The following is a 60,948-nucleotide window of genomic DNA, read 5'->3' as shown; positions in this document are numbered from 1 at the left end:
TGACATTTCCTATACAGAGAATTTTAAGCTACTGGGGTAATGTCTTTATTACTTGTGATATGTGATATTATATACATATATCTTGATTTTATGATAGATTTCAGAAATATTGGATGAATCACATGTAATTATTTGCATTATTAATTAAATAATTAAGTTTAATATTTAAGATTTTAATTATACAGGTACAATGGGTATTGAATTAACTTTAAATACATGAGTTCCTATGGGCACGACAGTAACTGCACTTCATATGCTATACTTATCTATCTACAGTCAGGTCCATAAGTATTTGGACAGTGACACATTTTTTGTAATTTTGCCTCTGTACACAACAACAACGGATTTGAAATGAAGCAATCGAGATGTGATTGAAGTGTAGACTTACAGCTTAAATTCAAGGGGTTTAACAAAAATATTGCATAGTCTCTCCATTTTCACAGGATGGTGACAAACTAACAATCATAAATATTAGGATTATTTTTAATACCTGGATGCAAATCCTTTTGCAGTCAATGACTGTCTGAAGTCTGGAACCCATGGATATCACCAAATACTGAGTTTGCTCCCTTGAGATGCTTTGCCAGGCCTTTACTGCAGCTGCCTTCAGTTGCTGCTTGTTTGTGGGTCTTTCTGCCTTCAGTTCTTGTCTTCAGTAAGTGAAAACCATGCTGAGTTGGGTTGAGGTCAGGTGACTGACATGGTAATTTAAGAACATTTCATTTCCAAGCTCTTGGGTTGCTTCTGAGGTATATTTTGGGTCATTATCAGTATGTACTGTGAGGCACTGTCCTATCAGTTTTGCAGCATTTGACTGAATTGGAGCAGAAAGTATAGCTCTATACACTTCAGAATTCATCCTGCTACTTCTATCAGCAGTCACAACATCAATAAACACAAGTGACCCAGTTCCATTGGCAGCCATACATGCCCACGCCATAACACTGCCTCCACAGATGATGTGGTGCTTTAGAACACGAGCCCTTACTTTCCTTCTCCATACTCTTCTCTTCCCAAAATTCTGGTACAAGTTAATCTTGCAACAAAACTGGTCAGGTCTTTTTTTTTTTTTTTTTTTTTTTTTTTTAGAGGTTTGTTAGCAAACCTGTAGCAAAGTGTTGTTAGCAAAGTGTAATCTGCCCTTTATTTATTATTATTTTTATTATTATTATTATTATTATTTCTTGCTATCACTAGGCGGCACACACACACACACACTTATATACAGACCATTTGCCATATAAAACTAACTACTTTATAAACATACAGTAGTAGTTTAGATTTAGTTGTTGTTGACTGAACATTAGTCAGATATTTGTGTAACTGTTTACTTGATTAGTAATAATGTTTACAACTGAAAAAAATTCATGCTATGTCTATTAATATATTAATATATTCAACTTTATTAATTTATTATTATTATTATTATTATTATTATTATTATTATAAAAAAAAGCGATTTATTTACATGACTATCCAAACAAATTCACTACAGTGCATCCTCATATGTTAACCGGAGTGAAACACTTGATTCCAAAGTTCCGGTTCAGCTCTGAAGCATCATGGGGAGTCGTGTTACTGTGATATAAATTACCGAGATTATTTAAAAGAATCACAAGTTTACAATTATTTGCATGATTAATTAATAAAGTTTGTTATTCCTTTTAATTATAAACAGATGCAATGGGGGTTGAATTAACTTAAAAATACGAGTTCCTATGAGTACGCAATGTAGCGCCACTTCATTTCCCAGGATTCATAGCGCGCGAGCTAGCTGTCCGTCTAGAAAGCTCCCGCAGGAAGCATGAGGTTGAGTTGGACGTCAATCTACAGTTAGTTCTAGCACTAATTTTGTGTTCATTTCTCCCCCACCCCAGTTTGAATAACATTAGCACTCTGTAAGGAACATGGCGTATCCGAATTGTTCTCTGAAAGTGAACAGAGATCTACTGGATCCCAGCTTTGAAAGTTACAGACTCTCCTTAGACTCAATCCCATGCTATAATGTAGAGCTGGATGCAGGTGAGAGATGAAGATGAATCTTATTGCTGTCTATCAGTTATCAGAATTTAATACTTAATGTGATCAGCATTAAATGAGCTGTTGTGGTTGTTGTTGCTGAGATTTTGCTTTGTGTGTGCAATATTTCAACTTTTAACTATCAAGCTATTCTAGGTAAATGTGGCTTATCTTTAGACAAACTAGCTAATTCCTAAGCAGCTTGGCATAATGTAAAAGCTTGTGCATATGTTTGTTTATGATAAGTACTGGGTGATAGAGTGAGTATAACATTGAACACTCTCTCACCTTGTTAAGATGATAAAACCTTACAGTGGGCCCTGAATAACTGGTAGCCTAATGTGACTTGATATGGTAAAGTTTTCTCTAAGGAGATTATTATTGATTGTTTGTTTAACATTCATGGAAGGAGTCTCCAGTGTCAGCGCTTTGTTTTCTGCCATTCGAGAGACATTGCAGCTTTGCTGTTTCTTAGTAACACAATAAGCTGTTTTTTTTGTTTGCTTGTTTGTTTGTTTGTTTGTTTTTGTCTAATAAAACACATCACATCACAATTTTCATAACATGGTAGACTTTTTTTTTTTTTTTTTTTTTTTAATTATTGTAGATATCATCAGTATCAGACATTACAACACTGACAACTGTTCTCCCACAGAACAAGCAGCTGATTGGACAATACGATCTAAATGTAAAACTCTCACACCACTTGTTTCATCTTCCTCCTTTTTCTTATTATCTCATTGGTTTTTTGGGATGATAAATAATATTTTTAATGAGGCACTACTGTCTCATAACTACTTTATATTATGCATCATGACAATATCTTTGTGTAGTCTGATATACAGCACTGTGCAAAAGTCTTAGGCACATGCAAAGACATGCTGTAGAGTAAAGATGCCTTCAAAAATAATGAACTTAAATGTTTCTACATTTAAAAAATACTATAAAGAACAGTAAACAGTAATAAATGAAACAAAGTCAACCCTTTGTTTAAAAAAAAAAAAAAACAGTAGTCTCAGGTACAATGTGTGCAGTGTGCAAGGAAATGAGCTGTAAGTGTTACTGAGTATCTTGCAGAAGCAGCCACAGTTCTTCTGTAGACTTCGACTGTCACACTTGCTTCTTATTTTTGCAGCAAAACCCAGCAGCCTTCATTCTGTTTTTTTTTGTCTGAAAAGTGTCTCTTATGTAATATGCTGCTTTCTTTACTGACATACAAACATTTTTCTGTAACATTTAATATTGTTCTGGAAAACTAATGTTAACTAATCTAAAATGGTTTTTTTTACTGACTCAATAATGTAGAAGTCATAAAACAAAGTCATGACTTCTGAAGTCATACGAACAAAGTTTGTACTAAAACAATAGGGTGCCTAGGGTGCACAGTACTGTACTTCTGCCATATCACGCATCCTGGCCTAGAGCTCACAATAAACCTCAAGATAGAGGAAAAAAGTGAAGCTGGTTATGTAAGAACTGTTTATAGCTGCTATAATGTAAGTGACAAGACTATGTTCCACAGTGATAAAAAGCACAACATTTTGTTCATTTACAGATTAAAAATTGCAATCATTGGCAAATCACTGAGGTATAAGAGGAATAAAACACTCCAGGGTGTGCTGCTATTATAAGTAATATATAATAACAGCATCAGCATCACACCAAATTGCCATGTATTGATCTTTACTTAATTAGCACTGAGCTAATACTACATATTTTCAGTTTCAGGGCTGAAAGTGGCCTGACTCATCAGATTGGACTGTTTTATGTCATGAATGTGTGTAATAGGGATGTCTGGATAAACACTGCTGATACTGATGTTTCTTTTTCTTTTCTTTTCTTTTTTTTAATTATATAAGAATATTGATACTGTGTGCTTTTTTTTAATTAAGCAGAATATGATCCTGACAAAGAAAATGTTGCAGTGCTCACCAGTTACACACACACACACACACACACACACACACACGTACACGTTTGCCTACACCTAAGTGTAAGCCTAAACTTACCATCAGTAACCAAAAGCAAGCATATTATGCAGAACTTGCAGAACTCAGGCTTGGTGACTAATATTGGCCAATAGCTTTTAATATCTTTTATATATTACACATTATAAACATTACTTTCTCTCTCTCTCTCTTTTAGTCGTGGCTGAGGTGAAACTGAAAGACAGTCAGTACACTCTGGACCACATGAAGGCATTCGGCATGTACAATTACCTCCACACTGATCCCTGGTATGAGGAGAGTGTTTACTTTATTGACTGCAAGGGAAGAGTGCTCAATTTGAAGGTCACATTGGTGAGTTTTTTAAAATACTATGTAATGACTGTAAAGTTCAGCACTAAGACTGTGGAGGAAACATGAATTTCAGGAACCTACTATTGATCTGTGCAGGATTTAACAGGAATTATTCACTAAGATACAAGGCAGAAGCTTATTAAAAATTCTTCTCCTTAAAATACACTTTTGGCTTGAGCAACTAGCCCAGCCACACAAAGTTGAGCTTTTTATTGATTGGTTGATTGATGGATGGATGAATGTATGGATGGGTGGATGGATGGATAGCAAAATGTACTTAATGGCTTTTTTCAGGCAGGCACATGTCATGATGTTTTATTCTGATATTAATATGAATAGTTATAAAAAATATGTAGGGTTATACAATATGTAGTACAACCAAGTGAACAGTTTTACAGCATATTTTCAAATATACGAGTCTCTTCATGGATTATAGCAAAGCTTTGCTTACCTCCTCTCTTTAAGGGTAATGTCTAAATAAATAAGTAATTAATTAAAAGCATCAGAATATTGTTCTTTTTTTGTATATTCCTTAGGGTGATAGGTACAACATTTTTTTAAATTAACCACACATTTTTTTCTTATTAGAAGCATCTATCAAACTGTTAAGATGTCTATTAATAATAATAAAAAATACAGTATACATCTATATGATTGGAATTTGAATAAAAACATTTTCCCCAACATTCCATACATATACAGTGGATATTAAAAAGTCTACACACCCTTGTTAAAATGGCAGGTTTTTGTGATGTAAAAAAAATGAAACCAAGAATAATTTCATTGATGACAGATATCAATAATTTCATTGGTAATGACTTTTGAACATGAGATCGAATGTGATCGGTTCATTCTGAACACAGCAAAAGGGTGTGCACACTTATGCAGCCAGGTTATTGTAACTTTTTTATTTTTCCTTTTTTTTGCCTAAAATGTTTCTGATTGCTTTGCACTTAATTTTTCTGCGTTGTAATTTCATATTGAGAGTGGAAAAAGTTCTGAAATGATTTATTTTGGTTTCTTTTTTTACATCACAAAAACCTGCCGTTTTAACAGGGCTGTGTAGACTTTTTATATCCACCGTAGGTATATATCATTTTTGATATATGAACAAAAACTAATAAATAACCCCTTTAAAAAATAAAATATATAAAATCCAAATATATGTAAGTTATATTTTTCATACTTGTCAAGATATTTTTGTTATTATAAATTATTATTATTGTAAATTAACATTTCCTTTGTAATTGTTCTTGTCTTAAGAAGAAATAAAACCAGCTGATTTATTTGGTGGTGCAACAGTACAATAGTTGCATACAACCATGTTAAAATATATACAACAATATACAAAAAAACAAATTAGAGAAAATTTATTATTAACATTTATTAATTGGAATGTTATTAATTAACTATTAAAAACAATCCTCAAGCAAATTGCGAAAAACATAAAATTGACTTTTTTTTCTGTTAAATAAACTGTTTAATCTCATTAAATTATTAGAGAATTTGAAAATGTATTTTCTCTTTCATCTTGTAAACTTTTCATAGCTTGAGTTTCTCTGATATTTGACCAAGTGATGTTGTTATTTCTTGCTATCACTAGGTGGCACACACACTTTATGTAGTCTGTTATATACAGTAGACCATTTGCCATATAAAACTCACCACCTTATAGACATAGACTATTAGTTTAGATTTAGTTGTTCTTGATTGAACTTAATTGATCTTTGTGTAACTGTTTATTTGATTAATAATACTGTTTATAATTGAAAAAAAAATTCAGTTATGTCCTATATTCCTATATCTTAGAATAATGCATGTTTTTCTGAGTATTTTGCACATCACACAAACTTACCGCTACTATGAGTCCATTTTGTTAGTAATAATCCCTTACAGGAAAATACAAATGTCAACAGATAAGTTAAGGCAGTCATTTAACAATGCAGCCGAGTTCAGAACTGATCTCTATAATATTTAATAACATTGATTTTCTTGTGCATTTTTCGTGCTTTAATGCCCAACGGTGTGAAATTATCCTGCACATGGAATGAAAGCTGTAATTATATGCTAATTATCTCTCTGGAGATGAGTTTGTGTTCGCTTTGAATGGATCAGAAGTTCTGAACAGGCCGTAATTTACACCGTGAACAGTCAGTGATTGAAGAAAACTGAACGAAAAGGTGAAAAGAGAAACATGTGGTGCTTTAGATAATGTAGGGAACTTCATGTTGACTGAATCCTAGTGCCTGCCTACAGTCACTTTTTCAAACTGTTACCGTGATCACTGGGTGATTAATGATTATCAGGTGAATTGAGCTCATTTTTTAAGAGGACCCTGTTTTTTAAAGAAAAACTCATAATACTGAATCACCCCAGTCACATGTCTCTGCAGTTGCAGTCTAATGCAAAATTCTCTTTCCTGAAGACACAAAACTTACTGACTGTTACACTGGAGCACTGACACTGGAGACTCCTTCCAAACGTGTTAAATAAATGTCTCCTTACGGAAATAACAGCATGTTTTTAATCTATTTATGAGGATTAGCCTTGTGAAATGGGCTTTATGGAACTTCTATAGCAATATCATGACTATAAGGAAATCCTCATATGTTAAAGGAAAACTACAAAGTGATATTTAAAGGATAACACTGCCAGCTGCTTTCTGTGTGTAAGTATCTCTCAATATTCTGGGGCAATATAACACCAAAGTAATGAAATAAATTCTGATAAATATCTACTATAATAACTGTAGATGAAACAACTGGACAGTATTTTTGGAAGGAGTCTCCAGTGTCAGCACTTTGTAACAGTCAGAGGTAAAGCTGTAACTGTTTCCGTCACGGGATAGTCTGCATTTTTTTTGTCTTATTAACAGCAACAGAGAAAAAAAGAGAGGTTGATGAGTGAAGGACTGTTTATAGATTTTATAACGCAAGTGATAACAGGTACTAACTAAACAGATAAAAATTATAACACGTTGTTTTACTTGTTTTATGTGTAGAAAAGTGTCATTGCTGGCAGATTGAGGAATACATCGCTTTAGGATGTGCTGTTATTGGAAAATAATCAACTTTGGTATGGTTACAGTAACTTGTCTGTCATCTAGTCTCCATCCTGATTATGGTTCATGTCAAAGTCAATCCCAGACAGAGTCGATTTACTGATTCCAGGCATTGGAAACAAAGAGTCAACTCCGAAGCTTTAGAGTCGATTCTATTTGAAAATGATTCGCCTCACATACACAAACTGAATTTAGTATTGAAGCGTTTCAGTTGGTGACACGGGCAGCCAGTGGATATTTATCTTCCCTTTATTTTGAGTGTGTCTGCTTGGAATTGAACAAATCAGGGTTTGAAATACAGATAAGACAAGACATATAGTTTAAATTTAACAGAATGCTGTCGCCTTATTTTAGTTTGGGAGTCTCATTTTATTGACATAAGCATTATCTGATAAATGTCAGTGATACTGTATTTGCAGTTAATGACCTGTTATTTAATTAATTAATTGTAGCATTAGATATATTTATGACATTTTATTATCAGCCAGGGTTTGACTAATGAGTTACTGTGAAAGCTCTGTGTGCCTTTTCCAATGTTCTGGGATGCTGCGCTTCAGATCTGCAGGAGCACATTTTTTTTGTAATTTCATACACATCAACACACTGAGCACCACGGTGAGTCATGGAACCTAGAAACGTGATTGGCTGTTGTGATGCCTAGCAACAGGACAGAACGTCATGAAACAAAATTTAAGTAACACCAAACAAATAATCGTTGATTTTCACCAGATTCAAATCCGCAGGCCTGTGAGGAAGAGCTGGTAGTGTTTGTTATTAGCACCAGCATGATCCCCTCTCACTCTAAGCAGTGGGAGTTTGAAGTGTAGTAGACGGGGATTAGTGTGGGTTAGGCTCATTCAAGTGTGCTTATAGAAAGTCGCAGCAAGCATTCCGTCTGAACCTCATCCCTTGAGAAAGAATGGTAGTATAAACAACTCTCTCTCTCTAGGACACGGCACTGGGGAAACCTCGAGAAGTGTTTCGGATGACCTCTGACCCCAGGTCACTTGAGGGCGAAAGGCTTTGCGCCTCTCTGAGTCTGACGTCTGCTACCTGGGCCGCCCTCTCAGACGGGGCTGGAACCCTGACCCTGTTACGCACCAGCAACAGAGGAGACAGCTCTCACCTAAAGTGGGAAGTAAGAGAGAAACCTCTGATGATATGTTAATAGGACTGCCCCTCTAGCTTGCTTCCTGTTATTAAAGCACAAGAGGAGACAGAGGCATCTTAAGATATAAGATTTCTAACATGCTCCTCTGTGTCAAAGCTAATTTACAGTGAAAATATTTCTGAAGCATTTTATAGTAATGTTCATCCTTAAAAAAAGGTAAAAATATTTTTTACATGCTTTTACATTGCTATTTACCTTATTTTAATAATGAGACTTTATTAGACACTTTTGTTATTAACTACTGTTTTATATTGTTTTTATTTCCTTTTTTTCTGTCACTGCTATTATTAATTCATTATTATTATTTGCCATTATTATTATATTAGTATTTTATATTTTATCTACTTTTATTTCTTCATTTCTAGTTTTTATGAAAGATGCTACATAAACAAACTTGATGATGATGATGATGATGATGATTATTATTATTATTATTATTATTATTATTATTATTACAGTAATAATAAATCTGTCCTCTTTCAGCTGGATCAATATTGAGGCAATTCAAAGAAGGACTAAGTAAATATTTTCCAGTAAAATGACTCAGTGTTATTAGCAGCTAGAAATCTCAGGCCAAACATACTTCTAACAAACCCACAGGGACCTGATGGATTTATAAAATGATTTTTTTTTTTTTACATTAAGAAAATGAAAAATATGGGATTATAATATAGATTTAAGGCAACTACTTTGGTAATCAAAGGTAATCATTTGGTAAAATGTATCTGTGTGCAAGCTGCTTAATTTAAAAAGGGCAGGCACTTCTACTATACTGATATAAACTAACAGCAACACAACTTGTTATAATTGACTGTTTCATTTTGATGGAAAAATAGGTACATAAAATTTAATTGAATTAAAGTGGGATTTCATAGGGACTTTTTTTTTTTTCATATTTTGAAATATGAAATTCTGTGTAACTGTACAAGTATAACCCTGTGTTTATCTCTCCCAGAGAGTCTTCACTTAGTGTATTGACCAGGCTAGATATTAGCGATTGCATGTTCATTGTGAGTTTTGTGTGTATTGTGATTTTATGTTTCAGTTGAGCAAAGCCTCATGAGGTGTGTTAAACAGTTGTGGTATTTCAGTATAACAAATATTTGTTATTCTTATAAATCATTCTTTAAAAGTGAAAAGATTCTGATGCTGATCATTTGATGATTTTACTCTTCCTGAAACCAGCCCATGTTCAGCGAGTCTCTTGGGGAGCCTTTCACCATCCTGAACAGCATTTCCCACGTCGAGGCAGGGGTTCATACGATCGATCTTCTGCTGCTGCGTATCCAAAAAGATCCAGATGATACCAAAGGCAGCGGCTTTTCCACCACGCTGGAGTGGGTTACCGTCGACTCTGCTGGTGAGCATGATGGTGTTTCACAGTGGTTTATGGACTTAACTGTCTAAACCATGTTTATTTTCATCTAGAATTACAAAGTGTAACATGGGGAATTTAGCGAGAACAGCAGTCAGTCGATGGAAAACAAGATAGATCTTCTCGTAAGGTTCACTAAAACTCAGTGTTTAATGATTCTAAATGAGTACATGGATACCTTTTACTGGATGTTCACTAGTCCGTGGGTGTCTAAAGGCAGAATAAATTAACACCAACATCGTTACTTCCTTTATGTTGTCTCAGTTACGTTGAGCTTATGTAAAAGGAGCCGTGGAAATTGTTGCCTTGGTTTTTTAGAGTGATGAAAGCAGCCACTCCTGTAAGGTTCAATAGAGTAAGATTTAAAGTTAATTTAATGTAATACAATGCACTATATTGTGTTATAGGATGGCAATTCAGTATTGTACAGCTTCTAACAGCTTGATTTGAAACTGTTTGCCAACAATGAGATGACAATTCTCTTTCATGGGGACTGACAGGCCCAGAGAAGCGTAGGGAAGAGACAATAGGCCTCATTTATCAAGCTGGATATGAACGAAATTATTCATAAGTCTTTGGGGTATTCATGAAAATCCAGTTAATTTGGAAAAAAGTTTATATCCCACGACAGCTTCTGAAATTTATGTATAAGGAGATTCACTAATGTGAACATAGTCTCGGCTTCAAATTGTATAACTAGCAATGAGTTACTGCAAAATTTGAAACTGACTATGCTGTCAAGATTAAATCTCTTATTTATTTCAATTGCAAACACGAATTTAGTAAAAAAAAATTATGAAACTCAGTCTTTGCATATTAATGACTGGAAAAAATGTTATTCAATGCAATAAATGAATACAAATAAGACTAACCATTATATTAAGACAGAAGACAGAAGAAAGAGTTTGTGTGTGTCTGTGGTAGCTGATTTGGTGCAGTGGCTGAGCTGCATTGCTGGAAGGTTGAACACACACCACCCTTAGGCGCTTTTTCACAGTTTAGTCTTCATTTTACCATTTATGGAGTTTTCTAGGAATCACTAAATATAAATCATTTGTGCTGTGAACACGCTTGGTAATTTACGAGTAACTTTATCAACGTGAACACGTGAGTATAAAAAATCAAGAAAAGTTTTAGTTCAGTCTGGCTTCCGAAAACATTTACACCCAACTTTACTAAAACATTGATAAATGAGGCCCAATGAGAGCTAGAAAGAAATGCAGTACAAAAATGATTGGATTTGTTTTTAAATATTAACATAATACTAAAAAAACTGCTGCATGTGTCAAAAATGTCCCCAACATTTCCCTGAAAAACACTTTGATTTGTGCACCTTGTGTGTGTGTGTGTTTATTTGGTCTTGTATTTTAATCCAAAGCGACTCGCAATCCAGTTGAGGCAGGATATAATCTAATTTGTGCAGGTCAAGAAAAGAAGTATGAAGTGAGGAAAAGGAGGTTGATGAAGGGCAAGTCAGTGCCTCACTATGCTGCTGTGGAGCCTCAGGGGAAAGGGGTGATGGTGGCATCAGAAAAACCCTTCAGCTTTACACAGGTGGATGGCGTTCCTCTGGAGGACACGCCGCCTGAAGACATGGAGGTGGAAAACAGCGGTCAGTATTTATCCGATTATCTGTATGTATTGCATGAGTCAGTGTGCTACATACCATGATAATGTTGTGAGAAGTTAACATGGAAGACTTCAGTGAAGTGTTACTACACTTTAATAATATTAACTGTATTATTGGTTAGTCCCAAATATTGTGCTTTGGCTTTAGACCAAATGGTTTTAGTCTCAAAAACTTTAGTCTCATCCAACCACAAAATCTTTTCCAAAAAACTTTAGGATTCTCTAACATGGCCTTTCTTAAAAGTGCCTTCCTTCTAGCCACACTCCTATAAAGGCTGCATCTGTGAAGAGCTGATGATGTTGTTGAGGTCTGCACAGATTCTCCTGTTTCATCCAGTGATCTCTGTAAACCTTTCAGTGTTGTAGCTGGACTCTTTGACACTTCTCTGACAACTGCTCTTCCTGCCCAAGCACCGTTTGCCCTGATCTGTCTGGGTTGTTCTATATTTTTTCTACTTTGTTATAATATTTATGTATTTAGAGATAATTATTGTGCAAGCAGACACGGGTAGATTTAAATTTAACACGGGTGTAACACAGGTTTTTGGGCTTTTTTTATTATTTGAGTCTGAGAACATTTAAATACTTTATTTAATTTTATTTCTGTAGATAGTCACTTCAGAATGAGCAGAAAAAAAATCTCATTTTAATATACTTTAATTTGATTTTGCAATACAGGAAAAAAAAGAGAGAGAGAAATAATAGCTTGGGGGGGTGAATACTTTCTGGGGGCAGTTATTATATTTTGAGCACTTTCCTCATCTATACAGAGCCATATTTTGAGTTGTATACATTGCTGGAAAGGAGAGTCTTAGTTTAAATTTAATTGAGCATATCTTAACTAATATTTGGAGACCAAGGACAATACTGGTATCACTGAAAAGACAAGATTTATCTTTTTTGCAGAATAAAGCCTGCAGTGGGCAGCAGGACCTTCTTCACACTTCACACTAATTACCCCTCATGTACTACAGTCGGCATCCATTCTCTAAATGGCTTTAATTAATGTTAGAGAAAATGCAAAGCTGCTCTCAAATCAGTTTGCAATATCCTCTCAACAATTAAGAATCCACTCTTTCATCAGGCAAGCCGTTTCTGAGTGGACAGTCAAGTTCAGAGAGGAATTGCATTAGCATTTCCAAATCTATTTATTTGAGCACACCAGACAATGACTTGACTAAATTTCAGTATTCCTGTTTCTTTTAAAAGTTGAGCAAGTCATTAAGACTAGTTCCCTGATTTTATGAGAAAAGATTGAACTTGAAGAAACATAGATGTGCACAGTGTCCTTGAGTTGGTCTCCATAGAAACTAGAGAAGAAATCATAGACATGATTCAAAACAAACCACTACAGAAAGGGAGAAAAAACACAGGGGAGAGAGGACCATGTGGTTTTCTTTTGTTAAGCTTTATTTAACCGTTATTCTTCCATGAAGCTTCTATAAATATCTCTCTACATTCACTATAGACCTGCCTATGTGAAAATAAAGCATTCAGCATCCTAGGTACATTTCCTTGCTCAGTCTTGTAATTCTGTGTAAAACATTCCTCTGTATCAGACATGAGGCATGAGGGTGTTTAAGTTAAGGTGGATAGGCAGTATGTCCGGTAGTAATTAAAAATATATGTCCCAGATGAGCAGCAGAGAATGATTAGACAGAGAAGTTATCCCTGCAAGCAAGATAAATCCCCCAGAGTTAAATTAACACCTATAATGTTGAATTAACACCTGCAGGATTTATCTATGCCCATCTGGACACAAGTGGAAGCAGTAACAGTTCATCAGCACTAGGGAAGTTATTGTATATGTACGTGTTAAAAGGATGTGTGAAAAAATATACATTTCCACCATGCATGAAACACAAAGCACTTTTTGCTTAAAGATAACCATGACCTGAATGAACATAGCACAGTAAAATTGGGTTTGGCTGTGGTGTACCTTATTCAGTGGCTCTATTCTGGAAACTGCTTCTTTAAGAGTTTCTGATTTATGGGAATGTACCAGTGGTTGAAGAAACACATTCAGCCACCAACATTAAGGTTGGTGAAATTGATTAGATGTTTATACTTCAGGCAGCAACTTCACTGTGTATGTGCTGTGTAAGAAGTTCAGTGTATAGATGCAGTTTTTCCTGAGCAGTCATTATATATTTGTAATTAAATGCATAATATAGTGTTGTATATTATTTATAAATATTAGAGAAATAGTTAGAATAGAAAAGTCAACGCATGGCAGGACTATAGCTGAAATACTGTGGAGAACACTTTTTATACCACAGCGTGGGCGAATTCTCAAATCAGAAGGTATGCATTTATTTTCTATAACAGCACCTCTGACAGTAGTTCTGGCTGTAACATGAATGACAGGTTTATTAATTCGCTCGTTTCATTATTGTTTCTAGCGTAACAGCTCATATGTGGTATGGCGGATGCTCCACGTAATCTAAGGGTAATAATAAACGGATTAAAAAAGGTGTAGCTATAAACAGTTTAAAAAGCAATGCTGTCCTTTTTAAAAACCTTGTGAGAAATTGATTTTTTTATGTTGTATTCTTGAATCATATTTATCAGTATATTTTGTTTAATTTTCAATAACATCAGCTCTGACAGCAGTTTTGGTTTGTCATAGGGAAATGACAGGTTTTATATGATTGCACCCATTCTAATATGTTATCATATCTATGAATTCACAGGGATTTGTGTGGAGGATGCTCCATGTAATCCAAGCCTAATAATAACAGGATTTTAAAAAATGTGTTGTTACTTAACAAATAAAAGCATACAAAAGTAAGAAAAGTATAATCGTTTATATGGTGAAGATTTTTGTCAAAAGACATTTATGTAAAATTTTAGGAGGCTCCAGTATCAGTATTTTGTAACAGTCAAAGGTAAAACTTTTGGTTACATTTAGGTCTAGGGACAGAGGATGCTGCTCTTTCTGGTTTCTCTGTAAAAAGATGAGTTTTTTTTCTATTAACTTCAGGGTAAAGTGATGGAATGACTGTTTAAAGCTGCTATAACATAAGTGATAACAAGAACTAACTTATTTTGCAGATGTTTGCAGTATTAACTACAAATACAGCACACCCTGTCCTTTATTATTCCTTCCTTATCACTGTTTTTACCATAAACGAAAATCTATAATTTATAGGGCTTTGCTTTAATTTTGATTTTGGCTGGGGATATTTTAGATAAATTGTGGCCGATGTCAGGCCGAGACACAGTCTTGGTATCAGATTTGACATATTTTTAGATCCAACAGACTGATATTTTATGCCATTAATGAGATCACTGAGTTGTCTTAAAGCCTGTTGCCAAGAGTACATCAGTATCTGAATGGTATTAAGCACCGTTATTGGTTTTGTCTTGAAATTGGAAAAAAGTGGGATAGGTGTATCCCTAATTTACATAGCACTTTTTTACTCAATGGAGTATTCAGAGCAATATAGTTAATGCCTCACATCTTACTATGTATAGCAATAGCACCCATGCAAGGTGCTAATTTGCTCAGCAGGAGCAGTCAGAGGTTCAGTCAAGCTGTACTTAATCTAACCCCTAATTCATTTACATATAATTATGCACTTTTTTTAAAAATAAAAAGTAGTGGTTTAGTAGTTCATATTGAAAACGGAGAACACTGAAGTTCTCCAGTTTTCCAAGGAAAACTGCATGAAGGAGAAAATGTATATATACACTCTGGGGTAAAAACAATGAGCCAAGGTTCATTTTGCCACAAAGGTGTTGCAGATGAAGTTAGGACCCATGTCATGTTAATACACCTAATGCACCAAGTACAAATGCTAAGTTTTGGAGCAAAAATGGGGAAAGCAAAATGTGCATGAAATTGAGTATTATTCGATAAGCAATAAATAAAAAAAATATCGAGCAAGGACTGAAGCAACATGCAACATAAGTTAATACAGAATAGCTTTTCTTTTAGATTTATTCAAATAATTAAGAGTTTGAGGTAAACTTGCAGACAGCTTTTTTCATATGTCACCATGTCAGTGTTGTTCCATTCAGTTTTAATGGCCTCCCACAGACAGGCTGTCAAGAAGGCGCATTAACATGAAGTGGCTCCTAACTCTGAATGATCTGCAGCAATTTTTGACAAGAGCCAAGGCTCAGATTTCTTTTTGCCTTAGAGTGTGTCTCTAGTTCACTGACCAAGAACCTATGACACAAACTGTTATATTGTCTACTGACACATTATTTCCACTGCTTTACTTATATGTTCATATTTTACATACAACTCACCTATTAGTACATGTACTTTTGCACACACGCATCTTTGCACATATCCATTTTTCTGCACATAATTTTTGCACATATTTTTTCACACATATTCTTTTGTGCATTTTTTTCTCTCATATTGCACTCAATCTGTATATATTCAACCTAGCTGTATTGCAAAGTCAGTCTGTTTCTGCATCTGTGTCTGTTCAGCACTCCATATATCTTTATCTGAATCACTTTGATTAGCCTGCATTGAATCCAACTTCTATTTCCAGTGGTTTCCAAATTATTTTAATCAAGCACCACTTTGCTAATAGATAAATGTCACCCTTCTCCCAAGGCTTTCTGGCAGCAGCTCCAGATGTGCTACAGAGACCCTTTTTTCTGGCACAGGAGACATGCTGGTGTTTCGTCATGCCCCTGAGGTTAGATGGGCTGGTGAGTCCATCATAGACGGACTGGAATCCAGAGGTCGTCCCATGAGATCTTCTAGTCCAGTACCTGCTTCCATGTAGTCCTCACACACACACTGCAGCCATATCCCTACTGTTCTGCTTGAACCTTCCTTCTCTACTGTTGTCTGAACATCCTCCTGGACCAGCTCCTTCCTATGGGCATTGTCATAGCGAGGTTGTGAACTGCAGCCAAGCCCTGCCCGACCAAGAGCTACAGGTTCCACCAGTCTTCTGACAATGAGCCTCTCAAGGCCTTTGAGGATTCACCTGCACCCAGGTGCTGAAGTTGTTGTGACTGTCAGGTCTTCCATGAAAGGTCTGATGGGTAGCTGGTGACTGCCTGGTGCCTGGTGAGAGGTCCTTGACATTCAACCTCAACTGGCTTGACTAAAAAGTCTGAGGTGACTCTCGGACTGAAACTGTTGTACTAGTCCAGAATGAGGTTCCTAATCTTGCCTGGAACATGGTGCCAGTCAAGTGATGTTTCCACCAGCTTGTGTGGGATCAATCCATATGCATTGGCAAGACAGAGCCACAGCACAGCCCGGTCTCTTTTACTTTCCTGTGCTTCTCTGATCAGCTAGGTGATAACTCAGATGTGTAAACCATAGGGAATTGCAATAAATGCCCTATCTGGCCCTCTCCCCACCCCTTCTGCTATGTTGTTCCACCTGAAAGAGGGTGATAAGCTTTTCCCTGATGATGTTCCAGAGATCAGCTAGTGTGGGCACATCATCTTCCTTTGCCTTTATGTGCTGCTGCATCTGAGATTTAATCTCCTGCCTTAGCTGCCCAATCCTTGTCTCGTGTTGGTTTGGCGTACTAGTGTTCTTGGTGACCTGTTGTTCCCATTCAGCAGCAGCAATGCTAATCATTATATTAGTCATTATCTGGAGATTTTAGTCTACCCCCCTGGCTGTGTACTCCAGGATTTTATCCATATCCTCATCAAGGATGGAGTGCTCATCATCGCCCCTGCTTGGGCACCACTGGGAGGTATATTGCTGAAGGCCTTCCATAGCTACTTTTGGTGCTCCCTCATGCTGCAGCTCAGGGTGCTAACCCTTGCTACCATGCTACCGCCTATCTGGGCTGTCTGCTGTCTTTCCAGTCGTCACCATACTGTTTATGGTTATCATCCAGCCTTTTCCTGGATGTTATTGGCTGGGCCAGTTAGAGTTGGTTTTATCATATATATTGCAATATAGTTCAGTAGACACATCAATGACAGAGTTCTTACTCTGCACTTTACTGCTATTAGTTAGATGCCAAGCTGCATTTCTTTGTTCTAGTATTTGTACTCTGTCCAAAGACAAAGTTGAATCCAGTCTAATTTTTATCTTATCTAAAGATGCATTGAATTTTGCAAGACTAATGGACTGGATTTTAAAAGCAATAGGGTTTTGTGGAATTGTGCTTCTGGGAGTTTTTATTATCTTAATGGAATTGTATTTTGTTGTGCTTTCATTCAGAGAAAAAAAAAATTTCCATTGTTTTTTTTTTTTTTTTTTTTTCTTCTTTTTTTCAAGGCATTACACATGTTTGCTAAATCATCACCATTAAAGAAAGGGTCACTGATGAAGCATAATATGATGATCTTTAATAAATTTAGGACTGGAAATGCTGTAATGACGTAAATGCAGACATTCATTGCATGACATCAGCCTTTACTTTCGGTCATCTTCCATTGGTCAGTCCAAACCTGCTGCATGCTGAATAGAAACCCATCTAAGGCCAGACTCTCTTTTCTGCTGTTAAACATGTAAACATTTTCTTTGATGTGCTGAGACTAATGGATCTTTCAAAATTCACAGCATGTGTTTGTTATTTAGAGCTTTATGAAAAGACTTGCGAGCCTCTGAGAACGCCTCCGAGATGCATTAGGCAACTTGTGTCAGAGTAGCCAGCCATAGTAACAAAAGACTGCTTATTTTCATATGCACACACACAGGAGAGGGGATGCTCATTTACAGCACATGGAGAGAGAACAAGACATTGGGAGAGAAGCCCTGTGTTGCTCTGGACACACAGACACACACACACGCACACGTGCGCACGCACGCGCGCTACACCCACACACCTAATGTACAGGTAGAGCATTATCCTTTTCTCCGTCTTAGTCAGCTTATTCAAGCTGAGACAGAGATCAGGCCTTGGTTAACTAGCTCATCAACAAAAGGGCATAATAGACCCCGCTATTTCTGCAGAAAGCCACATCCTCATATTCACTGTTGGGAAAAATTGTTCTAATTTCAGTATTATGGTTTTGTCTGAAATTATGAGGCTGTACGTGTGTGTGTGTGTGTGTGAGTCAACCTTCAATGGCTCTTTCTTTCAACTCTTTATTTCTCGCTCCCTTTTTTCTGTAATATTGTACAGATTTTATGTGTTTTTGGCAGAAATGAAATAACCAAACTTTTCTGAAAGGAAATGAGGACTAGGGCCCAAAAGGTGTCTCATCACTATACCCGGTCCATTTCAAATGATCCTCATAGACATATAGATTTCTATATAATTTTGATTCACTGAATGATGCTGTTGTATTTTTGTGTTGTGGTACAAAATGACTGCACATTGTTACTTGGCATTGAATGAATGAATTTTGTAATTTGTAAATGAAAGAAACAGATGTGACATCATTGATTTGCCAGGGCCACTTTGGAGCCATGAAAATGAAAAGGAAGTATGTGCTTGAGTGAGTAATGAGGATCATGCAAAGATGTGTTCATTGATTTTTTTTTCCTCTTTTTTTTTTTTAATGAATTATTTTTAAACAAAGGAATATTAATAGGGCATTGCAGTGGATAATATTCATCCTCAAGGTAAAGCTTCATATTCGTTGTTCATTTGCTTCTTCTGATTTGTTATCCTGGACCACTCTGCTAAGACTTTGACCCTGTTATTGTTCAGCAAGCTGAGCGGAAATGAAAAAGGACATTTTCTGTTCTGATACTCAGTTTTCATAATCCTTTTTTTTTTTTTTGTTTGCTTGTAGAGCCCATCTACTTTTGGCAGCAGACGGAAGAAGACGTCACAGTGTGCATCCGTTTACCTGAGGGCACAACGAAAGATGACATCTGCTTCAAGCTGTCGGTGGACAGTGTGTGTGTGGGTGTGAGAGATTATGCACCACTGTTGCAGGGTCAGCTTTTTGCTCCTGTGGACCCTGAGGCCAGTATCTGGACCATTAAAGATGACAAGAGGTGGGAGATTCTCTGCTGGAGCTAAGAGATCTGATCAACACAGCTGTTGAGTCTGGCTGTTAAGCCCATTTGTACTAATTTTGTCACATCTGCGTTGTAATGTTAATTCAGTTTACACTATCCAGTACTAGACGTTAGGAAGAAAACAAGATGGGGCATGCTGTTATAGTAAAAATGATGAAGTGTTTTATTCCTCTTATACCACAGCAATTTTTTTTATTAAACAATGACATATTGTACTTATTATCCATTTATAGTTACATTTAATGTCGTGGAACATTTTGTAAAACACATTACTTATGGTTGTCACTTACATTATAACAGCAATGAACATTTATTCCCTCTCCAGCCTCACCGTTTTCTCTTCTGTAGTTAGACAAAAATGCAGCTTGTCATGTTACATCAGTCTTGAAGACCTTCATGTGAGTGTGTTAATATAAACCTTGCAGCCAGAACTACTGTCGAAGCTGCTGTTATAGAAAATGAAAAATTACACACTTTCTGACTAATCAGAATCAAGCATTCAGGAGTGCTGTGGTGTAAAGATATACAAACCATACCTATAAAGTATCCCCTTAAAACATCATTCAGAATTCCGGTGTCTATGGGATGGCTGTCTACAGAAGTGGATTTGTATTTGTCCTGTGTTTTTTATGTTTTTAAAAATGAAGTTTGATTTGAAAATGTGATTTGGAACAGTTTTATTTTCCTTTATAAACAAATGAACAGGAAGGAAGTCTTATGTCTGAAGTTACTCTTGGTGGGTTAGTCTGAGGGTTTTTTTTTTTTTTTTTTTTTCTTTTCCTTCCCTTTTTTCTTTGGAGTCATGGTTTCACCATAGCTAACTTAAAAGCATTTGGAAGCAGACCAGTGGACAGAGTCTAAAATGGCCAAAACATCCTCCAAAACGAAGCTAGACATAAATTTAAAAATGCTGCTGGGACAAGTGGAAATCTTCAGTTTTCAAATAATAAACTCAAGTGTTTTTTACACATTTTAAAGGATATTACTTCAAAAATCTATTCTTAGACACGAAACCTTTGAAGCTTCATTCATGAAAGAAGCTTAATTTGAAAAGAGAGCTCTCACAAGAAATGAGAAAAAAAAGAAAAACACACTGAGGAAACTCATTCTAATCAGTCGGGCTGTGTGTTTGTGTGTGTTTTCAGTCCTTAGGAGAGTAAGGGTAAATGTGCAGTAGAAATTGCATTGCATGTATGTGCTTATATGTCTGTTGTGATATCTATTGTGTGTGTGTGTGTGTGTGTGTGTGTGTGTGTGTGTGTGTGTCCAGTCTGGAGGTGAATCTGCAGAAGCGCAGTGAGGGGCCACTCTGGTCTGAGCTGGTTTTGGGTGATAAGAGAGGACAGTACATCATGGATGAAGAACAGGCTGCACAAATCCATCAGAGACTTGCGTACCTCACTGCTGAAGAACTGGTCTGTCTTGTTCTCTTCCTTTCTTCCTCTCTTCCACTTTCATTATTCAATCTCCAACTCATGTTGTTGTTGTTGTTGTTTTTCTTCTTCTTTCGGCTACCCCGTTAGTGGTTGCCACGGTGGATCTTTGGTCCACATATTTGATTTGACACAATTTTTACACCTGACGCCCTTCCTGACGTAACCTTCCCCAATTTTATCCGGGCTTGGAACCGGCTTCTTTATACTGTCACTTTCACTCTCTGTCTATTGTCTTTCATTTACATATATGTCATTTTATTTCTTTATATTTACATGCCATTCTTCTTCCTCTTATATACACTGTCTTTTCAGAATGCTAACCCAGAGAAAGATAAGCCTCCGTGTAATGCTCAGGAACTGGAGGACTGCGATGGCTTTCCAGACGATAGTTCCACACTAATGCGGTTTGATGGTGCCACCTTGAAGCCCACCCATGTGGTAAGTCAGTACATGGCCTTCACACACAATTGATCAATAAACGGAGCTTTATGTTCATCCAAACTTATTGAAAACAACAGTATGAAAACCTGATAAAAAATGAATCCATGATTCCAACAGTTTTAGCAGAACAAGCACTTTGTTTTGTGTCATGGGTTACGTAAGTGTTCCCTGTGTCCTGGCTGCCAAACAATGATATAAGACTGGTAGAAATACAGTCTCAAGAGGGACCTTTGTAATTGCAAATCTCAGGTAATGGTAGGGCTAGTAGTCTCAAGGATACACTTGATTAGTCGTACTGATGTTTTTTCTATGGATGACTACCCACAGAACCACAAAATACTTTTCTTTTGTTCAAACAAGTGCAACAAGCAGAGGCCATACTTGATCCTCAATTTGGAAATGACATTATGGTTTCATCAGTTTCACCACATTATGGAGACATTACGTTTCTACATCAGTATTAATATTCAGCACCACTTCATGTGAGAAAACAGTGCTGTTGAATTCTCAAGTCTGATTGGTTGATTAAGATTCTGAAGCAGCAAATCTGACTATAGTGCCAGATGTAAATTCACACATTTACAAATTAATTTGATTTAATTTAATTTGAATGTATTTATTTCTGTAAAGCTGCTTTGTGATAATGTCCAGTGTTAAAAGTGCTTTACAAATAAAATTGAACTGAATGTAATTCAAATCACAGGTTTATATTAATGCACTCAGTCTAATACATTATTGTTTTTCTAGGAACAGCTAATTCGCAGGGATTTGTATGGCAGTCTAAGACTACATGATCTAAGACTAATAATAAACAAAAAATTTAGTTTTTTTTTAAGCATAGAAAAACACCTGATTGTTGATAAAGTGAATTTTTCTGTAAAGAGGTGTGTTTATGTAACATTTATGGAAGGAGTCTCTAGTATCAGTGCTTTGTAACAATCAGTAAGTTTTACTGCCATGGAAGAGTCTTTAGGAAAGAGGACTCTGCACTTTCTGTTTCTTTTTTTTTTGGTCATATGACCAACTCTATTTTTTGTCTTATTAACTCGAAGAGGGAGAAAAAAGAGAGGCTGTATGTATGAGCAAACATAAACCTTCAAACGAATCTTTTGACATTTTGAGAAAAAGATGGTTGAAAATTTAATTTCTGGATAGTGTAATGTCTTATTACTACCACTAGGCTCTTGTTTCCACTAGGGTAGCTTATTTTTTTTTAAAAATAACACATTATTTAAATTAACACATGACTGGATTATTTCCAATTCACAAATTCTTCCAGATCTTAGTAGTATCGATTTCTCAGACTTCTTCAATATGAAAATAGAGACGAGTCTGGTTCAGATTATCCACAGGCTGTCAAAGTCTGATATTAAACAACTAATAGGCTTAATAATCCAAGAGCACTTTGATGAAATTAGTCCTGTTGGTATAACAAATTCTATATTTTGATGTTCTTCTCTAGACCAGCCATATGTGCATTTGACTCCACTGAAGTTACTTCTGGAATTATTATCAGTGATTTTAGTGATTATCAGTGATCCCATACCAAACACAAAAAATTCTAAAAAACTGTATCTTAAGTGTATCTCCAACACACCATTTCTATTAAACACTGGTTAAAGAGGGTAGCTGCTTTATCCTGGTCAGTGTTGCTGTGGATCCAGAACCTCCCAGGAACCTTCCAGCAGGAATACACCCTGGATGGAACCCTCCACAGGGCACCATGCACAAAAACATTCAAACAGTCATTCACATCTAGGTGTAATATAGCATAGCTAATCCACCTACCCGCATGTTTTTGGGACACTGTAGGAAACCAGAGAACAAAAGAAATCCATAAAGACATGGTTGAACATGCAGAGCGCCACACAGACAGTAACCTGAGCTCAGGATCGAACACGGAGCTGTGAGGTGGCAGTACGCCATTATATTGTAAATATAATTATATTGTAAATATATGTATTGTAAACATATATTTTAAATCCCAAAATATTTTAGTGAAATTGCAGGTATTTGTTGTGTTTCTTCATGCTTTGTCCAGAAGTAGGTGGAAATGGGTCAGACCCTAACAGCACTGCTAGGACATGTTTTAGCCTTCTACAGCTGACCCATTTGCATTGTACAGCAAAAGCAATTGCTTTTTTTGAGTGATTGTTCTGCCGTCTGTCCATGCAGCATGTCATCAATGAAGATAAATGAATGACTCTCCAATGTACAAAATGCTTAAAATCTCTAAAAATCAGGTCGATGGGAATCATATCTGTTTAGATTTTTCTATAGTCAAATACTTTGTCCATTAAATGACCACATTTTTTGGACAGCATTTGGACTGTATGTTCAAGAATCCTAAGAAAATGTAAGTTATGATGCTGATGCTGTGACTAGAAACAATGATTGAATGTTAATGTCAGAAATTTTCATTATTACAAATCATTCCACAGTCACTGGTGACATCACAGCAATTCGTGCTTCAGTGCCCTTTCCATATACCCGAGGTTGTGGTAAACAAATGATTGCAGTGACTTTTACAGAGAGATGCGTTCTGATTTTTAACTGCTATGACTCATCTATACTTAAAACACAGTCATACCTAGTACATAAAATCAAACTCAACGGCATGCCTGGGTATGTTAAGAATTCAAGACTTCATTGGTAATGGAATGCAGTGAGTGTTGGACAATGTTCGGGTTTCATCACAAGAGTAAATTAATCAGCACATAGAGGCTCTGATTTACTAAGATCCCAAATAACTACTGATGCTAATTTGTGTGTGCAGTCAGATAAATTGGGCAAGCCATTAACAGGCATGTTGTGGGTGATTTAAAAGGAAGCATTGCATGAATGACGTCACATGTAAAATTGTAAGGAAATAATATGTAAACTAAGCTTTCATGCTTAGTTAATTGCATTGCGGGTGCAATGTGAATCACGGCAAAAAACATCCCAGATTGCATATTCATTAACTCACAAAACTGACACTACATGCTATTTTGCATTTTGAAGGATTCGGTCCTCTCTAGAACCTGTTATTAAATGAGCTTGTATAGGTTTTGAATGTTATCAAGTTTGCACTTTTTTTTTTTTTTTTTTTTTTTTACACTTTAGTGACTCATGGTCAGAAAGTTCTAGGTCACAGGAAGCTTTCAGTAGTGTTAAGGGCCAATTACACCCAGTGGTTTCATGGAACTACTTTTTCTCTGAGTCACCAGACTTTAAGAAAAGTTCTATTAGTGGATGAATGCCTGAAATGAGATTGAAGTACATGTGCAAACTCTCACATGGACGGGAAACAGTAGGACACTTTGTGACTGGACTGAAACCTGCTTCTGTTGCATACTGATCTACTGTAACTATAAACTGGGATCCTGGATGTACGAAAAATATGGAAAATCTCCAGATGAAAATTTTCCAAATAAGTGAATACATGTGGTCATGCAGTATAGGAAAAATATTTTTGTTTGCAGACTTTTACTTCTGTTTATACCACAACAATATTGAATTCTCAATTCTGATTGGTCAGAAGGTATTGATTCCTTTTCTATAACAGCCGCTGTCACAGTAGTGCCAAGTCAAATCACAGGTATACAGTAATATGCTTGTTTCCATGCGTTACTGTTTCTATAGTAACAAACATAGTAACATATGGTTTGTCTAAAAACTTAGGTGATAAAAAAATTGTTGATATGGGTTTCTGTAAATGTTTATTTAACATTTTAGCAAGGAGTCTCTAGTGTCAGCACTTTGTAACAGTCAGAGGTAAAGCTGGAATTTTAAGTTTTCTGACACGGGAAAGTCTTCAGAATGGAGGACTGATCTTTCTCAGTAACATGACAAACTGCAGTCTTACTAGCCTATAGTTCTATTCTGTAAATGATTAAAAATATGACATGCAGTTCTGTAATAAATAAACAGTATCATCACTGGTAAATTGCTGTGGTTAAGAGGAATGAAATCCCTTGGGGTGTGCTTTTTTAGGAGGAAAAAAAAATCAACACGCATCACACCATCCTATCAGTGATTTATTTTCCTATAACATAATAGTAGCTATTAATTAAATGCAGCCATTTTGTGCAACAACATATGCTAGGGTATTCTTTTCATGATTTTCATGAATGTGTTTTTTTAGTAAAGACTAATAACTTGCAGGATACTTGCAGGATAAGGATACAAATGAGTTACAGCTGTCTTCAACGGTCACCAATGATAATTGTGCTTCCTATAAAGACAAAGTAGCGAATTAAAAGTAGATGATTGATTTGTGCACTATTTATAAATGTATTATGAAGGTACACGTGTAGGTACCTTTTGAATCAGGGTTTCTTTTTTGTTATGAAATATTAACTTTTTTTAATTTGTTTTGTTTTTTTTATCTGTGATTAATGCACCTTTTGTGTACAACATGTCTTTCAGAGCCTCTTGCATTCCCTTTCCTGTGGAAGAAGTACTTATTTCTTCCTTTGTTTTTCTTTTCTCTTCACTGATAACATCCCTCCAACCTACCAAATTGCACGCTTTGATGCATGATGGAAACATGCTGACCTTTTCATGAGTGCACTCACTCACATACTGAGCCTTAACAACATCCTTGGTGGTAGGAGAAAAGCTGCCCCTAGGGCTTGTCCCGGAGCACCCCGATTGCATATTTGTATCCCTCAGCTGAGTGCAGGAACAGAGCTGAAAGGTCTTCAGGTTCTCCATTTGAACCCCTCTCAAGAACAGTGTGTCACCTTTATGACTCACACCTGGCCTCTTGAATGGAGCTAAGACAACTCCTAGTTGGGTAAAAGGCTTGACATTTTGCATCAGTCTTCGTGAAATTAGGTATTAAATGTTTCTTGCCTGCTTTCTGATAAAGGTGAAGGATGTTTCATTAAATGCTGATTGCGTGTGTGCTAGAAAGAGGAACGAACTATCCTATTTCTTTTAATGAGCATCGAGTGAAGTGGTTGGGTTATTATCTAGGACAGAACAATCTCAGTTTATGAAGGAAAATGGTGGCACGTGGATTATAGCAGTGCTGTTCATAACTACTTAATAAGGAAAACTTGAAATGTGTTAGAAAGAGCCTATGGAAATAATGAGAGGCTCTGTATTTATGTAGAGAGAGGTTTTATTATTAGCTCTATTGTTCTTTAGAAATTGGAGCTGACACCATGGATACTGGCTTTCAGAAGAGTCAGTCGCATCCACACCTACATCTGATCTACATAATTAAACCATGGATAGATGGTTCTCTTCTAATGCCCTTCTGTTCTCATTTGAAACTGCAGTGTATTTTTATATTAGGGCACAGCATAGATATCTGTGCTAACTACATTTCAGCAGTGATAATGTCAATTTCCAGTTTGGTTTTTGCTGACTGTTACGTCCAAATCCGATGACAAACCTCCAGAACTAGACTGTTAAAAGCGTGACTGCTGACCAAGATATCCAGCATGGAGAGAATGTAATGCACATTTGAAACTCCTTCCATGCACAGGCATTGTAATGTAGTAAGAAGTGCTGACATCTGAATTTCACACAGTCACTGGAGTACACGTGTGAAAGAAGGTGCAAGAAGCTGTCATATCACACAAAAGTCTGCAAACTGGTAGCTTATTTGTTGTGTTGGCCTAGGAAACCCCTTAAAATTTCGACATTTTCTACACAGTATATACAGTTTTCTACACTTATCTGAACTGAAATATGTTTCGCTTTTGCATGTATCAAGTCAGGTTTTAGAAGAATCATGGACATTTTGAAAAGTTGATATCTGACTACAAACTGAATTGATTAGGCTTACGTCCATTTCCTGTGGCACGTCACGATGCAACAACTTGATCAAATCATAATAAAATCAAGGCGAGGTTAGAAAGTAAATAAGAATATATAAACTAAATAAGAACATATCCCATAAAAAAGGTTAGAAAGTAAACTAAATAAAAGCATATCCAATAAAAGGTTAAAAAGTAGACTAAATATCAATATATCCAATAAAAATGGTTAGAAAGTAGACCAAATAAATACATATCCATGTCATTTTAGTGAATTATTTTCATATTTCTTTAAGTAGAGATGTCAAAGTATATAATTGGAAGTCAAAACCAATTTTGTTAATATTTTGGGCTGTTTTCTGGACTGGGTTTTTGCATACTGATGCACATTTTTGAGGTTTTGTATGGAGGAGGGTGATGCTAACCTGCTGCCAAAACTGCCAGATGACGTGATTATGTGCGTCAGTGTAAATGTATTTTTCATGTATGCTTTTATAGGCATGGGTTAGGGATGGGATTGAAGAGAGTGAAATGAAATTAAGGAACATTTTTTGAATAATTCTGCCATCTGCTTTTATGTATTTGGATAAGAAAACAGTCATTTTACATTAATGCTGATTCTGCAAAGCGCTCTTTAATTTTATAGGACAACACTTTTCTTTTAGTGCTAAATTTTCAACAGGGACAACGACAGATATGGCTTAACATTTATTTTATCTCAATAATCTATAAAAACAGTTTCACCATAAACATCACTGACACATGGATCCTGAATCTGAAACACCTTACTGAGGCAGCATTATGATCTGGATGAATTTACTGAGGCAGTATGGCACGTAACAATGCAACAACCTGATCAAACTTTGAAATTATTTGAAATTATTCTAAAATTTTGAAATATTTGAAATGATTCTAAAAATCTTGTTTGTGTTTCATTAGGTGAACCTTGGTAGCCACCAGTACCTTTTCACCGTAGACATAAATCCATCTGAAATGCCGGCTTTCTGTCTGCGGCATGATGTTGATGCCTTGCTGTGGCAGCCGCGTCCTGAGCAGCCCGATGCCTTGTGGGAGCACATTGCCACTTTCAATGCACTGGGTAAGTCACTCCTTCAACATTTCCTTCTTTCTCCTTCTCCTACTCCATTATCTACTGCCTGGTCTAAATGTCTAACATGGTGATTCCATGATTGGGGTGCCATTTGTGTCCCACTGACTGCGTTTACTAATACGTATCTAAAGTAAAGTTAAAAGACATCTTTAATGCAGATAAAGTGTCTTTCACAACAGACTATGTGTATGTTTTGGATAAATAACCTTAAACATTAATAATTACAGTTACAATTGTAATTTTTACAATTGTAAATTAATAACTATAGCATTTTTGCCTCTCCAAGCCTACTACACTACTACACTAACTACACTTTACCTTGAAATATAATCCCTGAAATACTTACCTAAAATACATTTAATTTTTGCATTAATATGTAAAACATCTCATACTTGAAACATCATTTTCCACGATTCATCCATTATAGGTTATGAAAATAATATTACAAAAATAATACTATTCATATATTTATACTAATACTAGATACTGTAGACTTAAAGCTAAAACTCTAATGAAATCCAGAATGACCCTGATGCTCTTGCTGAAGATCTTTTCAACACACTTAGTGCTGCTTTACTGTATAGTATAGAGTTGAGGAAGAGTAATGATTCATAATCACACCTTCACCCAGAAGAGGATGGGTTCCCTTTTGAGTCTGGATCCTCTTAAGCTTTCTTCCTCATGACATCTCAGGGAGTTTTTCCTTGCCACCATCACCTCTGTCTTGCTCATTAGGGATAAATTTAAATCTATATCTATATCCAGATAGCTGTAAAGCTGCTTTGTGACAATGTCCATTGTTAAAAGTGCTATATAAATAAAATTGAATTGAATTAAATTGAAAATTTATATTTTTATTGTGTACCAAACCCTGTTAGCTGAACACATTCACTCCTATTAAATTCCTGTGTGGAATATTCCACAAGTCATGTATTCAACAGGAAGTTGCATCCTTGAAATTTCCTGAGGATCATTTCTCTCTTTCTTTTCCCTTTATTTTCAATGCTGTTTTAATGTTGACTGAGAATGTCAGTTTGAAAGTGCAAAACCATTACCTATTTATAGACTGAAAAAAATTATTAATTAGAAAAAGAAATCATTTTAAGTAAACCATTACAATGTTCGTAATGTCCTCACGCCATTAGCGTGGATGTTAGTTAACCACATTTTTGTATTTGCTATGTCTATGCTTAAAAAATCAATCCTGTTACTCATTTAAGAGAAAAACGTAGCCATTTTCAGCAAAGACACTCTGTAAAAATGAGACACTATGTTGCCTGAGATGGATTTTTTTAATGGTTAAATGCATAGTTATCCAGTTTAATTTGTAAGAGTTATAAGGGATAAAAGGTACCCCAATCATGGAATTACTCAAAAGTATTTGATTTGAAGTGTGTATAAAGATGTCCTCATTGCAGGAATTGTAGTACTTGTGGGTTGTGCAACACTGAAAGCTGGCACTTTCCTACATCCAGCATGGACCCGTCTGTGAAACGTCGCATGCCAGTGTGATGCTCATGCATCATTAATACATCCTATTTTTATCTCATTTTGAGTATACCGCATTTTATAAACTTGTTACAGACATCAGAATATCTCTTCTGCTAAATGTGCAGCCTAAACAAATTATACATTATATTTTTCTCTTTTCCTCTGTTCTTCTTTGGATTACACAACAGTAATACAGTGTGTGGAAAATGCCAAAGTAAAGAAGACAAAGAAATGTAAATCATGTTCTCCCTGTCTCCATGTGGAATTACTCCAGGTTCCAGAAAACCTCCCAAAAACTTCTAGAAACCTCCCAAGATTACTAAAAGTGAATGAATAAATGAACTTGGTTTCACAACTTTTGCTTTTATAATTGCCTTTGACCTCTTTTGTATTCTCTGAACAGCTTTTGAACAGCTTTTCTCGTCACCACATTCCTCCTGGTGTCTCTCTTCTAACTCTGTATAAAATTCTGTCTTCAGGTCAGTTCTGGAGACCAAGAGAGTCGTGGCAAAATTATTTTAAAGCTATGTTTCTGTTCGTACAGTTTCTTTATTGTTCCCATTCGAAAACCATGGGGGGTACAAACTTTTACACTAAAACAAAAGCATGTGTATGCAGTGGCATGGCAATATAATAACAGGCTATGGCAAGGAGAAACAAGGACCATTTTTGATTCCTCTTGTCTATCTGTCTGTCAGAAATAACAGTCTGGAAGATGGAGAAGATCATTTTCTCATTATGTACTATATCTAAGCATCATACAGTTGTTATGTTAATGACAGTAATTATTTTAACCCTCAACTTCAGGCTTGTGGAAAATGACCATGGTTAAGCTCAGTAAATTACGCTCCATTTGTAAGCATAATTTACTGATGTGTATTTTTAGACACTCTTGTCTATAACTCCTTTGTTCTGCTCTCACAGGTTATGTGCAGGCTTCGAAGAGGGATAAAAAGTTCGCGACATGTGCCCCCAATTTCTCGTATGCAGCTCTGGCAGAGTGTGTAAGGCGAGTTTTCATCTACAGGCAGCCATCAGCTGTGGACACAGTGCTCTTCAATCGCAAACAAGGCCGCCAGATTGGCCAGATTGCCAAGCAACAGGTAGCCAGTCTGGAGTCTAACGATCCCGTCCTGGGTTTCAGTGCTACTAATGAGAGACTGTTCATTTTAACATCCAAAAATATGTTCATCCTCAAGGTGAATAATTAAAGAACTGGATGTGTGAGATGTTTGAATGAATCAAATGTACTTGTTTTCCACTTAAGCTCAATATGCAAATGGTGTCCAAATGTTGCTTTTGCACTGGAGACACTTGTTAGCTAATGTAATAGACACTTGTGAACAATAATTAACATCATGCAAAGGTTTAACTACATCAAATATAACCTGTCGTTTCTACACAGATCTATCATCAGTAATTCAGTGTTTATCCTCATTGCATGGGTTTGAATATTTATTTGCTATAAAAGAAAATGATCTGATGTTCAAAATGGCTACCTTGTTCAACAATGTGATGTGCTTTTATTCATTTATACATAACACAATAGCAGAATCAGGCAGTGTCCAGAAGCACAGATAGGTGTAGGCAAACTGGTGGGCTGTGGTCTAGATGTGGAGCAAGTGGATAGAAAAATACTGTAGAAGAAATGGTCAATGTATGAAAAAACTGGCTGTTGCTCAGCAACTCCAGTTTTTTTGACATGAACTGTCATGGCTTGTGTTGTGGCTTGCTGCAAAAAATTACATGCATTTATGTAATTTATTAACCTGAAGGCAAGGCAATTCAGTGAGAAAGCAACAAGTTGTTTTTTTTTCCTCTTTTTTACAGACTTTTTTTTTTTCATTTCATTACCCTCTCAATGTTTAAAGATGACTAGACAGAGAAGTATATGTTTATTCTTCGCTGCATGTCTCATCTGTTCAGAGTCTGTGGCGCTATGAAGTGGACTGAGACATTAAAATATAACTGTTGTTACCATTTAGTCATGTTATTTTCTCCAGTGCAAAAATTAGGCACCATTTATTAGCTAATTAGCAGAATTGACGTAAGTGGAAAACTTACAAATCTCAGCATAAGCCATTCCTTTAAAACTGTTTTAATCAGGATGTATTTCAGTCGACTTTCATTTGACCGTACAACTCAAGGATTGCTCAGTTTAAATTATATGTGTGTATGTTTGTCATTTTGTAAAAGAAATAAAGAAAAAAAATCTGCTCCTACAGGAATAAAATGAAAGACGTGTATCACCTTCTAACATGGCAAAAGTACCTTATTTCAGATATGCAAGATTTTTTTTTCCTGAGCAGTGATGGTAAGTGCTAATATGCCATTTCTCCAGGCACCAGTAAGAGTTTCTTATATTTGAAGATGGGAATATGTTGCAAGGGTTGAATTGCTCATCTGTGTGTGGTGTAATGACATATTGAACACCTGAGGTTAAGCTGTGCACGTCTGGGCAGCACTCTAATATGGCACACCAGATGACTTGAAGACAGAGCGGTAGGCATGAATAAGGCATGGTGAGATGTTCAAGCTGGATTGCTCTCATTATGCAAACAGTAGACCGCTATTTGACTCAGCTGAAATCAAATTAACCTTTGCTGTATGGGTGTTACATTTGTCATGATGGAAGATTTAATAGTTCTCTAGGCATATCATCACCCTACAGTCAGCTCCAGCTCCATAACAGAGACTGTACTACACCTGTTAGAACTCAGTTTATACGTTAAATGATGTGCATTTTCTTTTGCACAAATTGTCCAAAATGTATAGGCTTAGTATTAGTTTATTAATTCCAAATTTCAAATATCAAATTAAGAGCATTAAAAGAAGTGAATTGTGCACGTGTTATGATTGTCCAGTCTTCATTGTGTATCCTGTTGCAACATTAAACTTTTTTGCATACTATTTAATACATTTTATTTAGTACACACACGCAAAAAAAAAAAAAAAACAATTCCAGAGCCTCTTGCTATTCCCATTTGTCTATTGTTGACATGCAGATTAAGGTTAGAGTGTTTGTCTTCTTTTTCCTGTCAGCACATGAGCATGCAGTTAATAAACAATCCTGCTACTTTGATTCATCTTTCTGGTGATATTAAGAATTATCAATAGCAAAAGAATGAACCCAGTTTCAATTATTGTGATTAGTGGCAATCTAGTATATGTCAAGCTACATTTATACCACAGTGGCACTGAATTCTTGAATCTGATTGGTCAGAAGGTGTTGATTAATTTTCTATAATAATGGCTCTGACAAAAGTGCAGGCTGTACACCAAATTACAGGTTTGTATTGATCCCTTTGGCAAATTTACTGCATTGCTGAATCAATTTTTTCAGTCTACCTGCATACTGTATAGTGAGAGAAGATCTCATACCTGTTATACCATAATCTAGAATAAATCAGCAGCACTCCAGTCAAGCCTTCAAGTGCAAATAGTGTTCCAGTCAGAGACGGGCATTCACTGAGAGTTTTGCTCTTGAGCCCCTCGTAAAAACTGCAGAAATATCTTGAGGGCCAGTAAACACATTCCTTGACATATGACAATTTTTTAAATTATATTTTTCTTTACTGTTACTTATTGATACATCTATTGCTGTGCAGAAATTAAGTATCTATAATGAGCAATAAGTGTAATTAAGGAATGTCATCCATATCTAAGTGCCATCAAACCGAATTGTGTAAATCAATAGACACAAATAGCTGAACTAATTAAATGGTTTTGTATAGCTTTGATTTTGTGTAGTTTTGTATGGGCTTTGTGCAGGCCACTCAAGTTTTTCCACTCCAACCTTGGCAAACCATGTCCTTATGGAGGTTTGGGCCTCTCAGTTCCACTGAAGGGAAACTGTAATGCTACAGCACATAAAGACATTCTAGATAATTGTGTTCTTCCAACTTTGTGGCAACAGTTTGGGGAAAGAACCACATAGCCGTAATGGTCAGGTGTCCACATACATTTGACCATATAGTGTATGTGTTAATTGCTACAGTTTCACTCTTTCATTATACCAAGTCAAGTGTCAAGTGGGTTTTTATTATCATTCCTCTATATAACTTGTATACATTGGAACGAAATGTCATTTATCCAGGACCATAGTGCAACACAGAATAGTACGCAAGATGTTCTACATAAAGTGCAATACACAACAGTGTGAGACGAGTACAGGACAATAAATACACAGAACAGAATAACACATACACAAGACAATAAATACACATACACAGAACATGGGCTGTAAACCGTAAACTGTTTTGTAGTGTAGTAGTAATAAGTATAGCAGCAATATACTAGCAATGCACCAAATATTATACTCCAGATGATAATGAATTATCTCTAATATGTTCATCTTTGATCAGACTTGCAGGCTAACAAACTGATTAAAACATGCTATTACAAAACATTGAAAACTGTATGATTGTTGATATGCTGAAGTTTTCTGTAAACGTTTATGGAAGGAGTCTCCAGTGACCTTTGTAGCAGTCAGTAAGTTTTCCATCCTCGGGAAAATCTTCAGGACTGAGGATTTCTCAGTAACGTGACATGCTGCCTTGTTTTTTCTTATTAATTTCAAGGGAAAGAAAGGAAAGGATGGTAAGGGCATGACTTGTTTATACTTGTTATAGTATAAGTGAAAAGAGGAACAAACTTGTTTTATTAAATGTAACTATGAACTGATTAAAAGTATGTTGTATGTTAATTAATAAAAAATGTAATTGTGGTATAAGAGGAATAAAACACTACAGGATGTGCTATTACAGGAAATAATCACCCAGGGGTTGGAGACTGCTCCGCTTCACATTAGACTGTATCACATGTCGATTATTTCACTATAACGGAACCCTGAACTGTTTTATTGCTTAGATGGAGAACAGAACAGATTGCTCACGCCAGATAAGTGTTACATTTTAAAACAGTACATAACACTAGTTCCTTTTTTTTTTTTTTTTTAAAGCTGGCTAAGTACAGTGTGTCTGTTGTTGAAGAAGTGATGCTGCTTGTTTATCATTTGCACTGACACAAGGACTTTGGAAATCTAATTTCTTATCCGCAGCTGAAAAGAATAATGACTTTGTTATCTTATGCCCTGTGTTTTGCTGTGAAAGCCTTATTTTGTTCACGGGAGATTTAATCACTGGCTGCAGTAATTAAATTTAATTAGTCTACTAGCAGTTCAGTAGACGACCCCAGTTTAACTCTTTTACCAGCTCTTGGTTTTAGCAGCTGCACCATGATTACTGTATAACTAAGAAAGATTTTATCTAGAATTAGTTTATCTGCAGATCTGTATGTCCACTAAGAAGAGCATGAAAGGAGAGACGTGGCCCTGTGCTGTTCTCTGGTTTTAAACACTATTATCTGAAACCATTTCTGGCTAATCTAGAGCAGACGCTATTAAGAACTGACTTTGGGACACGAGATGTACACTGTTTCATCCAAGCAGATATTACTCATTACAGAGTCAATGACACTGGAGGAGCCTTGATGGAGATTATCTATTTAAATGCATGAATGTGTTATTATAAGTGTCGCCCGGGTTTGGAGAGCGCAGTTGCCTAAGTGATCTTTGGGCTGGTTTGTATGCATAGAAATTGTGTCATTAACATCTTGTTGGCATTTTAATGTGCTTCACAGCTTTGTCTCGTCTAATCTTTGTCTAGTAGGGTTAATAACATTTAAGAGTAAATCTGTGTGACTTATATTAACGTGACAAAATGTGTAATTTTTAATCTGATCTGATAAAAGTGAAAGTCCTTTTTTCCCTGTCGTCTCTCCCAGTGATTGTGCTCATCAGAATGCACGCAGTAAACTTCGAATTGGTTTAAAGGTTCTACATGATGGATTTTGCTTGGGAAATAAATGATGCAAATTTGCTATGGTGAAGCAGTGTTTTTGATGAATTGGCTATGTCCTCAATGCCATATTGTTATGATTTGCCCTCTTTTCAGACATGATCATGTTCAGTTCCCTTCTAATCCGGAAAATGAGGTTAAGCTTCCCAAATATATTGAAAAATAATTAGTAAAGTTTACTTTTTAGCTACATATTTTTTGCATGAATTGATTTAGTACAGAACTTAAAGCTTAAGTAATTCTAATCATTTATTTTTTTTAAACGTGTTAAAGATTACAGATTTGTTTTTGGCATACACTATATGGCCAAAAGTATGTGGGCATTAACATGGAGTTAGCCCCGGCTTTGTGGCTGTAACAACCTCCACTTTTGTGGGAAGGCTTTCCACAAGATTTTGGAGTATGTCTGTGGGAAATTGTGTCCATTCAGTTAAAAGAGCATTTGTGAGGTCAGGCACTGATGTTAGATGTGAAGGCCTGGGTCACAATAAACGTTCCAATTCATCTCAAAGGTGTTCAGTGGGGTTGAGATCAGAGCTCTGTGCAGGCTACTGGCGTTCGTTCATACCAAACTCGTCAAACCCTGTCTTTATAGACCTCGTTCTGTGCACAGGAGCATTGTCGTACTAGAACAGAAAAGGGCCTTCCTCAAACTGTTGCCACAAAGTTGGAAATATACAATTGTCAAAAAAAGGCTTTGTATACTAGAATTAAGGGGCTGAGCCCAAACTCTGAAAAACAGCCCCAGACTATTATCCCTCCACCACCAAATTTTAATTTCCAGTAGGTAGTGTTCTCATGGCATCTTCCAAACACAGATTTTTCTGTCAGTCTGCCAGATAGTGAAGCATGATTCATCACTCCAGAGAACATGTTTCCACTGTCCAAGAATCCAGTGGTGCCATGCTTTCCAGCAATCCAGCTGATGCTTGGCATTATACAGAGTGCTCTTAAGCTTGTGTACAGCTGCTCGGCCAAGGAAACCCATTTCATGACGCTCCTGATGCACAGTTCTTGTGCTGGTGTTGCTTTCATAGGCAGTTTGCAGCTCTGTAGTGAGTAATGAAAAAGAGGCTAGGTGATTTGTACATGCTATACGCTTCAGCACTCGGGAGCCCCGCTCTATGAGTTTGCTTAGTCTACTGATTTGGGGATGAGCTCTTGTTGCTCCTAGACACTTATATTTCACAAAAATAGCACTTACATTTGACTGGGACAGATCTACCTGGGCAGAAATTTCAAGAACTTACTTGTGGCAAAGGAGAGATCCTATGACAGTACTGCATTTAAAGCCACTGAGCTCCTCAGTACGACCCATCATACTGCTAATGGTTGGCTATGGAGATTGCATGGCTATGTGTTTGATATTATGCACCTGTTAGCAATGGGTGTAGCTGAAACTCATTAACTCAATAATTAGGAGAGGTGTCCACATACTTTTGGCCATATATTGTATTTACTGCACTGCTGTATCTCTTTCTTTCAGTGTACATGCATATAATAAGACAAAATACCATGCCTCCAGGACCAAGATATAATTTAGAATAAACCAGCAGCACTCTAGTCAAGACTTCATGTGCAAATAATGTTCCAATCAGAGATGGCCGTTTACCGAGAGCTTTCTCTGAGATGGAAGGCGCTTAAATCGCAAAGTGCATTCAATAGCTATTACCCTCTTAAAATTCATCTTCCTCTTAAAACTTCAGAAATATCTTAAGGGCCAGGAAGCATGTTCCTTGACAATGTCCTGCATATGGCATTTTTTAAAAAATCTTTTTTTTTCTTTTTTCTCTTGACTGTTCCTTATTGATACATCTATGCTATGCGGGATTTAAGTATCTATAATGAGCAATTAGTGTAATTAAGGAATGTAATCCATATCTAAGCTCCATCAAACTGCATTGTGTAAATCAATAGACACAAATAGCCAAAGATAGAGCTAATTAAATGGTTTTGTATAGCACAAATGGGTATTTAGCTCTTCTTCTGTTATATTGAAATCCAGATGGTAGTCCATTATCTCTAATATGTTCATTTATTATCAGACTTGCAGTGGTGTGAAGTTTAAAATTGCACTCACCAAATTGCATTTTTAGATTTTCTCCCATATGTCCACCCATTAGCTAGTCTTTTATTGAAACGACCAGTCTGGGAGGTTGATGGCTAACACATCAGGGTCGGACTGATTTTGTGTCCAAGCTATTCATTTTTTATTCATAGTTGCCTGGTGAATATGTAGATTTAACAACAACAAACAAACAAAACCCTCCTTTAATGATTTTCATGAAAAAAAAAAGTAGTTGATATTTAGGCTGTGTTTAAACATAAGACACTTCGTGCTACTGAATTGGACCACCTGCTGCGCTACACACATTGGCTGAATTGTGATATAGCTTATAGTCATGTAACTACAACTATAAAGACCAGAGGTCTAGACCTCGGTATTTTGGAAGGTTTGGTCTTTTTACCTCTAACACAGCCTCCATTTGTCAAATTCAATATGAAAACAGTGACAGCCTGATAACATGGTGGCAGAATGTAGTCTACTGAGTGGAAAAACTTGCATTTCAATGCATTGAATTTATGTGAGTAAATATGATATAAATGTGAATTAAAGGAATGATATAAATGTTGCAATATTTTTTAACTGATGGCATTTTTAATGTATGCTTTTTTTAAGTAGTTACTGAGGGGTGCACGAGAGAAAAGGAGGATGAGTTCTTGTACACAGAAAAAGAGAAATAAATATGAATCAAAATTTTTAACTCAGTAAAATTAACTTAAATCAGAGCAGTTACTGGAAGAATGGGAATATTATGTAACAGATTAGAAATGCCATTGTGGAATATCATTAATTACAGCTATTAGCTATAGCTATAGCTATAACTATTAAATGGGTCACATTTCTGCAGCGTGGACTTCAGTACAATTTTGATCCTGGTTACGGCCCTGATTTTTTCAGTAGGATTAATTAACACAGAGATGACCTTTTCAAAATCAGGATTATGCAGGAACACTGATAACGCTGAAAAAATAAAGTCCAGTGCAGAATTGTCATTTAACTCTCCTGCTTACTACACAGAAATATACAGAAAGAAAAAAACATGCTAGTTAGTTTTAAATAATATCTTTTACATGCAATGCAAGGACAGAACACCATGGCTCATAGCCAGAACATTGGCCAGTGATTTGCTGACTTGTTTTTGAGGGTTCGAACATGATGTACTCCATTAGAAACTGTATTAGAAGAGGATAATCATAGACTCATTCATTACTCTTAGTCTGTCTTAATGCAGACTAGACTTAATTTAACTAGCTAATGTGCCATATATTATTGCATTACATGAGCTCCCACTTTTAAGCCTTGTCAGTTAGGTTTCCAGGCGGCCAAAACAAGATACTGGGCAGCACATTGGAGCTTTTACTTGTCCGGTGGGCAAGCTAATAAATTTGTAATAGGTCTGAACCTGCATGTGCTGCCTCAGAGACTTGTGAAGCCATTGGATCTTTTCTAATGGCTTCTCATACAAGGTCACAGGGCTGCTCAGAGCTCTCAGATGAAACGCTAACTGTCCTCTTCCATATGAGCTCACAGATGCCTGTGTGATGGGCTAGTGTTTACTCTGATTGGTAGAGAAGAATGTCATATTTCTCATTCAGAGATCAGGGGCAATTATGCTGTCTGTGGCATGTGGAATGGTGGATTTGAATTTGCAATTTCAACTGTTGTGCCACTCAGGATTCCTATTTCTGTCTACAAAAATAATGTGCCTCACTGCATTAAAAAAGTGATGGCTTCACATGTGTTAGTGGAAGTATATTTTAGCCTTGACCCTCCAGGATGCTGAGCTAATGGATGGGAACCTGACAGAAATTCGCAAGAAAAATTGTGCAGTAATTAAACTTACACAACCAAATCTGATCAGATGTGATTATTCTATCTGATATTTTAGGTGTCTCTATCTTGCTGAGGAGTTTATATAATATTTCAGCTTTTCTCTGCCAGCAGTAGCTTGACTTCACACATATTTTTCTGAGAGATAATTAGTCACAGAGGGTAGGAACAATCTATTGTTGAGAGCGCACTAATAATTAAGGTACACTTGCCTTTGCTGTCCTTTAATTTTCTGATTGTAATACATGATACCCTCCTGTTATTACTTGTTCATTATGCTGCTATGCTTTTCTTCCAAACTAAATGGACTGGAAAATGAATGATCCCCTCTGGTGATTATTCAACCCCTCTTAGCCCTAGTTATCTTCTGTTTAGCACTTTATTACTCTCTCACTGATATCATTAGTCAGTGCATATTAAGGCTCTTCTTTTGTATTCCAGAAAGCTTAGTCTACTACAGCAGAGAAAGCAAAGTACTAACACTGACTAATGTGCTGTGCTTGTTTATAGCCCTGAGCCCAGATGGCCAAGTCACTCTGTTCCGAACATGGTGGTGTCTGAATGTTCTTTATCAGCTTTTGGATGCCAAAAACTTGTATGCTTTACAGATGGCAGTGAACGTAGCTGTTCTGAGAATCTTTACTCAATCTATTTCTTTCTTTCTTTTTTTTTTTTTTTTTAAATATATATATATGTCCTGGTATCTGTTTATTTTTCTTATCATCGTAATGAAGTGCATGATCATTGTGGCACCTTAACTGAATCAGTCTTGGTTTATGAGAGCTGTAGTTGGACCTGAGTGCTGGTAATGCTAATGAAATTCTGTGGTAATTATTATAAATTATAAATTATAGCATAGCATAGCATAATGCTGTTAATAATATTAACTTAAACTAGTTTACCACTGTTTTATAGAGAAATGCCTTTATGCCTTTATTTCAAATTAGTCAAATGTATTTTTTCAGTCTGCTTTGTATAACCTACACGCTGCCAGTCAAATGTTTTTGAACATTTTTCATTTCATTTATGCCTACTTTTAATTTTACTCAAACCAATTTCTTGAAAAATGTTTATACAGGATATTCAAAAATGTTTGTTTGGCAACATTTTTTATTGGACAAAAACAGATCTAAAATTTACCCTTTAAACTTTAGTAGAAGAAGTAGCCTTTATTTATCACACATACATTACAACACAGTGAAATTCTTTTCCTCACATATGCCAACTTGTTAGGAAGTTGGGGCCAGAGCACAGGGTCAGCCATGATACAGCACCCCTGGAGCAGCGAGGGTTAAGAGCCTTGATCAAGGGCCCAATACTAGCAGCCTTAACTGTTTAGGCTTAACCTAGCCTTAACTTCTTTGACTTCTTGGTTCAGATTTACATTCCACACTGTCATAACTCCACACTTTATATTCACTGTAGTTACTAAATAATTAAGTGAGGAATCAAACATGACAGTGTGTGCTATTATAGGAACATAATAAAAGATGATGTGTTGTGTGCTGACACTGGAGACTCTTTAAATGACGGCTAAATAAACCTCTCCATACGGAAAACTACTATATCAACAATTGCGTGCATTATTAAAATCTGTTTATGTAAAGCATCTTCCATACCTGTGGAAGCTTTCCTGTGTAAGCTGTTATCATAGAAACGATATTGTATTACAAGAAGCACATTAATATAAACCTGTGATTTTGTGTTATAGCTGTAACTACTCTCCAGGCTGCACTGTTATAGAAAATTAATGAATAGTGCTGTCATATAATATTTAGCAGTTACTGAATAACATGTTTCAAGAATAATAACTGAATAATAAGCCTGGACTTGCAAAAGTGAGTGCTTTTTACATAAATGGCATAAACATTCGCTAAATTCCAGATCAGATATGCAATGTAAGATTCTATCCAGGAAATAACAGAACTATAATGTTATTTTTCAAATGACCAAACTTTAATTGAAGTTATTTCGTCATGTTTTCCTATGAATAAAATACTAAAAAGGTGCTCAGTGGTTCTGAATCTTAAACAGATGATCTTAAACAAGTCCAACTCCAATAAATGTGCTGAATGTACCACCCTGAGGCTGATCAGCCTGGACAACAGGTCTCTTTCCACTTTGCTAATCACCACTATGGGTAAAGTTCATCTAAATGACAAATTTTCACAGTGAAAGAAAGTAGTTTTTGTGCCTGTGCGGATTTAAATGCAGATGTATCGCCTGATTTCCATTTCTGAATGTCTAGAGTCTAGACATGGAATTCAAATTAAATATAAAACTAAACCTATGTACAATATATTCTTTGAGACACATTTATTGTCATGACTGCAAAATCATTAATCATCTTCATTATAATTTCTGTATAGTTGTACAATGTTCATCGGAATGCTAAACACTTCCTATAAATCATGTGTAAAATGATGGTATGGCCATTACCCTGGTGTACAATCTAATTTCAAGCCCACTGTGACCTACCAGTCAGGAGAAGATTCAATATGAGTGAAAGATTGCTCTGAGACGAGAGTAAAGAAAAAGGTCCTTTTAAACAGAAGAAGAGAGGAGAGAATAAAAGTGTAGATTAAGAGCACGGAGCAGGTCATAATGACAGTGTGAGCTGATTTCACCCGAGTCCTTAAGAATATCTGAAGAACACTGAGTTGTTCTAGATTCAGAAACATCATATGGGCCACTTTATCTTGTTAATATAATTGAATCTCTGAACTTTAACCCATATGTGCTAGTCTCATTCTTTGTCATAAGTATTTCTAACTGAAATATTCCTCTCTTAATTTATTGTATGTTGCATTTTGTATTCAGATAATTTATGAGTTTACACTCACTGGCCACTTTATTAGGCCAGTGCTAGTAAAATGCTGCAATTATCTATTTAGCCAATCATTCAAATATAGCACAAGATCTTCAGTTAATGTTCATACCAAACACCAGAATAGGGTTTGAGTATTTCAGATAATGCTGATGTCCTAGGATTTTCACACCCAGCAGTTTCTAGAGTTTACGCAGAATGGTGCAAAAAACAAAAAACATCCAGTGAGTGCAGTTTTTATGGGCAGAAATTGTTGATGAGAGAGCTCAGAGGAGAATGGCCAGAGGAGAATGGCTGACAGGAAGGCTACTGTAACTCAAATAATCACGTTTTACAACCGTGGTGAGTAAAAAAAGCATCTCTGAATGCACGACATGCCAAACGTTGAGGCAGAAGCCCACATCAGGTTATACTCCTGTCAGTGTTTTTTTTTTTTTTTCACACCATTCTGGGTAAACTCTACAGACTGTTGTGCATGAAAATCCCATGAGATCAGCAGTTTCTGAAACCAGCCTGTCTGGCCCCAACATCCATGCCACGGTCAAAGTCACTGAGATCACATTTTTTCCCCATTCTGATGTTTGACCTGAACATTCACTGAAGCTCTTGACCTGTATCTGCATGATTTTATGCAATGCTGCAACATGATTGGCTGCATGAATAAGTATTCCTAATAAAGAGGCCAGGGAGTGTATATATAAAAAATATTACCTGGGATTCATCATTATCATTAAAAATCCACTTCATTTTTTCATTTTGAATCACATACACATTTAACTTTATTCCCAAGCGATTTCCTGTCATTTAAAAGTGTCATGTATTTTTTGGGAATTCAGGATGTTTGTTGTGCAACCACGCTACAAAAAAAAAAAAAATAAATAAAAATACAGAAACACCTGCACAATATCCACAGTCATCATTTCATGGTAACACTAATTAAATTCATTCATTGACCGAATAATTTTACACATTAACAAAGCTCAATAAAAGCAACATGCACTAGACGCCATAATTTTCTCTTCCAGTATGAACAGCAAAAGGCAAAATCGCTTACAAACACAAAACATTTATAAATACACACATATTTGTTCAAAGGAAAGGAAAAGGAAAGGTATTTTTTTCTACACATTAAACAGTGCTTCCATGTTTCTACATTTCCTTCTTAATCATTGTGACTAGTGTGTAGGTGTCATTTACATTTTTTCCTCGTCATGTGAAGAGGAGTCTATTGGTACACTCTTATGATGCTCTTAACCAATGCTTAGCATAACTCATTATGTGTCTGTTATTTATCAGGGCATGTTGACGAGTAGCAGCAAATACTGTACTGCAGACTTCATATAAACACACACAATTTCAAACAAGACAGCACCACTATGAACAGTAACTCCATTACTTATTACTGTCATCAAGAATAAAGCATGATTGCACTGAATAGGTACATACATAAAAGCAAATGATGGAAATACAATTTATTGGAAATGTATATACACTCTCAGATAGGGATGCAACTGAATACGTTATTCTAATTGAACAGATGATGTGTTTTAAATAAATACAAATACAGACACAAATTCACTATCATTCTCTTTTTTCTTTTGGAAAGCTTGTCAGAAGAGTTCACAGGGCATCTGATTGAGACTCGAGTTGCATCAGGACTGGAATCCTGCAAAATGCAACAAAAAACTTGCACAAGCAGGAAATTTTTACTATCATGCAGCATTAAGAAGTTGTCAGAAATGACGCTCAAATAAAGACCACATTCATCAACATGAAAAAAGCAAGTAAATTTGTTTGAAAGTATCATGACAGGCACAAAAAATAACATCTGCATGATAGGGATTCAAAACTGTCCAGTGCACATGTTTAGTTGAGGCCAGTTATAAACTGCAATGATGAGGTGAGGAGAATTCTCCAGTTTTCCAGTGTTTACAGTGTTTCTGGAGGCATAATGATAGGTTTCATATTTCATCAAAATAAAAAAATAAACAAATAAATCAATAAAATAAAAAAACTCTACAGGCTTAGGCCATGCCTACTTTGTGTTTAAATCACAATACAGATATAGATACAAATATTTGGAACAGTAAACAGATACAGACAGCAGCCTTGTGTTACACCTACTGTCAGAAAAAAAGGTACTAAACTGTAAGTACCCTTGGTACATTTTAGTACTATTTTTTCTGACAGTGTATCATATACAGAAAAGTAGATGAAAACTCATTCTGATGACATTTTACACCCTGGACAATACACCAGTGCATTTCAATGGTTTGGGAGAATCTTTTAATTCACCGTAGGCAGCTTTTAGTACACCAGGTCTGCTGTTTCTGAGGTAAAGTCTCACTCACAAATGTTTACCAAAAAATGTGTCCTGTTACTAACGTCAACATTTTGCAAATATGCAGTTTCACTCAAATTCTTCACATTAAAGTTGTGGTATGGTTCAGGAATTAAGTAAACATGTACTGACTGTTCATATAACGTAATCCGAATATACACTCACAGTCCACTTTATTAGGAACATCTATACACCAGCACATTCATGAAATTGTCCAATCAGCCAATCATGTGGCCAGTGCAATGCATAAGATCATGCAGACACAGGTCAAGAGCTTTGGGTAATTTTCACGTCAAACATCAGGATCAGGAGAAGATGTGATCTGTTTGACTTTGACCAGTGCCAGATGGGCTGATTTGAGTATTTCAGAAACTGCTGATCTCCTGGGCTTTTCATACACAGCAGTCTACAGAGTTTACACACAAAGGTGCAAAAAACATCCATTGAGCAGTGGTTTTGTGAGTTGAAATACCTTGTTGATGAGAGAGATCAGAGGACAATGGCCAGGCTTGTTTGAGCACACGGGAATGTTACGGTACCTCAAATAACCACTCTTTACAACCGTGATAAGCAGAAAAGCATCTCAGAATGCACAACATGTTGAACCTCGAGGTGGATGGACAGATCAGAAGAATACCTCATTTACCTCACTTGATTGGCTGATTAGATAACTGCATGAATGAGCAGGTGTACAGGTGGATGATGAGTGTATTATACGTATTTTATATGTAAGTGTGTGATTCTGTTGTGTGTAAATGATCCCTGATTAAATATCACTCAGCCAGCTATTTCTGTCAAGAACCTTCTAGTTAGGTGCCAGTTCTTCTCTTAGATCATTTGGCTCTTCTGTGAGATCATCCATCTCTGTTGAAAAATGCTCTGTGCTCTCGATCATGGACGTTTCTTTAGCAGTACTGTAGGTCAGGGCCACACTGTAGGCTGTCTGCTTTGCCTGCGCCTTCGCACTGCATCTGCAAAGCCTCTTAAAGGCGGCGCGGAACTTCTGCGACATGGCGTTGTAGATAACAGGATTGATGGCACTGTTAAGGTACACACAGGTGCGACAGAAAAGCAGGAACCAGGTGTCCAGGTAAGCCTCCTGGAGGAACGAGTTGACCACCACCAGGGTACGGTAAGGCATCCAGAGCAGTGCAAACAGAACCACCACCACTGCCAACATCTTTATCACCTGGCACAGGGGGAAACAACATGACTGCCTTATAGCATGCAAATGAGACAGACTACTGACTACACAGATGAAAATGTTTGCGTTCCTCAGTGTTTTTTCGAGAGTTACAGCTTCTTTGCTTCCTAAAGTGGCTCTACTTGGAACCCTCTCTGATAGGCAAACACTGTTATAAGATTCTACATCTATTCTCCCAAAGAGACGAACCACAGATTTAACCTTATTTTTTCTTTTTTTCTATGGGTCTTGTAAGCCTATGGGTCAGTACCAAAGAACCTTTAAGGATTCTAGATGTAACCTTAATTTTTTTTAATGTAGTGATGTACTTATGTTGTAACAATGCTATTTTTGCACCAGAAATATAGAAAAATGATTCACTTTCTGTAAGTATTGTTCCGTACTACTGTTTTTTTCCTATTAAAGACAATAGTAAAGCAGATTCGTCAGTGTTTAACCTACAGCATGTGTGTCATCTTAAATGAACACTGCATGTGATAATAAATTATAATCACCGACTTTAACCATTTCATGCACACGGACCACACTTGTAGACAGTTGATTTATTACTGTAATAACTGTGAATCACCTCCAAACCTCAGTGACATGGCATGAGACCATTACTCCAATATAACATACAGTACATTGTTATTTTGATTTATTCTTTTTGGCTCAATGGGTATTGACCCTCATCGTTACATTAGAATTAAAAAAAAGTTTTTCTTTTTATCTTGTTTTTCTTCACCTGAAACTCATCCGCAGCATTTACATCAACACAAGACAAACATTACTGACTCATATTTATTCCTCTAACCAGAGACACAGTGGGCCATCACCAACACATTACAAAAAATAGTTATTTGTTTGTTCATTTGTTCCTTCATTCATTCACTCATTCACTCATTCAGTTTGACATGCACTTAAATAAAATAACCTAATCTTTTTAGAAGTTAAAATAGTCTGTTATAAATTCTTCTATATTAAAGAAGAATTTGTGTCTATTATAGACCTAAATGTTATATAGATCAAATTAGTTTGAATTATATAGAATTATATTATATTTTATATCAATGCTGCATTTTTTCACAATGTTTTCACCATATTTATGTTTGTAATGCATCCTCATAGCTTAGTAACTTAAATAATGAAAATAACATTTAAAAAGTGAAATTTCAAATGACTGAAGTCAATTAAAAACCATATAAAGTTCCTTTTCTAAATGTGAGCTAAATATTAGCATGTCTGTTTTTACAATTTAGTACTGAAGGTGATAATTCAACACTGTAAAGTTTAACTCACCTATTAACTATACTAACTACACTAGTTAATATTTAAGTTTAAGATTTATGTCAAACCTGTAAGAGTTCATTCGTCACCGTGAAGTCATTCGGTCTATGCAACAGTTCTATGGATTATTAGCTGGTTGCTGTAACAAAGGAAGCTCGTAGAAAAACAGGGGTTCTTTGGATAGTTCAGGGTTCTGAGCTTCAGTTTCTTGGAACTGTCTCTGAAAGGGAAAGCCTCTGTTGTAGGGTTCTGCTCAGAAACTTTAAGGGTTCACCCCAATGAACAAACTACAGAACATTTCAGGGTTCTTGAACTAACCTTTTTTCTAAGTGTGTATTGCCTACACCTCATGCTCTGAAAGTCTTTTGTCTAAAGGTTCCACATTACATGGTGTTTATTATACAATTCTATATGTTATATTTTTCACATGTAGGCCATGTGTGTTTTCACATGTTTTTACATGTGATTTATTTTCATATATAGTCATATGTGATTTATAGATATGATTCATTAATTTTCATGTGATGTTTACATGGTGCATGTATATTCACGTGATGTTTACATGGTGCATTTACATACATGTGATGTTTACATGGTGCATTTATATTCACGTGATGTTTACATGGTGCATTACATACATGTGATGTTTACATGGTGCATTTATATTCACGTGATGTTTACATGGTGCATTTACATACATGTGATGTTTACATGGTGCATTTATATTCACGTGATGTTTACATGGTGCATTTACATACATGTGATGTTTACATGGTGCATTAATTTTCAAGTGACGTTTACATGGTGCATTTATATTCATGTGACCTTTACATGGTGCATTTATATTCATGTGACGTTTACATGGTGCGTTTATATTCATGTGATGTTTACATGGTGCATTTATATTCACGTGATGTTTACATGGTGCATTAATTTTCAAGTGACGTTTACATGGTGCATTTATATTCATGTGACCTTTACATGGTGCATTTATATTCATGTGACGTTTACATGGTGCGTTTATATTCACGTGATGTTTACATGGTGCATTTATATTCATGTGATGTTTACATGGTGCATGTATATTCACGTGATGTTTACATGTTGCATTTACATACATAAGATGTTTACATGGTGCATGTATATTCACGTGATGTTTACATGGTGCATTTATATTCACGTGATGTTTACATGGTGCATTAATATTCACGTGATGTTTACATGGTGCATTTACATACATGTGATGTTTACATGGTGCATTTACATACATGTGATTTTCACACGTACTGCATGTGATTTCATTTTTCAGATGTGATTTTCTTACACAAGTCATTATTTTTCACGTGAACATTATTCACATGATGTTAAATGTGTTTACATTAGTTTACACGTTCAGTCTGAAGGCATAACATTGTGAAATGCAACTTCAGATGTTTTCTTCCTCGTGTGATCACATGTTACTCAAATAACAACATGTGAAAAGCTTCTGATCACATCCTAAGGGCTGTTATAGCCTACACCTGATGCGTGTGTGAGACTCACCTGTCTGCGCGAGGCCGCCGTGGTGCTCGAGCACTGGACTGAGTGTTTGATACCGGAACCATACTGCCCGTTCTTCACCTTCTGTTTCGGTAACGCGTTCAGGAACAGAATTCTCGCGATGAGTCCGTACAGGACGGTCGCGAGCACGAGAGGTAGCACGAAAAACACGCCGAAGTCGAAGAAGTATATGGGTAAGTAAAGTTCCCGGGACACTCTGTAGGCGCAGGTCACGACGGTCACGTCGCCGTGCACGAGCTCTTGCGTATCGCTCAGGTAAAACCACATGACGCAGTAGAGCGACGTGAAAAGCCACACGGCCAGGATGATCCTTTTGGCGCGCGCGTACGTGCACAGCGACTGCGCCTTGATCGGGTGGCAGATGGCGATGTACCTCTCCACCGTGAAAGCGGTGATGGAGCACGACGACGCATTGATGCCCAAGTACTGGAAGTAGGTGATGCCGAGGCAGCCGGCGTGGCCGAACACCCACGAGCCGTACACGCTGTCCGCGACGCTCGGCAACCCGGCGGCCGTCAGCACCGTCAGGTCCGCCACGGCCAAACTCACCAGGTAGCAGTTGGTTGGAGTGCGCATGTGCTTCGTAGTGAGCACCACCAAGATGACCATCACGTTCCCGACCATCCCCAACACGCAAATAGTGAACACCAGGAGAGCGCTGATTACCTTGTATTCTAAACTGTGGTCCCTCCAGGGGCCCAACGTGTGGTTGGTAGAAGTGAAGTTCTCCATGTCTTTACGCAGAAAAGGACATGAAACTAGGGCTGTATTTACATCATCTTACTTGCAACTCCTAAGTCCGGCTCAGACTTACTTCAGGTGAAGCAAACTTCTTTTCTCGTGTCTTATCTTAGATTTTAAAATTTCATTCTACCTAGATTGAAGAGTTAGATGTTTGAGGCTTGCTGTACCACTGAGACCTAATCTGTGCGTTTTCTAGCTTACATAAATAAGATGAAAAAATGATCCCAGCTAAAAGCAAAGAGGTTCTTAGCATGTGAGTATATCTTCAGTGGGAGGCAGCGGAGAACTGCTCTCTCTCTCTCTCTCTCTGTCTCTCTCTCTCTCTCTCTCTCTCACACACACACACACACAGTCTCTGGTGGTCAGCACTTGTGCTGAATTTCGGCTCCCCATAGGCTGGCTCATTCATGCGCAATACAGGCGTTGTGTGTTCTAAGACGCATTGCAATTCAAATCAACTGGTATTTTTAAGGACGTTCATTTTCATTCATATTAGCAACTTCCGGAGCTCTGTTCTTTTGCATCATAAAACTTTTTTTTTCTTTTAATAACTTATTGCAGCCAGAAGCAAATTACGCGCAATCGATGAAAGCAATCCTTTGGATGGACCCAAAATAATCAATACACTGCGTGTCGCATCGAGCGTCTTCCTTCCTCAATTAGGCTTCAACGATCTCAGTTCACTAATTTTTTTCTTTGACTAATACGAAGAACGCATTTACTGCTTCATATGGGTCAAAAACTAGACCTGCTAAATATAATAGCTATGGTTGTTTCTTGGCTTCTATACCTGAGTTGCTTCCTAGTATAAAAAAAAAAAAAATACAGTTTGTGTATGGTATGTGTCTCTTGCCAGACCTTTTAAAAAAAAGCATTGTGATAACCAGAAGGGATCTCATCCCTCTTCCATTACGCAGAATTGGTCACTGCTTTGCATTCATCTAACAGCACATTCAGACTGTGTGCACAAGCAACTATACGAAGCTTGCAATTTATTAGTTAGCTATACTACTAGCCAAGTAAGGTAAAAGTGCAATGAACTACAAAAACAGCCGAGGACGAAAGGTAAATACTCCCAGCAATTCCCATCCTCCATCCCCACTATATACTATATGGCCAAAAGTTTGTGGACACCTGACCATCACACCCATATGTACTTTTTGAACACCATATTCCAGATTTATTCCCCCTTTGCTGTTATAATAACCTCCACTTTTCAAAGGAATGCTTTCCACTAGATTTTGGAGGTGGATGTGGGCATTTGTCCATTCAGTTTGGGGAAAAATCACATATTTGTGTGATAGTCAGGTGTCCACATACTTTTGCTGTAAGTGTAGATAAATTAAATTCTTAAGGAAGAATGTTATTGTCATATGCACAAACATTCTTGTTCATCAAAATTCTTAGTTTGCACATTCTTACTGATACTGCAGTAGATTTCTCATAAAAGGCAAATAATAAATAAAATAGCAACAAAGTTAAAAAAAAAAAAAAAAAAAAAAAAAAAACATTAAAAATTTAGTAGGTAAGTAAGTAGCCTAAGGGGGCTCTAACAGTTATTAGCAAAAATCTCCCTCATGTAGCTAACTCAATTACTGTGTGAATCCTAATACCACTATATCAAGACTCACCCATGGTGGAAAAGCCCTGACACTGGAGACTCCTTCCTTAAATGTTAAATAAACATCTCAGAAAACTTCACCATATCAATGATTACATTTTCTTTGCACAATAACAACACTTTTTTCAATAACATATGAATAGATTAATTTAATATGTTCAAAAAAGCTGTGATTTGAAGCCGGCACTGCTGTCAGAGCTGCTGTTACAGAGAATTTATCAACACCTTCTGACCAATCAGATTTCAACAGAATTCCACAGCACAGAAGTTACTTTAAAATAATGTCTCATTTTTTGTATTTTAAAACAGGAGTAGAAGTGAATCTCTGTGATTACTACATGCCGTTTATGTGAATGTAACCATGAGCATTGTGCTTATTAAATAGGATCCTAGATGGGCCTTTGCTCTAAAAAAAAAAAAAAAAAAAAAAAAAAACACTTCAGAACATAAGCAATTAGACACTGACTTTTTTTTGTTGGCTCTGTGCTCTAGCATATTAAATTAGAAGTTAAACTGAAGAATGGCAAGTGTGATTTAGGTGTATTTACTTTATATTAGTATATACTTTATATTAGGTGTATTTACTTTTTTCCCTTAATCTCCAGGAACCAGCAATGAGTCCATACTGACATCCCTTACTCTTGAAACTGCATTTCCTGTTATTTTTATTACAGTGACTGAATAATTCATCCTCATCCTTATTAAAAAGTGTTCCTCAAGGGTTAAGGACTCTTAGCTTCCTAATGATCAGAGATCTACACAGAACCTTTAAAGGTTTTCCCAGGGGAACAAGCCAAAGTACCCTTGAGGGTTTCTTTTTTTTCCTAGAATGTAGTAATTACTGAAAAATTTGCTTTAACAAGAATTTAAGAAAATTAGTCTTTGAGTTTTAGGGGGTAAATGTCACAGAGGTGAGGAAGGGTAAATATTGTTTTTGTTTTTTTTTAACAAACCTGGGTTAAGAGACTGGTTGCTTGTTTTCTTTCTTTCCCTTCTTACATAATGTATCGTGACATTTGCTCAGTTGTGTGAAATTTCTTCTCATGTTATCCAAATGGTTTAGTAACATTTGGCAGAAATCTTCACCACTGTATATAGAGCTGCTTTATAAGTATAATTGACTCATCTGGGACAGCATAGTTGTTCTGTTCATCCAGCATTGTAAATGTGAGAAAGACTCTCCTCCTCACCAACTGTGATGATGGCACGGAGACAGCTCTGATAATGGCTGCATTTCTGCCAAATCTCTAGACTTTTAAATGGGATGTTAATGGCATAAGAGGTTCTACTCTAGCAGTCAGTGGTGTAATTCAGCTGGATGCATTAACAGGATTGGGTCATTATTTTTTGATGACTAATAGACAATTTTTCTTTTAAACTCCTTATGTAAGGATTTTACAGAGACAGAAAACATTAAACACGTCTTCTGTTCGTGAATATACATCCATGAATATTTCAACTGACAAATAAATAAGCCCAAGCGATAAGTGTACGTGTTAGCAGTTACACTGTAACTAGCAGTTTCATTCTACAAAAAACTTTCATCTACAAAAAAGGTTAAAGCCTTTAAGAATGCTTCAGTTTTTCCCTTTGTAGGAACCCTTAAAGGTTCCATGTAGAAGCCTACAAAGGAGCATTTCCCTACCAGAATGGGTAGAAGTAGAACCCATTTAGGAAGCTAAAAACCAAACCATTAACTACGCAAAAAACCCTTTAAGAACCACTGGAAAGAAAAAAAGGTTAAATTTACGAACGTTAAATCTAGAACCATAAAGCATTCTTTGGGACTTGTCGCTCTGGGGAAATCCTACGTGGAACCTATTTCAAAGAACCCGTGAAGAACTGTTCGAGAAAGAAGGGTTAAAATGGAAAAGGTTTCTAGATCTAGAGCCTTAATGGATTCTTCAGGTTTGTTATTCTGGTGAAATCCTTAAGTGTTCTATGTAGAATGCTAGAAAAGTCTTTTTTCCCTATCAGAAAGCTTTTTAAGTGGGACCTGTTTGGGATGCTAAGAACCATTAACTATTCAATGAATCCATGATGAGCTATTGGAGAAAAAAGGCTAAAATGAAAAAGGTTTCATCTAAAACCTTAACACATACCTCAGGTTTGTCTCTCTGGAGAAATCCTTAAGTGTTCTCTGTAGAATACTAGAACAGAATGTTTTCCCTATCAGAAAGCTGTTCAAGTAGAACACATTTAGGAAGCTAAGAACCATTAACTCTCCAAAGAACCCTTAAAAATGACTGGTGAGCCCTTTTTTCTAAGTGTGTTCACTCCTAGAAAAAAGAGAGATACATTTGAAAAGGTTAAATCTAGAACTTTAAAGCATTCCCTCTGGGGAAATCCTTAAGTGTTCTATGTAGAATGCTAGAACAGAATGTTTTCCCTATCAGAAAGCTGTTGAAGTAGAATCCATTTAGGAAGCTAAGAACCATTAACTATACAAAGAACCCATGATAAACACAAAGTTTCAAAACAGAACCCCAAACTATCCAAAGAACCAATGACGAGAGTGTAGGCCGTATATACAGTAGTATAAATGAATTGAATATTTCGATGTATAATGATGAATAAGTACCATGAAAGATCATTTTTCAAAAAATATGCTTTGCTACCATCTTGTGTTGCAACAGAAAATGACTGAGGAAATTAAAGTATCCAATCAGCAAACAGGAGCCATGGGAACACACTGGCTGTGAGTTTGCTAATACAGGACAGAGAACATTGTTTGAAATGATTAGGCTGATTTTCCCCCCTACTTTCTGTTGTTGCTGTAAATGTTCTGTTTATTGCACTGAGCCCTAAATGGAGTCTCTGGGACACTTTTACAGGAATTGGGCAAATTGGCTCATTACATTTTTGCATTAAATGTTAAGAAAACATTTTAAAGCAACAATCATTGGATGTTCAGCATATCCAGTCCACAAACACTTCACAGCAAATGACATGTAAGAGCAGTTTTCTTCTACTGATATAAATGTAACTGCCACTAACTCTGAATATATTATACTTCTGTTCTCTTAATGTAATGGCAGGCAGCTGAGTCATAAACAATATTTACTGTCTAAAGTGGTTCTCCATCATGCAGATTTATAAGCTCTGTGGAGGAACATTTTCAGAGTCCCTGTAATGAGGGAAGGACAGACGGAGCCTGGTGGCTGTGTGTTTGTACAGGTCCATTCTGGCGATTTTCAAGGCCAGTCGTAAACAACATGCTCTGTGTTGACCCTTCCCCCTCTACTGCCTGCAAATCCTTAACTGAGCCTGGTGAGTAATCTATGTGCTGTAGCCATTAATGCCTGCTTTGTACTGGAGATATCCTTGGAGATGTCTGTGGATGTAATGAACCAGCCAAGACCAGGAATGAGCGATAAATGAGCACAGCGATGACACTAAATACAGGTAAATATTCAAATAACAGAAGAAAATACAAACTGATAAAAGAGGTCTAGTAAACAAACAAAAACCTATGCTAGACTAGGTTAACAGCATAACAGGAAGACAGAACAAACAAGACAGAGCATGCTACATAATGCAAAACAATATCAAGGCAGATGCTGAAAAACATGCACATGGAAAGAGGCAAGGCTTCGCAAACTGAGTATGCGCATTCGCATACAAAAATGCGTTGTGAAAATGAAACAAGGCACAGGTGTTAGTAATCAGGGGAGGAGGAGGTGGATTTCAACATCACTAAATGCTTCATGAAAGTACCTAAGATAGCCCACTTCAGACCACAGTGCTGTTGATCTGATTGGTCACAAGGTGCTGATTAATTTTCTATAACGGCAGCTCTGAGTGTAGTGAATCACAGGTTTATTTACATTCATGCGCTCTTTGTAATATGTTATGGTTTCCATAGTAACAGCTCATTCACAGGGACCTGTATGGCACACACTTCATATAAATGGATGTTATACAAAAAATGTAATTAAGAATGTACAAGGAGATAATTGTTTAACATTTATAGAAGGAATCTCCAGTGTTAGCACTGTAACAGTCAGAAGTAAAACTGATTCTTTAAGGTTTCCACCCTTGAAAAGTCTAAAGACATGGGACATTGAGCATTGCAGTTTCTCAGGAACAAGCGCCAAGTGAGGCTCAAGAAAAAGTGAGAGACTGTTTATAGCTGCTATAATGTAAGTGCTAACAGGAACAGAAGTATCACAGATGCTCCACAACATTAAACTATAAATGGTTAAAAGCATATGATGTCATTCTTTAATAAATAAACAATTGAAATTGTTCAAAAAATTGCTGTGGTATCAGGGGAATAAACCATGCTGGGGCATGCTGTCATATACAAATACTGAGCTTCCTCATTGGTTATTTTTCTAACATCACTTCAGTGTGTTCTATTCCTTACTAATCCTGCTGGAAACTGTTTTGGCTTTGTAAAACCTTAAGAGTTGTTAATGTGTTTTTCACTGCAAGGCAAGCTATAAACGAAATTATAGGATGTCTCACCACCCACGTAGGTGTTTGTAGGTGGTATGATTGGTCACACCAGAGACATTTACTTCAAGCATGCACCTGAGAAAATAGATGTCTACTTCTGAGAAAACTTACATATTTGATTCATATGATTTTTAAAGGGTCTCTTGTTGATATTGTAATTAGACTGTACTGGCTCAGTTACATCAATGGCACAGCTGATGGTGACATATGAACAATTATGCTTGTGACCTCTGGGGATAACACAAGTGGTTCAGTATAAATAGCCTACATATTGAGCTGCTGATAATCCTCTGTTGCTTTCACTTCTAAAATGTTGTTACTTTAAATGTGACAAAAGTAAAGTTATATAAGATGACAGTAAATTATTTCTATTATCTTGGCTTCACTCCTGACGAAGAATATGGTAAGGTATTATCAATTTTTTAAAATATTTTAAACAAACGTATTTGATCGATCACATGAACCTTTTAACTTTCCCACAATTCAATCAAACTTTTCCAAAACAGTGTTTTAAACAGCATACAGTTTTGTGCCAGTGGGCTGTCCAGTGAGTAAAATGTATGTACTCAAATAGCTGGGAAGAATTAGAGATTAACTGGGTTAACCAAACTAGTTTAGTGTTAATCAAATTATTGCTAAAATATGAAGTCTTAATCTAATAATTGCACTCTGTTGTTATCTCTTTTCCATAACCGATACATGACCTTTGAGAGCGAGATAAAGAGAGAATAATACTGAGAGGTACTAGTCCTCAGTGTTTGGTGCTTTAATTTATACATATATATATATATATATATATATATATATATATATGTGGATAGATAGATAGATATACAAAATGTTAGATATACAATCCCCCAAATCACAGACTCTAGAGGGCTGTAGTTGTTTCTGAGTGTCCCAGTCTAACCTACACTGTGCTTTGCTGCTTCTGCACTTCCCTTAGCTATTCTTAGCTATGCTTTGTTCCGAATTCAGAGAAGATCCATCAGCAGAAATGCCACATCAGACTCTGTGGTAAATAAACACAATATGTCTCAGACAGAACTCATTTATCACATCTCACTTCTTACTGCAACAAGCTCCAAGCAAATCTTTAAGGACGTAAAGTTCAGTAAATGTTTTTCCTTAAACTATAACAGAATGTACATCATTTATAATATGCACACATTTACATGTGTCTCATTTCACTGATGAGTACACTGACCCTGAGCAGGATGAACAGTTTCTGAAGATGCATCAATGAATATTAATGCTAATTGAAGAACTTTAAGATACAGTATCAAAGGAGTTTCTGAATGATTTTATAATCATGATTTCATAGTTTTTCAAGAGTACCTTGGATAGATAGGGGTTCTTTTTTTAGTTTCCTAAAAAAGTTCTGGCCTTTTCTGATAGGGAAACACTCCTTTAAAAAATCCTTAATGGTTCTAGCTTTAAACTTCACTTTAGAAAAGAGTTCTTAAATGGATTAATGGTTATTACCGCCTAAAATTCTACTTGGGACCATTTCTAAGTATCTAATTTTTCTGTTGTAAGGAGGCAGGGTGCAATAATACAATATCAGACTAAAGTGTTCTTTGGCTTGTCCCTACAACAGAGTGTTTTGCTATCAGCAAGAAACCTATTTTGGATTTCATGTCATTTCATGAATGAAGTCATACGTATGAAGTCATATGTATGAACATTAATTAACTGTAACTGTTGGATATTTTTCATCTTGACTCCTGTGAAATGTTATAGATTTGTGGGGTCATGTTGCTAAAGTGCGCCATGTTCAACCTCACACTGGAGCTCCATCTTGTCTTTAAATGCAGCACTGGGCTAAGCGTACTGGACATGTAATAATCCACCAGCCCTCCTGTCTGTATAGAACAGGTTGTCTACAAATAGGACTTGATGTCCCTGTTGAGGTAACCATCACAATCTCTGTGTGACCAGATCTATAAAATATGATGTCTAATACTGTATATTTGAACAGAAGACCAATGAAATGTTTTATGTCTCTGAGGCCAGGAGCATTAAACCTGTCCTTGACTAATCTGTCACGGATGCATGCATTGTGTCAAAACCAATAAAAATCTTAGATGGTCAGCTGTCCTGCCAGCCTGCTGAGACCTCACTGGCAGTCAGGATACTGATAAAGAGCTTCCTTCAGAGTCTTGGCAGTGTGTGCACCTAATGTGCCAGCTTGTAGGACATTTTGCTAGTGGACAGATTTTTTTTTTCTCTGTGAAATTTGAGGTAGGATAGAATGCACAATCTGGACTAGACTAGGGTTATGGTGAATTAAGCTTTGCGCTAAGGGGCTTTTTTGTTGTAGTTATGGTATAGTCGTAAGATTAGATTTAATTTCATTCAGTTTCATACAAAAGGATTTATAAGGAAATGCTAACCTTAAATTTTTAGATGCACTGAATCATGCAAATTAAGATTAGCCAAATTTGAAATTGTGAAGCCATGTTGAATTAAGAAATTGTGAAACGTGTAAAAAGAGAGCAGCATGATTCCCAGCATGGTGAGTGCTGCTTGTGCTGGTTCATTGTTCTCCTTTTTTGGGAGGATTTTTTTTCAACCCATTTTTTCCCCCTAATTTAGTCTTGGCCAATTCCCACCCACAAGCTAGCCCTTCCCTATCATACATCAGCTACCAACCAGGACACATGAAGCTGCACAACACATCTGGAGGAAAGCATTATCAGCCCTCTTCCACATACATGATCTCACAGACACTCGCGATTGGCTAGTATGACTGTGATTGACAGGAGAGCACAGACAGTTTTTTTCTCTCTTGGGCTCCTGGTTACTGATGGCTCTGGCATCTTTGGGATTCGAACATCCAATCTCTGGATGATATGGCGAATGCTTTTCTCTTGCATGACTCAGGAGCCCCTCTCTGTGCTTTTGTTTATGTTTGCCCATATGCCTTTCATTTGGTTCTAGTCCTGTGTCAGCCCATGTATTGTCATTGGTTAGTTGCTTGATTGTGTTTATCTGTTCTTGATTAATTTGTCTGTTTACATGCAGTAGTGCCTTTAGTATCTTTGCGAAGTCTTGCCAATTGCATCATGCATTTCTGAACCTTGTGTTTCCCAATTTTTTGTTCCAGCTATCTTTTTTATTATTGTTTTCTGGCTTTATTCATTTAAGATTATAGATTGTCCTCATTTGATGTTGTCTGCATGTGTTTGTCCCTTGCCATGGAACTTCATTACAATTCTTGGATTTACTCAAATAAAGCCCATGTTAGGTATATGCACTTGCATCCTGCCTCAATCACTAGAACATTCCATGCATCACTGCTGCATTGCTGGTTGTGCTTACAACATATAAAACTAATAAAACTTTCTGTGAAAACATGCATTTCTCCATTCCAGAAATTGAGTTTTATTTCTCCATTGGTTTAAAATAGTCTGTGTGTGTCCCTGGCTGGCTGTGCACAATCTGATCTGAAGAATGTGAGACTCAGGATATGTCACTGATGACAGATGAGATGTCTTTTGATAAACCCAGTCTGTAATGAATATTCTGTGGGTTATACCTGTCAGAGATGTGGCTGTCGGAAATGTTGTTTCCCTGTGTGTGTTCTTCACTTCTTCTGCACACTACACACAGCTGTGTTCCTCCATCTAGGTCACCAAATTCAATGGAGAATATTATTGCTGTCACTAACAGGAGTGTGGGCCTGGTTTATGTCCCAGGTTTGTTGTGTGAGTCATCCTATTGCCACTGTGTGTATTTGTGTGTGTGGTAGAGCATGAGAGAGAAAATCATTTTCTTAGTGATTTTAAATTCATTCTCACAACATGTTTAACTGTACCTAAAGGTGATAACCAGCCCCACGCCTGCACATTTCACTGTTGCATCTGTGCACAGGCTGGATTTGATATTTGTCATGCAGGGAGATGAGAGAAGCAGTGAGATGTGAGATTATTACTTACGGCAACGTTGTGGTACGCATGACTGGCCTGCGTCAGGCTAAGCATTGGAGGTCATTGCAGCCCTGTGCCATGGGAAATCACAGATTGAAGACATTAAGCTCCATCACAGCAAGAGACTTTTAGAGTCTTCTGATATATTAGAAACCAAGTGCGAGGTGTTATCTTTCCAATCAATGTGTTACAACCAAGCTATATTCCCATAAGGTCATATTTAGGCTACATCAGCAGCAGTCTACTACAGATAGAAACAATAATACAGTGGATATAAAAGTCTACACACTTAAAAATTAAAATGGCAGGTTTTTGTGATGTAAAAAAATTGAAACCAAGATAAATCATGTCGGAACCTTTTCTACCTTTATTGTGAAATTGCAACCTATAAATTCAAGTGAAAAACACAAAGAATCTTTTTTAGGGAAAATATGAAAAATAAAAAATGTACAATAACTTGGTTGCATAAGTGTGCACACCCCTAAACTAATACCTAGGTAATACTTAGGTTTTATCATGGCTTAATCTTTTTGCGTAAGAGTTTGGCATGTCTTGACTTGACTGAGCAACATTTTGCCATTCTTTCTTACAAAGGCATTCTAACTCTGTCAGATCTCTGGGCATCTCCTGTGCACAGCCCTCTTCAGGTCACCGCCACAGATTATAGGTTCTGACATGGTTTAAATTAGTTTCATTTTTTTTAACATAAAAAACCTGCCATTTTAACAGGGGTGTGTAGAATTTTTATATCCACTGTACATATTTTATACTATACACAGTGGGTGGCTTTCTGTGATATACAGAATTAGTGATTTCAATTTTAATTTTTTTGAGTGTTTAAAGTTTATAATGCTCTTTTGGCTTCACGCCAGATTTCCTCCAAGTTTTAACCATTTATTTAAAAAAAAGAAAAAACACTAAACTAATCTGTCCTTTGTTTAATCTGTACATCGAATGGACAAAGTTTGCTTATTCCATCTACTTTTAGTTTCTCCTCCTTAGGCATTGTGGGGGAAAAGAATGATAGAATAAATAAACCATAGCATTCATTACACCCATGACTGTATTTCACATGCACCTTCTCAATCACCAATGATGTGTTATGGCTCATTTTGTCCATGTACAGTGTGTGGTAATTGTTGGCCTTTCCTCAGTGTCAGGTTGGTAGACTGGTGCTTTGGTTGAGTGACACTGAGATTTCATTCATTTTCAGTTAGAGCTTTATCTTGGCCATGGTCACAGAACCTATCCCAGGAACATGGAGCTTGGAGTAACACACCCTTGTTGGGATGCCAGTCCGTCACAGCGCACCCACACACTCATTCACACCATGCACACATACTCATTTACAACTCAGTCACACCTAGCGGAAATGTAGGCTAGCCAATCTACTTACTGGCATGTTTATTGGAGGTAGGAGGAAAGCGGAAAAATGGGAGGAAACCCAAGGAGAACATGTGAAATACCACACACACACTAGACTGAACTCAAACAGAGGACCCTGGAGCTGTGCGGCAGCCACACTACCCACTGC

At 36.5% G+C, this 60,948-nt stretch overlaps 2 protein-coding genes across 2 annotated transcripts; one reads left to right on the top strand and one right to left on the bottom strand.

Moving 5' to 3' along the window:
- The first annotated feature begins 1,762 nt into the window (after positions 1-1,762).
- Positions 1,763-31,962, top strand: nudcd1 (NudC domain containing 1). Its single transcript, XM_026930181.3, has 10 exons — positions 1,763-2,022; positions 4,165-4,319; positions 8,330-8,518; positions 9,737-9,911; positions 11,350-11,538; positions 19,242-19,449; positions 20,744-20,888; positions 21,222-21,347; positions 28,043-28,202; positions 30,630-31,962. The coding sequence occupies exons 1-10, from the start codon at positions 1,908-1,910 to the stop codon at positions 30,914-30,916; spliced, it is 1,749 nt and encodes a 582-aa protein (XP_026785982.2). The 5' UTR covers positions 1,763-1,907; the 3' UTR covers positions 30,917-31,962.
- An 8,529-nt stretch (positions 31,963-40,491) lies between these two features.
- trhrb (thyrotropin-releasing hormone receptor b) lies at positions 40,492-49,784 on the bottom strand. The gene is made up of 2 exons (XM_026930015.3): positions 48,639-49,784; positions 40,492-45,815 (listed from the first exon to the last, which is right to left on the bottom strand). Exons 1-2 carry the CDS (start codon positions 49,386-49,388, stop codon positions 45,432-45,434), a joined length of 1,134 nt encoding a protein of 377 aa, XP_026785816.1. The 5' UTR covers positions 49,389-49,784; the 3' UTR covers positions 40,492-45,431.
- Between the last annotated feature and the right edge of the window lie 11,164 nt (positions 49,785-60,948).

The sequence above is a fragment of the Pangasianodon hypophthalmus genome, chromosome 23 (genome assembly GCF_027358585.1).
Source record: "Pangasianodon hypophthalmus isolate fPanHyp1 chromosome 23, fPanHyp1.pri, whole genome shotgun sequence".
In the NCBI taxonomy this organism is placed as follows: Eukaryota; Metazoa; Chordata; class Actinopteri; order Siluriformes; family Pangasiidae; genus Pangasianodon; species Pangasianodon hypophthalmus.
The sequence above is the reverse complement of the archived record's forward strand: the minus strand, read 5'-3'. Positions and strand labels throughout refer to the sequence as shown.

What these genes read in the sequence shown, in the direction of transcription:
- nudcd1 (XM_026930181.3), top strand. Translation starts at nt 1,908, where the DNA reads ATGGCGTATCCGAATTGTTCTCTGAAAGTGAACAGAGATCTACTGGAT. An exon ending in CATGGAGGTGGAAAACAGCG is followed by an intron (nt 11,539 to 19,241) that starts GTCAGTATTTAT and finishes GTTTGCTTGTAG; the next exon opens with AGCCCATCTACTTTTGGCAG. An exon ending in TGCCACTTTCAATGCACTGG is followed by an intron (nt 28,203 to 30,629) that starts GTAAGTCACTCC and finishes CTGCTCTCACAG; the next exon opens with GTTATGTGCAGGCTTCGAAG.
- trhrb (XM_026930015.3), bottom strand. Translation starts at nt 49,388, where the DNA reads ATGGAGAACTTCACTTCTACCAACCACACGTTGGGCCCCTGGAGGGAC. An exon ending in CGGCGGCCTCGCGCAGACAG is followed by an intron (nt 45,816 to 48,638) that starts GTGAGTCTCACA and finishes CCCCTGTGCCAG; the next exon opens with GTGATAAAGATGTTGGCAGT.